Source organism: Callorhinus ursinus, unplaced genomic scaffold (genome assembly GCF_003265705.2).
Source record: "Callorhinus ursinus isolate GAN/ISIS: 27379988/994484 unplaced genomic scaffold, GSC_fseal_2.0 scaffold62, whole genome shotgun sequence".
In the NCBI taxonomy this organism is placed as follows: Eukaryota; Metazoa; Chordata; class Mammalia; order Carnivora; family Otariidae; genus Callorhinus; species Callorhinus ursinus.
Window position 1 is genome coordinate 5,235,204 of NW_027397124.1, and position 62,746 is coordinate 5,297,949.

Genomic DNA, 62,746 nt, shown 5'->3' on the forward strand with positions numbered 1-62,746 from the left:
ATGTTGAGAGGAAGGAGAATAATGAAAATCTCATTAATCCAAGAGGAGGAAGGCAAAGGGAAAAAGACACAAAAGACAAATCATGGTAAATAGAAATTATAAAGTAACATAATGAAAATAAATCCAAATATATCACTAATCACAACACATTTAAATGGGTTAAAAGTGAAAGCCCCCAGGCCTTTTTCATTTTTCATTTATTTAAGCTCATCACTTTTATTTTTTAAATCATATCTACTGACACATAAATTACATACAACAAATTAACCAATTTTAAAATATCCAATTTGAAGAATTTGAGATGTTGTGCAACCACCCAAATCACAAAATGGAACATGACCCTTCCCTCTAAAATTTCCTTTATGCCTTTTCAGTCAATACACTTCTTTTACCCTGTCTACCCCTGGTAACTACTGATCTGCTTAAATAACTGTAGCTTGACTTTTCTGGAACTGGATATAAATGGAATCACAGCATGCTCTTTTTTTTTTCTTTTTTGTCTGCCTTTTTTCACTTAGGATAATGCTCTTTGAGATTCATCCATGTCTTTGTATGTATTGGTAGTTCATTTCTTTTTTACTTTTTTTAAAGATTTTATTTGTTTGAGAGAGAGAATGAAAGAGAGAGAGAGAGCAGGAGAGGGGGGAAGTTCAGAGGGAGTAGCAGACTCCCCGATGAGCAGGGAGCCCCATGTGGGACTCGATCCCGGGACTCCAGGAGCATGACCTGAGCCGAAGGCAGTCGCTTAACCAACTGAGCCACCCAGGCGCCCCGGTAGTTCATTTCTTTTTTACTGGTGAAGGTATTCCATTTTCTCTATCCATTTACCAGTTGAGGGACATTTGGATTTTTCTGGTTTTTAGCTATTATGAATAAAGCTTCAATGAGCATCACAAAAGGTCTTTGTATAAGCATATGTTTTTATTTCTATTGGGCTAACATCTAAGGAATGATACTGCTGAGTTGCATGGTAAGTTTATGTTAATTTACAATAAGCTGCCAAAAGATTTTCCAAGGTGGTTGTACCCTTCTGAATTTTCACCAGTAACTGAGAGATCCAACTGTTGCTCATTCTCACCAACACCTGTGTACTCCCATGTTAATATTCTACAAGTTTAGTGGCTTAAACAATATAAATTTATTGGCTAAGAAGTCTTGCTAGACTAAAGATTAAGGTGTTGGCAGGACTGGGTTCTTTTCATGAGGTTGTAGGGAAGGAGCCATTTCTTTGTTCACTGCTTGTTTTCTTGCTGGCTGTAAACTGATGGACATTCCAGCTTGGCTTCTGGCCCCCTTCCTCCAATTCAAAGCTATCAGTGGTGGAGAGAGTCCTTGTCACATCACATCTCTTTAACCCATCTTCCATCGTTCATTGCTCTGACCACAACAGGGAAAGGTTCTCGCCTCCATGTGATTAGATTGGATCCACCCAGAAAGTCATCACAAACTCCCCATCTTAACATCTGCACCCTTAATTGCACCTGCAAAGGCCCATTTGCCATGTATGGTAACATATTCACAGATTCCACGGATTAGAGCATGGACATCTTTGGGGGCCATTAGTTTGCCTCCCATAGTAAGCTTGATACTTTCAATTTTAGCCATTCTAGTGGACATGTCATTAGTAGTATCTCATTGGGGTTTTAATTGCTTTTCCCTAGTGACTAATGATGTTGAACATATTTTCATTTGTTTATTTGTCATTTATATATTTTCTTTTGTAAAGCAGCTATTCAACTGTTCCCCCCCTACCCTTTTTTTTAACTGGCTTATCTTTTTGTTAGTGAGTTGTCAGTGTTCTTTACATATTCTGGATGTAAAATGTTTTATAAACATTTTTCCTAGTTTCTGGCTCACCTTTTAATTTTTTTTAACACTGTCTTTTGAAAAGTGAAAGTTGATGAAGTCCAATTTTTCAAGTACTTCCTTAGAGTTCTGCTTATCATATGCTCCCTAAGAAGTCTTAGCCTAACCCAGGGTCGTAAACATTTGACCTATTTTTTTCTTCTAGAAGCGTTATACCTTTGGGCCTACATTTAGGTCTGTGATTCTTTTCAAATTAATTTTTGTATAAGATGTAATTAATATAAGGGTCAAGTTTCATTTTCTTGCATATGGATGTCCAACGGTTCCAGCACAATTTGTTGAAAATTCTGTCTTTTCCCATTGGGTTAACTTTGGTACTTTTTCTTAAATTAATTGGCCATAGATAGATGTGTAGGTTGATTTTGGGAGTCCCTATTCATTTATTGATATATATTGTCTACCCTTTGTCAATACCACACTGTCTTTTTAAATATGCTCTATAGTAAGTCTTTAAGTCGGGTAGTATAACTCCTCCAACTGGTTCTTTTATTCCCCCCAGTATATTTGACACACAATGTTACATTAGTCTCAGGTGTACCACATAGTGATTTGACAAGTTTATACATCACAAGTGTAGCTGCCATCTGTCACCATACAACACTATTACAGTATCATTGACTATATCCCTTATGCTGTGTCTTTTTGTTCCTGTGACTTATTCATTCCATAATCGGAAGCCTAAATCTCCCTCTCCCCTTCACCCATTTTACCCATTCCTCCACCCACCTCCCCTCTAATAAAAAATATATTGCACAGCCACAAAAAAAGATGAGATCGTGCCATTTGCAAAACATGGAGAGACCTAGAATATATTATGCTAAGGGAAATAAGTCAGACTGAGAAAGATAAATACCATAATATTTCACTCATATGTAGAATCTTAAAAAAATGAATAAACAAACAAAAAACAGGATCAAACCTATAAACAGAGAACCAATTTGTTCTTTTCCAAAATTGTTATAGCTACTTTAGGTCCTTTGCATCTCCACGTAAATATTCAAATCAGCTTATACATTTCTATCAAAAAAAAAAAGCCTTCTGGGATTTTACTAGAATAGCTAAATTCAGAGAGAATTGATAACTTTTTTTTAAAGATTTTATTTATTTACTTGACAGAGAACGAGAGAGAGTACAAGCAGGGGGAGCAGCAGAGGGAAAGAGGGAGAGGGAGAAGCAGGCCCCTCACTGAGCAGGGAGCCGGATGCGAGGCTCGATCCCAGGACCCTGGGATCCTGACCTGAGCCGAAGGCAGACGCTTAACCTATTGAACCACCCAGGTGCCGCGAGAATTGATACCTTAGCAGTAAATCTTCTGGTCCATGAACATGATATATCTCACCATTTATTTGGGTCATCTTTAATACCTCTTGGCAATGTTTTGTAGTTTTTGGTGCATTTATTTTGAAAATATTTTGTTAAGTCTCTCCCTAACTACTTCATACATTTTGATGCCACTACAAATGTTATTGTTTTTCAATTTCAATTTTCAAATGTTAACTCCTATATTTTGTATGTTGACCTTTAATCTTGACACTTTGCTAGATTTTTTTTGGTAGATTCTATAGGTTTTTCTCTAAGATAATCATGCTGTCTATATGCATTTTATTTCTTTTTGTTGTTTAATTTCCTTTGCTAGGCACTCCAATTTAAAATTGAGTAGACGTAGTAAGAGTGAACGTTCTTGTCTTGTTGTCAATATTAGGGGTAAAGCGTTGTCTTTCATCATTAAATATGATAGTAATTATAGGTTCTTATACACCTTTTATCAGATGAATGAAGTTTGTGTAGCATCAGTACTATTTCATCCTTAAAAATGTGAAACCAGTGAAACCATCTGAGCCTGGAGTTTTCTTTGTGAGAAGGGTTATAATTACAAATTCATTTAAAAACAAACCAATGTTGGGCTGTTCTGGTTATACGTGTTTTTTAGTGAGCTTGGCAATTTGTGACCTCCAAGAAATTTGTCTATTTTGTCTAATATATTGGCATAAAATTGTTCATTATATTTTCTTACTATCCCAGTAATGCTACTGGATCTGTAGTGATGGTTCTTCTTTCATTCATAACATTTGGTAATTTGTCTTCTTTCTTTTTCCTGATCAGTTTGGCTAAATGCTTACTGGTTTATTGATCTTTTCAAATAACCAGCTTTTGGTTTCATTGATTTTCTTGATTCTTCTAAAATTACCTTTTCATTTCTATTTCATTGATATCTGCCCTTACTTTTATTATTTCTTTCCTTTTGCTTACTTTGGGTTTAATTTGCCCTTGTTTTTGCTTTCCTCAGGTGGACATTTAGTTAATTGATTTGAGATCTTTCTTTCTTAATGTAGACATTCAATGCTAGCAATTTCCTCTAAGCATTGGTTTGGCTGTATCTCATAAATGTTGTTACATTGTATTTTCATTTCATTCAATTCAAAATATTTTTTCCTTACCCTATGGGTAATTTAGAAGTGTGTTCTTAAAATTTTGAATATTTGATCATATTTCAGATATATATGTTATTGATTTGTAATTGTGTGAAATTACACTGTGTTCAGATAACGTACTTTGCATGATTCCATTTCTTCTAAATTTATTGAGGCTTGTGTTATAGTCCAGGATTTGGTTTATCTTGGTGAACCACCTGTGTGCCTTTAAAAGAATGTGTAATTCTGCCATCGTTGGTGGAGTATTCTCTAAATGATTGATTAGGTCAAATTGGTCAACAAAGTTATCAATATTCTAGATAATTACTGATTTTCTATTTGTTCTAACAGTTATGAGAAAGGAGTGTTGAAATCTTCAACTATAATTGCCTACTTGTCTATTTTTCCTTTCACATCTACTAGTTTTTGCTTCAGGTATTTTGAAGCTCTGCAAATGAGTGTGTTCACATTTAGTTTTATTATATCCTCATGGTGAATTGACTTCTTTATCATTATGAAATGTCCCTCTTTACCTCATATAATTTCTAATAATATATCTTTCTCCAAAATTTACTCTGACAATGACATAGTCATTCCAGCTTATCTTTTTTTTTTTTTTAGATTTATTTATTATTTGTGAGAGAGAGAGAGAACAAATGGGAAGGGCAAAGGGAGAGGAAGAGAATCTCCAGCAGACTCTGAACTGAGTGAACGTAGAGCTCAACATGGGGCTTGATCTCATGACCCTGACATCGCAACCTGAGCCAAACCAAGAGTAGGGTGCTTAACCGACTCTGCCACCCAGACACCCCCAGCTTACTTTTGATTACTGTTTGCATTGAGTATCTTTTCTTTTTTTTTTTTTAAGATTTTATTTATTTATTCATGAGAGACAGAGGGAGGGAGAGAGAGAGAGAAGCAGAGGGAGAAGCAGGCTCCCAAGGAGCAGGGAGCCTGAAGCGGGGCTCGATCCCAGGATCCCGGGATCATGACCTGAGTCAAAGGCAGACGTTTAACCATCTGAGCCACCCAGGCGCCCTCTTTTCCGTTCTTTTAAAATCTGACTTCATACATCAAGTGGATTACTTCTAAAGGACATATGGTTGAGTCTTGCTTTTTCTTTTTTCCTCCAAGATGATAATCTCTGCCTTCTAACTGCATTGTTTAGAACATGTACACTCGGGGCACCTGGGTGGCTCAGATGGTAAAGCGTCTGCCTTCGGCTCAGGTCATGATCCCAGGGTCCTGGGGTCGAGCCCCGCATCGGGCTCCCTGCTCAGCGAGAAGCCTGCTTCTCCCTCTCCCACTCTCCCGGCTTGCGTTCCCTCTCTTGCTTTTTCTCTGTCAAATAAATCAAAAAAAAAAAAAAAAAAAGAACATGTACACTCAACGTATTTCATCATGTCATTGGATTTAAATCTATCATCTCTTTTCCGTTTGTTCCATCTTGTCTATGTTTGTTTCTTTTTTCTCTTTATCTGCTTTCTTTTGGATTATTTTTAATGACTCCATCTTATCTTCCCTACTGGCTTATTAGGTACAGCTCTTTTTTGTGTGTGTATGTGGTTGATATAGGGTTTATGATGGACATTGTTACGTTAAAAACTGTCTATCTTAAATAACATTCAAGTACAGTGTAGGAACTTTACAACAGTACACTTAGGATTCCCTTTTCCATCCTTTATGCTCTTGTTCTATATTGTCCTACATATGTTATAAACTACACATATTGTTATTACTTTTATTCCAATCAGTCAATTATCAATTAAAGGAAGTTAAGTATGAGAAAAATGCCATTTATATTTACTCATTTATTTACAGTTTTGGCCCACTTCATTTCTTTGTACATCCAAATTGCCATCTGGTGTCATTTTCCTTTTGGGTGAAGAAGTTGCTTTAATACTTCTTGTAGTTCATGTGTGCTGGCAATGAATTCTCTCCACTTTTGTTTGTCTCAGTGAGGATGAATGTAATGAAAAATGACAGCGATAAAAGTAAATCTAAATATTTTACTAATTGTGCTACATTTTAATGTGTTTTACCACCAGATACGATATAATGGCTTAGACTGGATTTTTTAAAAATCCTGTTCTATGCTGTTTACAAGAAACACACCTAAAACATAATGACAGAATTGTTCACAGTAAAGGCAAATACTAATTAAACTGAGAAGCTATAGCAATAAACAGAAAAGATACACCTTAAGGCAAAAAAGCACTATTAAGAATAAAGAGGCTTGGGGCACTTGGGTGGCTCAGTTGGTTAAAGGTTTGCCTTCGGCTCAGGTTATGATCCTGGGATCGAGCCCCCTCAGTGGGCTCCCTGCTAAGCAGGGAGTCTGCTTCTCCCTCTCCCTCTGCCCCTCCTCCCTGCTCTTTCTCTCTCTAAAATAAATAAATAAAATCTTTAAAAAAAAGCTTGTCACATAATGATCAAAGAAAAATTCAACACAAGATGTGACAATTCTGAACTCTTTTTTTAAAGATTTTATTTATTTATTTGACAGAGAGAGACGCAGTGAGAGAGGGAACACAAGCGGGGGGAGTGGGAGAGGGAGAAGCAGGCTTCCCGCTGAGCAGGGAGCAGGGAGCAGGGAGCCTGATGCGGGGCTTGATCCCAGGACCCCGGGATCATGACCTGAGCCGAAGGCAGTCGCTTAACCAACTGAGCCACCCAGGTGCCCCAACAATTCTGAACTTTTAAGTACCTAATAATTTAGCACCAAATCATATAAATACAAAATGGACAGAATTATAAAGAACTTCAGAAATCTACAATCTTGGTAGGAGATTTTAACAACCTTTGCCTTGCCTTGATGGATGAAATAGGCAAAATATGAAAATGATACAGGGATTTGAATAGTATAATGACAAAGCTCTCACGATATACCTATGTCTAAATCTGTCTTTATACAGAGAACTTCTCACTCAACAATTAAGAAATTCACATTCATTCGTGAATGTAATTTGTAAAAACAGAGAAAACTTCAAAACTATTAAACACTTAATATACTATACCCCATATTCTCTATAACAAAGGGGAAAAAAAAGAAATTAAATACCCCAAGAAAACACATGAAACTCCACTTTGTTAAATTTTAAAACCCACTTCTAAATAATTAATGGTCAAAGAAAGAATTATAATAAAATCTAAAAAATTAATCATACTTATGGGAGGTAGCTAAAAAAGAGTTGTTAAAAGTAAATCTATATATTTAAATGTAATAAAATGAAGCAATATAGTTATTAGAAAAAATAGCAACAGATTAAATAGAAAGGATGTATAAGAGAAAACATAATCAAAAACAGAAATTAATGAAATAGAGAAGAAAAATAAAATTGAAAAGACTATTAAATCCAACAGCTGGTTCTTTGAAAAGACTGATAGAATGAGGAAATCTCTAGCAAGGTTTAGCTAGGAAAAAAGGAGTCAAATACATATAGTTCACATTTTAGAAATCTTAAGCAAAATCTATCAACAAAAATATGACAGTTGAGGTTAGATTTTCTTAGAAAAATCTAACTTCTAAAAACTTTGCTCAATAATAGATAGAAAACCTTACTAGGTCTATAACCCATAAAGAAAACGAATTAATGTTAAGTATCTAGTTGTTTCCCATTCTTTAATACAAACAAAATCCTTAAATTCTGTCAACACTCTAAGAAACAAATACTTTCTATCTTATGGCATCTGTCCACAGAATATAGGAAAGAAAGGGAAAGACCTCCCCCCAACTTCTTTTATGAGTTAGTATAACCCTGATGCCAAAACGCAAAGAAAAGTAAGATGAAGGAAAATTATTGAACAATATCACTTACGAATATTGATACAAAATTCTAAATTAAATATTGGCAAAATAAATCCAGCCATACACAAAATACATTATCACCAAATTCTGGGGCTTTCCTGGAATACAAGAGGAAAATCTTGTAGGGTATCTTACCAAACATTAACAAATCAAAGGACAAAATAATGCAATCATTTGAATAGATGCAGGAAATAAATTTTATATCATTCAAAACCCATTCCTAATGAAAATCCTTAGTAAACCATGACTAGAAGGGAAATTCCTTAACTTAATAACCTACAAAAACCCCATAATTAACATTATATTTACTGGTAAAATATCAAAAGCATTCCTTTTTAAATCAGTATCAACCTAAGGATATCCACCATCACAACTTCTATTTAATATTTGTCCTGAAGTTCTAGTAATAAGAGAAAGAACTATGATGTTTAGAAAAGAGAAAATCCTAACTAGTAATATTTCAAGATAATATGTTTATCTGCAGATAAACAATTGGACAAGCTAAGCCGCAGATAAACTTCTGGGAGAATTCAGCAAGGTTGCTAGATACAAGACCAATGTTCAAAACCTAATAGTTCCATTTATCAGCAATAAATTATTAGTAAATGGAATTACAGACGATATTCTCTGTCTAGTAACAAAAAATATCAATAGGATGCAATGTGACAAAATAAGAAATTACAAAATTTATTCTGACATCAAAAAACCTCTAAATAAGTGAAGAGATACCTTCATGATGGAAAAGCTCAATATTATAAAGTTAATAGTACTCCTAAATTAATTTATAAAAGCAATTCAATTCCATTCCTGATTGGAATTTTCCAAATTTATCCTAAAGTTATTATGGTATAGCGGAAAAGGCCAAGAATAGCAAAGGTAGTTTTGTGGAAGACTAACGGTGGGGAGGGGTGGGGGGTTGTTGTAGATACCGAGCCTTATAAAACCATATGAGAAAGCAGAACTGGTAAGGGATAGAGAAACAGACCGGTGGGGCAGATTATTCAGAAACACATTCCCTGACATTCGATGGAAAGGTGTCATTACCAATCGACGGAGAAGACTGTTAATAGACAGGGCTGGGCCAATTGGCTGTCTATGGAGAAAAAGAAAAATAAGTTTTTATCTTACTTCATTCACAGATTACAGACTTGTATGAAAAGCTGTAAAGCTTTTAGAAGAAACTGTAGCTGAATACTTTTATGATGTTGGGGGTAGGGAAGCTTTTCTCAAGAAACAAAAAGCACAAATAAAACAAATGACGGCATGAACATTTTGATTAGATGGTTTTAATCCTGCATCACGAAAGATACCATAGACAAAGAGACAAGCCACACACACAGAGAGAGACTATATCTGTGATCCCTATAAAGTGACAGAGAATTAATCCACGCTATATAAAGAAATCCTGCAAATGAATACAATTAAGACAAACAAGCTTATAGAAAAATGAGGAAAGGATGTGAACAGACAATTCTGGGGAAAGGAAACCTAAGTGGTCAGTATGGAGATCTCGGCCCCAGTAATAATGTGGGAAGTAAAAATTAAGAGTTATCACTTATACTCTCCAGAAAGGCAAAATTTAGAAGTCTGGTAAGAACTGGCATGGATGTGGGGGACTGGAGATCCTAATACCCGGCTGGTGGGAGTATACTTCGGCATGACCGACCCCTGAGGGGAATGGGGAGGATGTGTGTTTGAAGACGTGCGTACGCTCTGATTTCTGATTTGGCAGTTCGCAAAGGAGCCGTGAGCAGGATGTACACTGCAGCCAGGCCCCTGTGCGAGAGTCATTTCAGCAGGGATCATCCCAGGCAGTGGTTAACCTGAAACACTGTGACCTATCTGAATTCCCAACCTCGCTCCCCACCCCAAAATACATACTCCCTATCCCCTTTCCTTCCTTAAATGTTCTCCTTAGTACTTACCACCGCCATAGTATATTTTCCATATACAGTATATTTCATATATACCATAGCATATATTTGACAATTTAATTTTTTCTACTGTCTAGCTCATGAAGATAGGTTGTCTCTATCTTTTTTTTTTTCTCCCCTAAAACTACCACCTATACCAGCACCTAAAACAATGCCTGGTATGTTGTTGGAAACCTATAACTATTTGTGGCAAAAATGAATGGGCGAAATCTCAAAAACACAATACTGAGTGAAACAATGAAGATGCGAAAGGGTATGGATACCATTCATGTAAGTTTTAAAGCACATGATGGTACATAGTTTATGGCTACCTAAGGATGTGTAGTAAAAAAAAGAAATAAATGAAACATGCGTATTAACTAGTAGCTATCTCTGGGGAGAACCTGGGGTGGGGGAAGCTTTGGGGTTGGGTTTTAGTCACATCTATAACATTTTGTTTCTTAGTTTGGTCGACCTGACATATATTTGGCATGATGTTAACATCTGTTATCTGTGGTGTTTGAAATATTTTCTATTTTTTTAAAAGATTTTTTATTTATTTATTTTTGAGAGAGAGAGAAAGCACATGGCGGGGGGAGGGTCAGAGGGAGAAGCAGACTCCCCGCCGAGCAGGGAGCCCGATGGCGGGACTCCATCCAGGGACTCCAGGATCATGACCTGAGCCGAAGGCAGTTGCTTAACCAACTGAGCCACCCAGGTGCCCAATTTGAAATATTTTCTAATTTAAAAAATTTGCTGGTAAGTGAAGAAGAGAAAGGTTGTCAGGGTATCTCATTATATGAAGGCCGCTCCTCTATTTCTGATGCCAAGGCCACCTTGGACATACGGAATTTTTCACATTAACCCCCTCTCCTTAAAGTTGCTGACGCCACCCTAGGCAGTCATGCACAGGTGTTTCTGGTTCTGCTTATCTTGGAAGATCTAATTCTGCTGTGTTTTATTTAATCAGGACTCTCTATTTGCCTGCGGGGAGAGGGCATCAGCTACTGGACATGAACCATTCCCCAGTCAGCCATGACGTCACTGTCTGCTAACCAGGGTTGGGGAGTGGAGGCAGGCAGCTCGGTGATCAGTTGATGGGCGTATGCCGGGCGGAACAAACTGCAAGGCTGGAGCAGACGAAGACATTTATTAACACAGATAAGTTTTTATTGAATTAAGAAGGAGCACTTAGAAGGAAGCCTCTAGGGAGTAAGGGGATTAAGTCATTTTGAAACATTTTTCTCCTGTCAAGTGAGCAAATGAAACATCAGCGTGGCCATCTGACTCTGATTCTCTATCCGTGTGGAATGGCAGCCTCCAAAGTGCAGGGGAGAGCACTCTTAGTTGCCAGGAGAAGCGTCCACGAATAGGAGTCAGGAACGACCTAGCTACAGGACATTTCCATGATCAGAACATCCAGAGAGTACACTACCCTGATAAAGGAAGGCGGCATGTAAGGTACCCTGGTCTTTTTTATTATTAAAAAATATGATTTTTAATAAAAAATTGTTGACGTACTTCCCTTCCTTGATAGGTTGCTCTTAGGTAGAACACAAAAAAGGTCTGCCATCTTTGTCACAACCCTGGAGTCTGTCCTCACTGGGCCGATTAGGCTGTGAAGCTCCAAGTGAGGTTACATAGTGCTGGTCACGGAGCAGGGGTGCGGCTCCAGGTGCCACCACCTTCAACAGCTTCACCTCTTTCCACTGCCTCACCACCCTTGTCCCCTCAGCCCCACCCCTGCCAAGACACACACAGTTGAGACTTTGACGACCAAGTATCTTTGGTTCACATTCCGAACATGAAATTCTGTGTGAGGGATGATGGTTCAGTGTGTTCTGAGCTGAGAGTATCCTGTACAAACTGCTATCTCAATTGTTATATGTTTCTTTTCCAAGACTTCTCACTGGTTCTTTCCCCTTTTTCTTTTTCATTGCTTCTTAGTTTTGTTTCATAAAGTCTTGTTAATATCTTGGCTTGCCTTCCTTTATATATTCAAGAACTTAAACATGCTCTTTTTTAAAGATTTTTTTGTTTATTGAGAGAGAGAGAGTGTGTGCATGAGCAGGGGGAGGGGCAGAGGGAGAAGCAGACTCCCCGCGGAGCAGGGAGTCCAACTCCAGGCTCCATTCCGGGACCCCAGGATCATGACCTGAGCCTAAGGCAGACGCTTTAACCGGCTGAGCCACCCAGGTGCCCCAAACATGCTCCTTTTAAATTCATTTTGAGATTGCTTCTATTACATGCATTCATAAAGAGTAGGTTTATCTGTTGATTAATTGAGTTTGTGGGAACATTGTCTTAGAGCTACATCTCCCGTGTCCCTTGAAATTTTGTTTGCAAGACCACCGGGACTGGGAATTGTTTCTGATTTCTCTCCGTCCCTCTCATTTCACGCCTCCCTGGTTTTGTGGTTGCCCCCAGCTACCCACCCGAGATGTTTCTCTGACCGGGGGCTCCTCCATTCCTTGGTGATACCTTCAACCAGGTGAAGCCTTTCTCAGCTCCTGCCCAGCTGTGAGGATGAATTATGATACCAGCTGTGCTCGGCCTTTCATGCCCCACTCCCTCTGAAGCTGGCCTCCAGGAAAGGGAAGCTTTCAGTCCCAGCTCCCCCCATGATTGAGTTCCAGCTTCCTCTGCTTGGAGCCCCATAAGTTTGTGACATCAGCACTTAGCACTGTGTTCAGTTTCGAACCCTTGGACGTGTTTATTTTGGTTCTAATTGTGACCCTGTCTTTTTTTAGGTTAAAAAAAAATCATCTATAACTACTATGCTTGCAGAGCAGGGAGAGATTCCCAGGGTAAACTTACAATATTACTTTGACCTGAAGCCCAAAAGCTGCTATTAATTTTTTTTTATTCTTTGAACAGGCATGAATGTTTTGTTTCACTATTTTTTCTGCCTCTTTTTATTTTTTTCATCTAAACGTAGAATGCAGAACATTCTACACTCCCTGTGGAAAGTCTTGATTTCTGAGGGTATTGGGCAAGGTGGTTTGGATTTTTTTTTTTCAGATTTTTATGGTAGCACATTCATCTATAATGGGTGGAGTCTGACCCATTCCTGTATTAGGAGTACTAAAAATTGGGGGAAGGGAGGGAGCGGATAAGAGCGGCCTTCCGTGCCTTATCTTTAGCATTTACAAGAACCATATACATGTATTCAAAGTCCCTAAAGCAGGAAGAGAATAGTAAAACCCATGTGCTCATAGGAAATTCTTCAGCTATTTGCTCTGCAGTGTGTTCTGGAAAGAGAAGAGGGAAATACTCAGAGGGAGGTGTCCTGGGTCCCAGAGAGAAAATGGCAGGGCCCACTGTAGCTCCCCACTGGGGCCCCCATGCCCCGTCAGCCCTCCCATGCTTCTCCTGGGTCCTGTAGATTATGGACGCAGAGAGTGAGAAGTTTTGTGAGCCAGGTTGGGTGGTGGTTGTTGCCAGACCTGAGCATCTGCATCATTGTGTCTCAGGGCTGAGAAGTCACAGGGACTGTCTTCCTACTTGGCTGCTCTCCACCTTCCACAATAAAATGGACAAAGTATCAGAGTCTGCCCATTCAGTGTGGCAGGCAGCACGGTACTAAGGCCAAAAGCACAGACCTAGGAATCGGAAGTATGGGGTTAGTGAGACAGCCCCGCCACTTACTGGCCGTGTGATGGAGACAGGCTCCTCAGTCCCTCCAGATCTCAGGCTCTGGCTAGCAATGACATGGGACTGAGGAGATCTGGCTCAGGTGAAGGCTTTTGTGAGAGGAAGGGAAAGAACGCGTAGTAAGCACTTAGCACGGGTAAATACTCCATGCTGTGTTACTCTTTTTTGCATCAACTGGGCTCATAAAGCAATCACAGGCAAACTAGAAAGCCAACATATTTTACTCCTGGGCCAAGTTCCAAGAAAGAAGCTATCCTTCCCTGACCTCCACCCTGGCCCCAACTGGGACACTCTTCTAAATAAATCTCATATTCGAATTGTGTGTCTATGCCTCTTAAGGTTTTTTGGGTCTTGATTTCTACTCCCAGTCTATCTGAAATGTGGCTGTTTTCACCAAAGTCCAAGAATGCATCTTTCCTGGGACTCAAAGTCCTCATTTGGGAGGTCGCAGGGGGCGGGGGGCTCTGAGGCCTTGGCTGAACTGCAGTTTCACCCGACCCCCCACTGACACCCCACCTGACAAAGCTACCCACCTGAAGGAACCACTAGTAACCACTTGTATCTGTTGGACCTGTGCTACCAAGGCCTCCCGACCCACTCCCTCCCCCCGGAAGACTTATATGGAAAACAGGAAATTGTTTTTCTCTTCACAAATTGCAAAGAGCTGTGTGCCACTCTTTTTAATATGAACCATGTTTGTTGAGGAGAATCACAAACTTACCTCTGCTATGACCCCTGCTGTAGCATAAGCATGGGTGCGAATATTTGTGCATGTTTTTCAAGCGAGTCTCATCCATACTTTTTGTGCTTCAGGAATGTAAATATGATTAATCTTCAAAATAGGATTAATCTTATTTTAATCTGTTGCATTTTCCCCACTAATTAATCATTGTCTCTCAGCATTAATTGTCCACTTTTTTCCCCTCACTGAATTAACAAGCCACTTTCCCCAGTCAAACATAACATTTTAGAACTCATTTTTCTACAGCTTGCTTGAATTCTCTGACGGTATCATGAGGGACCCTAGGGTTCCAAGGATGAGGGCAAGTCAGGGGAGGAGGGCGGTGGGGAGTAGCTAGAGGGATGAGGCCACCCTACCTTGTTTTAATCCAGTCAGCCCATTTTATAGAGCATATTGTACTTCTGTGCAAGATTTCACCTGAAGAAAAAAATTCTACCGTTCCAAAACTGCTCTTCCAATGCATTTCATGTGTGCCCACACCTCATGAATTGTCAATGTATGAGTGTGATTAAAATGCTGTAACTATTTTAGCCAACCAGAACTCATACCTGAGGTAAGTACTTCCCCTTTGAAGTTACCACATTAAGATACTATAGACATATCCCTATGATGTTGCCATTTCTCAAAACAATTTTTGGCATGTTTTGAGAATTGATTCCAGGGCTAATTGTATATTACTTTGGTTATTTTCACTAGAGACAAAATCTCATACACAAAATGGTGATGAAAAGAATACTTCTATTATCACGGAGAACAAAGAAAATGTAAAATTTACTTCACAAAATGTGAGACACTAAACAAATGTTATGTTTTAAAAATAAAAGGGTGAAGGTGGGCTTAAATTTTTGAAATGGTCCAAAATCATTCTGAATTGAAACTATTAAAGAAGATAGATAATCAAACTAGGTTCTATATACTAAGTGGTCTAAAAGATAGGAGTGATTGTAATGCAATGGGGTTAACTTTCTTGGTGGTTTAACCTTGACTCTAAAGGCAATTCCAGAAGGGCAGCTTTCAAGATTAGAACATTTTAGGGCAACACCTTTGGGAGGTACAATTGGTGGATATACTCTGCTTGTTATCATTGTCCTATGTCTGGATATGCGGATTTGGAAAGTATGAGTCTCATAAGGGAGTGAATGTCCCTAATCCTTATCCCCAGAACCTGGCGCAGTGGCTGGCTGGAGGCAGGTAAGGAATGGATGTTGGTTGAAAATAAAGCTTTCTCAAGGCTAAGTATGTACATATTTCTAGGAATACTGATTCCTAAAAGATTGACTTTATGAATAGCAAACTAGATCTGAAACCTTGAATTTTCCTCATCTTTGTTCTTTATCTTGGGTTGTTAGATGACCCAGAGGAGCTAAGTGACTCACCCATAGTCACACAGCAAGCACATGGCATGGTGAGGACCAAGCCCAGGGCTACTGACTCTCAGCCCAGTGCTCTCTGCACCCTACCTTGTTGCCCAGGCTGGCTTCATGGGCATGCCACCTGTGTATTCACATAGAGTCCCCACTTAGTTTAATGATCTGCTGTTGCTGTCTTGAAATTTTTCATCATTTTTAAAGAAGGGGATCCGCATTTTAATTTTCCACTGGACTCCACAAATTATTTGGGTCTTGCCAGTACCTTTGTGGGTGTGATTCAAGGATTAGTCATGCTGGACAATTGTGTTCCAGCACTCTCTCTTCAGATCAAAGACAGGAGCTGACAGGAGAGGAGGATCACCCAGGACTCTACCCTTGGTTTTGACTTCTGGTTGGTGCTTCATTCATGGCAACTGCTTACCCATTGGCTTGTTCCACACCAAAGCCAGTTCTTCCGCTGGTGTCTCCCTGTGCTGGGAGGGAGCTCAGAGTAACGCTAGCCAATGTCAAGACAGCTGGTTGAGAACTGAAAAATCCTCTCCTTAAATATAATCTCTAGCTGTTTGGTATATTGCCAAGAGAATTGAGCTATTGTTTTTGTTTATTTATCAGTTTTCCCGCTGAGCTAATTGATTTTTCATTGAATTGCCTCAAGCCCACAGTTTTGATGTTGTGTGGGGACGACTACGGGCTCCTGTTGTATGGAAATTGGTTTCTTCTCTAATGGGACCACATCAAGTCATGTGCTCAGCTGATGTGATTAAGTGTGGAGCCTGCTCATAAAAGCTAATTTATCAGTTTGACCATCTTCTTCCATCCGAGACTGGTCCTTGGCAATGCTAGGAGATGAATAATGCCTGTTTGGCCCCTTCCCCTGTTCCTCTGGGTCTTCTCTGACTTTCTTCTTCACACATAAAACAGTCAAATGCTCAGGACCACCACTGTAGCCCCCCAGGGACTGGGACTTTGCTCTGCATTGTTAGCGTTGCCTCCCCATCCCAGCTCACCTGGGAGGGCCCTTGTTTCTGTGGAGATGATGCTCTGCTGCCCGACTGTGAGCAATCTTCCGTTGATGCCTCCACCCCAGTGCCTGTCTTGCATTGGCTCGCTAGTGTGTCCCTGTGCAGGCACTTATGCCTCAGCTCAGTTAGTATGTCTGCAGGCTTCAGCAGATGCTGCCACTGTCCTGAACCACCTCGCAGCATGGCACCGGTTCTCATCTGTGCAGACAGGTGACCGCGAACACCTGCCCCTCTCTGCCTGAGTGCTTTCTCTCGGTTGCCTGTGGGGCATACTAGGGTGACACCTCCAGGAGTGAATGGGAGTGGAGGACGATGCCCCAGCCTTGACAGCAGGTGAAGATCCTGAAGCTCGAGTCACACTGTCTCCCAGAGATCACAGCAAGATGGAGCCCAAGTTGACTGCATTGGTAAATTGCTATGAACACGCCTTTAGTGGCTTCCCTTTGTTTCCCATCTCACGTCCCACTCCCATCTTGGTGTTTCCTTGACTTCCTGCCAAACAAATCACTTGCATCCAAACCTCTGTCTCCAGATCTGTTTGTCGGGGAGTCAGCCTAAGACCATTGGTGCCAGGAGAAGCTTCAGAAGCAGAAGCTCCAGATTGGATTCCGAGTTACGTGATTGCTGGCTAATGGTGGTTGACTACCAAATGATGTGCCATCATGTTTACTAAGGCTTCTGCCTGCCATGGATCAAGACGGGCTTCAGGCGGAAGTGGCTTATGCAGTAGTTCTAGTGACTGAAGATATAGGGGCAATGACCTTTTTAAGGATTCTTTGTTAACTGCCATAGTAACCCAGAAGAAAGAAAACAACAGGCCCAGGCCGGGCAGTTATCATTCAGGGCACAGTGTCAAAGTCGGGGGCCTCCATGGAAGCACGTGAAGAGCTCTTCATCTTCCAAACGGGGGAGTGCTGAAAGCCAGCCCAAACTGGGTTGTAAAGATGCTGGAGCACAAGTCCGGGCAGGTGTCGTCTGCTGAAGTCAGGACACTGTTAAGGAAGAAGTGGAAACCAGAAACCTGTGATGGGGCCTTTTTGTGGATGAACTTGATCCCCTGAGCCCTCTGGACTGGCAGGGGTGGCACCATACTTGTTGCCAAGGGTGAGTACTGTCCCATTGCCTGCATACTGTGGAGAGGCCTCACATGGGGCAGATGCTTTGCAAGGTGATGTGTCTTTTCCCCAAGAACTTTCCTACCTTTCCTTGTGGCTTCGAGCCCAGTCACGAGGGTCCTGTCATAGGCTGGCCTGAGTAGGGAAGCACTATGCTTGCTACTGGAAGAAAAGGGGTTGGCCCCTGGTGCTGCAGGGCCTGCCTGACAGATGTTGGTGGGGATGGTGGAGGATGTGCTGGGAGTGGCTCATGGACGGAGGTCGTGAGGACCAGGGAGCAAGGAATATGAGGCTAGACATAGTGCTACAGTTCCGTGACTCAGCCATTAGCAACCTGGCAAGCACAGCTGAAGCTAGCCCTCTGCATCGCTGGAATGGCTTCTTGAAGCTCGGAACAGTGAGGACTCACGCTTGGGGAGGTGGAGATGCTGTTATGGACGGGGATCTAGTGTTAGCACATATGACACAACACCACACTTCTGAGTTCAGATAACTGCAAGTAATTCCCATAACGGAGAGCAAGAACAGAATGGCCACTGGAGACACTGACTCACAGGGATCTGTGGTGGTGGTGACTAGTCCATGGAGCTACTGGTGGTGAGATAGACAGGAAACCCATAGGCTATTGCTTGACTTGTTCTCAATGAGATGACTGGAAGGCTGATGCCCCCCACAGCTGTGGAAATGGCTATCCCTTGCCAAGTGTTCAGGACTGAGCTTGTTCTCAGACCCAGGGACCAATAAAGGAGAAGCCAAATTTCCCTGAGGGAGGACCATGCAGCAGCAGCATAGAGTAGGCATTCCTCTAATCCTTCCCCAAAGGCATCCGTAGATATTTCCAGAATATACCCACTGGGAGAATGGGAACATGGAAATGTTTTGAGGGCTTTTGGATTCCAGATATAGTGACTATTTATTGTTGTGTAACAAATCACCCCAACAATTAGTGGCTCAACATGACAACGATCCTTTACTACCTCTTACTATTTCTGTGGGTCAGGAATCGGGGAGGGACTTGCAGGCAGGCCCAGAGTGTTTAGGAGTTAATGCCCTGGAGCAGTCCACAGCCAAGGGTGATGGGGAGTCAGGCCCCAGGTGTCCGCTAGTGGGCTCCATGTTCCCAGCACACCTTGTGCTGGCTTCTCTCCCTTCCCAGTCTGACTCACCCACTTCCCCATTGGTGCTTCCTGAAATCATTTCTCTGATAAATCCGTCACACTTCAGCCCTTGTTCCAGGGTCTGCTTGTGGTGAACCCAGCCCACAACACAGGCCCTGGTAGAACAGACTCTCAGCTGCCGAGGACCGAGACACTGTGTCTCAGGGGCAAAGAAGATACTGAACAGGCTGTAGGAAGAGCCCATGGCCTCCAGCGGCCTCTTAAGAAAAGTCCAAATCGATGCTCTCCTGGATACATGGCTCTGGCTTGTGCTACTCGTAATAAGGGCCACCATTCCTACCACCCCGCCCCCCGCAGGTGACAGACTGGCGATTGCTGTCTGAGTCAAAGATGGTGATGGCACAAGTGAGACACCTCAGAAGTGGATGATGCCAAGTTGCCAAATCAGAACACTCCAGATTGTGTGATGACAGAAGACCACTGTCTCTGGAATGTAGTGCCGGGCTGACAAAGAGAAGGCGGGTCACTCCCTTTCTCCTCAACACCGTGGTGTTATGGCTCAGATTCTCCATCAGCTCTGCAGCGCACCACAGGTGGGATGCCCGGCAGGGGTGTGTGTGGCTGCTGGGAACCCCTCACGGCCCATATCCTGTCACAGGGGATGAGCTCGGCATCTGTTGGCCTTGCCCTTTGAAGAGCCCTGGAGATCCCACCACACGGCCTCCTGCAGCACACGAGAGTCATCATGTTCAAACCAAGGTCTGTAGAAGGTCCCAACCAGAGTCCTAAGATTACACGTGCCCCTTGGGTTCACCAGCATGAAGCACCATTACCTCATGTTACCTTACTGACCCTAGTGCGGTGCTTCTCAACTCTGGCTGCCTTTACTCTCACTGAAGAGTTAAAAAAAATACACACACACACACACACACACACACACACATTTACCTGGTTCCCACCCCTGGAGATTCTAATTCACATGTTCTGGTTTTTGTTTTTGTTTTAAGATTTTATTTATTTGAGAGAGAGAGAGTGTGCGTGAGAGAGAAAGAGAGAGAGCGCGCGCTCGCCTGCACACAAGCGGTGGGGGGCAGAGGGAGAGGGAGAAGCAGACTCCCCGCTGAGCAGGGAGCCACACTGCTGCTCTATTCCAGGACCCCAAGATCATGACCTGAGCCCAAGGCAGATACTTAACCAATTGAGCCTCCCAGGTGCCCCACACACGTTCTATTTTGAGGTGCAGGCACTAGTCTGTTTTAAAAACTCCTCAGGTGATTTTTTAAAAACACTTTTAATTTTGAAATAATTATAGACTGGCAAAAAAAAAAAAAAAAGGTTTTGCGTATCCTCAACCCATCCATCCCCAGTGGTAACATTTTGTACTGCGTCAGTAGATTATCAAAACCAGGAATCTAACACTAGTACAATACACAAAGCTTATTCAGTTTTCGTCAGTTATACCAGCGTTCTGTGTGTATGCACATCTGCTGAGTGTGTGCACATCTATGCGTGTGTACATCTGTGTGTATGTGTGCACGTGCATGCATGTGCGTGCGTGCGTGTGCGTGTGCGTGCACGTGCATGTGCACACATAACACCCACCCCATCTCTTACTTTGGGGCAGACAGCCTTCAACTTTCTGTACCTCATTTCCCTCATTTCTAAAGCCAGGGAGTTGAGTGTTATTATCTCCAAGGTCTCTTCCAGCTCCATCATTGAGAATCAGGCAACTTGGGTTGGGCCTGAGAGGTGAGCTTTGCGCCTCTCAGGAGTTGGGCAGGGTGGAGAGTGAACAAAGCAGGTCCTGGCTGTGGAGGGGCCGGGTGGCCTGTGGAGGGGCATCGTGAGTGTCTGGAGAAGTGGGAGTGGCAGATGGGGGCAGACATTGTGAGTGCTCACTTCCCTTCTCATTGCTGCCAGATTTCTCCTCACCCAGGCCTGTCCAAACTATGGAGAATGGCCCATGGTATAGCACTGGCTGATGAACCACGGCCAGAGTCCCCGAGTGGCCCAGCAGCCAGTTTGGCATGTATTTCTGAGGCTTAGCTTCTGAGAGAAGATGTTTCCTAAAGCTACCCACCTGCTCCTGGGCAGGGCCAGGGCTGTGGTTGGGGTGGGGGCTGGGGGGACCCTGCTCTGGGTGGGTCTCTGCAGATGCATGGGAGGGAGGGGGCAGGGGCATGAAAGAGAGAAATGGGTGACTGTGAGATCAGTAGTGCTCAGGGCTGAGGACACTCTAAGCCCAGCATGGGGTTGGGGACAGAATCCTAATAGGCTGGTCAGTGTTGCTCTGAGTTGCCTGAGTAGAGCAGTGTGTGCAGGGTGGGTGTGGGGTGTGACTATAGGGGATCTTGCTGGGGCCTGGAACTTGGTGATCATGGCCTTAGAAACATGTGGTCTTGACCATTTCATTCTCTGCTTGACCAAAGAGACTACAACCTCATTGCTCATTGGCTTTGTGGGCAGAGCCCTTGGGTAGAGGTTCAAACCCCTGGTAAGGAACTAGGACCAGGAATCTGAGTTATATGGGTCCCAGGGAGACTAGGTAGTATCCAGATGTTGGAGAACAGGAAAGGGCAGGGAGTACCCAAGCCTTCAAGGCCAAGGGCCAACAACTGATATGAGTTACATTCCCTCCTTTCGTAGAATTAATGTTAGAGCTTCTTTGGAAACCACTTAGAAAACTGTTTTGGAGTCAGACCAGATTTCACTATGTACTTGTTCTGTGACATTGGTAAAGTTGCTTCATGTCCCTCTGGGCCTGTTTCCTCATCTCTTCCTCTTAGCGTTTTTGGGGCTTAAGAGACGTAAAACCCAAGTACAGTGCCTGGCGTACAGCAAATGCCCTGCTGCATTAACCATGTCTCTCCCCACCCCTCCTCGTAATCTGATGCTTTGACATCTGGGAGTCTTGCTGATCTGCCTGGCCAATTCTGGCTAGCTGATTCTTAGAGATAGCGAACAACTTGCCAGCAAGCACACCCTACAAATACAAACCAACCAGTCCAGAGCCGACACACCCAATCACTTCCTTTATCAGACCCTAATCTCTCCAAGGCCTGGCCTTGGGCAATGAGGGACAGCCCCTATGGCTCAGAGCCTGCCGAAAACTAGCCAATCCTCAACTGCTTACCCCCACTTTCCTGTCCCTTCCAATGAAACCGCAATAAAGGCTCTTGCCCACGTTTCCTCTCTCTCCCTCTGCCCCCTGACTGGTGCTTCCCTGTGTGGCCCTCTGAGCCATGCCTCCTCCTCTTGAGAACTGTGACAAACTATATTTCAATGGCAACCATCTCCTGATCTATTGGCCTTACTGTACCTCAAATTTTCTACTAATATACTATATTTTATTTGACTCTGCTTTAAGGGCATTTTTAGTCTCATAGCAAAATTGAGCAGAAGGTACAGAGATTTCCCACATACCCCTTCCCTCCACATGTGTAGCCTCCTAGCAGAGTGGGTACATTTGTTTTATTTTTTTTAAAAGATTTTATTTATTTATTTGAAAGAGAGAGAGATGGAGTGAGAGAGGAGAGGGTCAGAGGGAGAAATAGACTCCCCGCTGAGCAGGGAGCCCAACGTGGGACTCGATCCTGGGACTCTGGGATTGTGACCTGAGCTGAAAGCAGTCACTTAACCAACTGAGCCACCCAGGTGCCCCTGGAGTGGGTACGTTTGTTATGTGATGACCTTACATTGATCCATCATTATGTGTACATTATATGTTAAAACACCTAAATAGCTGAGTACTAATATTATTTATGTAGTACTTTGGGCTTGCTGATTTGTCCATGGATTTCTATGACCTTCCTGGGCTGACAGATACCCAAAGCAGAGGTGGTCTCCTTCTGGGTCACCAATATCAAGAAGCCTTAGGGGGTGAGGACAAAGTGCTGTTACAGAGACAGGGCATGCTGGCAGCCAGCACAGGGCAGTTCTCCCTCAAAGGCGAGACCATCAGAAAGATCATCCCCCAGTGGAAAAGGCTACAGCTTACCAGAAAGATACCACAGTTTGGAATCTTTATACATCTATATTTACCTAAACCCATAACCTTCAGATATCTAAAGCAAAACCTGGCAGAGTCACAGGAGAAGTTGACAGATCCACATTTATAATGGGAGAATTTTAACTTTTTTTTCAAGCACACATGAAACATCACATACTGACCCAACAACACACCCTGAGAAATTACAACACTTCAGTACTATCTAGGCCATGTTCTCTCAATACAGGGCAATGAAATGAGAAAACAAGTTGGTAGGAAAAAAATTCCCCAATTTTCCATGTTCTTAGAAATGTTAAAATACTTCTGAATAACTCATGATAGAAGAAGAAATCATCTGGAAAAGGGGCAGTAGGAGGGTGAGTGGTGGCAGGGAGTGGAGGCAGGGAGACTGGCGAGGGAACGGTTGGAATGGTCCAGAAAGATGATGGCGGCATGGGTTACAATGGCCATGAATGAAAGAAAGAATTGTGATCTAGATTTGTGATATATTGAGGAAGTAAAATTGTTGGAAAGAAAAAAGTGCACTGTGGCTCTCTGTCCCATCCCCCTGACTGAAGCATTGATTCTTTACTCCTGCCGTCTACCTCCAGTTTTCACTGCTGGTTGTCAGTGGCATAGCAGTCATGCCCAGGGAGATTCTGGTCCTCTGGCATTGGGTCGGGCAGACCACCCTCTGTCCTCAGCCACTGCAAGCCTTGAGCAGGACCTGGATCTCTCTCTTCCCCCTGCCTTGCTGCATGCAGCTCTGGGGTGGGCAGAGGGACACTAGCTCTACTCATTTTCGCGGTGCATTCCTGGAAACCAACCCAGAGCTGGTTGCTTAAAGAAAATCTTTTTCCCTGCTGAAACAATGCTGTAATTAAGGGCTACATCCTGTCCAAGGACTTAGCAAATAACTCAGACGTTGATGCCCTAACCATGTAGATACTGTGCAATGAATTACAGAACTTAGCTGACCTGATCCAGCCTCCTTATTTTATAATTAGACTAAATGTTCCATAAAGATAACTATGATGGTTTTGCTCACTACATTTTCAGGACCTAGCACAAAGAATAAGAAAGATATAGAAGAGATTTTAGTTGTGTTTTCTTAGATTTTTTTTGTCTATTTGCCATCTATTCATCACTGGGCCAATTTTATTAACTATATTTTCTTTTTTCTCTCAACTTTATTGAGGTATGATTAACAAATAAAAAATGTACATATTTTCATATACATGACTGTATATGTCATGTATATGGACTCTAGGTCCATCCATGTTGTCACAAATGTCACAAATGGCTGGTGCTAATGGAAGGTACCCTCCAAGTGCCCATGGTGACCATGATCAAGCTAACTACTGTATCCATCACCTCATATAGTTACTGTTCACATGAGTGTGGTGAGAACATTTAAGATTTACTCTGTTAGCAAATTTCAAGTATGCAATATAATATTAATAACTATAGTCACCATGCTATGCATGAGATGTCTATTTCATTTATTTCTGCTCTGATCTTTATTATTTCCTTTCTTTTGCTAACTTTGGGCTTAGTTTGTCCTTTTTATAGTTCCTTGAGGTATAAAATTAGGTTGTTTATCTGCGATCTGTTTTCTTAATATAAGAATTTATTTCTATACACTTCTGTCTTAGAGCTGATTTTAGTATATCCCTTAAGTTTTTGTATTCTGTGCTCTATTTTCATTTGTTTCAAGATAATGTTTATTTTCCTTTTGATTTCTTCTTTGTCCCATTGATTGCTCAGGAGCGTGCTGTTAATTTCTACATATTTGTGAATTTTCCAATTTTGCTCCTATTATTGATTTCTAGTTTCAAACATTGTGATATGAAAAAGAAAAGATACTTGATATGATCTCAACCTTCTTAAATTTGTTAAGACTTGTTTTGTGGCCTAACATGTGGTCTATCCTGGAGAATGTTCTGTGTGCACTTGAAAAGAATATGCATTCTGCAGCTGGTGTTTGGGATGTTCTGTTTATGCTTGTCAGGTCCATGTGATCTAAAGAGCAGTTCAAGTCCAGCGTTTCTTATTGATTTTCTGTCTGGATGATGTATACGTTGTTGAAGTGGGGTACTGAAGTCATCATTTATTATTATATTGCTGTCTATTCTTCTTTTCAATTCTGTTAATATCTGCCTTGTATATTCAGGTACTCCAATGTTGAGTACAGATGTATTTACAATTGTTGTAGTTTCTGAGTGAATTGATCCTTTTATCATTATATAGTGATCTTCTTTGTCTCATATGACAGTTTTTTAACTTAGCCTATTTTTTCTTGATATAAGGATAGTCATTCCCACTCTGCTTTGGTTACCATTCGCATGGAATATCTTCGTTCTTTTCACTTTCAGCCTGTGAGTGTACTTAAAGCTAAAGTGAATCTCTCATAAGCATGTAGTTGAATTGTGTTTTTAATCCATTCAGCCACTCTGTGTCTTCTGATTGGAGAATTTAATCCATTTTCATTTAAGGTAGTTATTGATAGGTAAGGACGTATTATTGCCTTTTTGTTAATTGTGTTTTGATTGCTTTGTAGTTCCTTTCTTCCTCTTTTGCTGTCTTCCTTTGTGATTTGATGATTTATTCTTTTTTGGTAGTGGTATCCTTTGATTCCTTTCTCTTAATCTTCTGTGTAGGTTTAGGTTTTTTTCTTTGTGATTGCCATGAGGCTTACATAAAATATCTTATAGTTATAAAAGTCTGTTTTAAGCTGATAACAACTTAACTTCAACCACATACAAAAACTACATTTTTACTTCTCCTCCCATATTTTGTGGTTGATGTCACAGTTTACATCTAATATTGTGTATCCATTAGTGAGTTATTGTAGCTATAGCTTTAAAAAAACACTTTGTCTAAACTTTTACACTAGAGTTAAGACTAATTTATTCACCACTATTACAGTACTAAAGTATTTGAATTTTACTATATTCTTCCCTTTACAGTGAGTTTTATACTTTCATATGTTTTTATGTTTATTAGTTAGTATATTTTCATTTCAACTTGAAGAACTCCCTGTAGTATTTCTTGCAAGGTAGGTCTATTGGTGATGGACTTCCTCAGCTTTTTTTTTTTTTGCCTGATAAAGTCTTTATCTCCTCTTCATTTCTGGAGGACAGCTTTGCTGGGTATAGTAATCTTGGTCAGCAATTGTTTTCTTTCAACACTGACTATATCATCCCACTTTCTCCAGGCCTGTTTCTGCTGAGAAATCCACTGACAGTATTATGGGGGTTCCCTTGCATGACAAGTCACTTTTTTCCTGCTTCTTTTAAAATTCTGTCTTTGTCTTTTGACTTATGAGAATTCGATTATAATGTATTTTGGTGATGATCTCTTTATGTTTATTGTATCAAGAGTTCTTTGGGCTTCATGGATCTGTAACCCTTCAGATTTGGGAGGTTTCCTGTCATTATTTCTTTAAATACATTTTCTGTCCCTTTTTCTTTCCCTGCTCCTCCTGGAACTTTAACAATGTGCATACATCTTCCTTAACTTATGATGGCGTTATGTCCCTATAAGCCCATCCTATGTTGAAAATATTGTAATTAAAAATGCATTTAATACGCCTAACCTACCAAGCATTATAGCTTAGTTTAGCCTACCTTAAATGTGCTCAGGACACTTATGTTGGTCTGCAGTTGGACAAAATCACCTAACACAAAACTTATCTGATAATACAATGTTGTTCTTCCTTCTGCTTGATTGAGTCTACGGTTGAAACTCTCTTCAGTTTTTAAGTTCAGTCACTGTGTCCTTCAGCTCCAAAAATTATTTGGTTCCTTTTTATGGTTTCTGTCTCTTTGTTGAACTTCTCATTTTGGTCATGTATTATTTTCCTGGTTTTGTTTAGTTATTCATCTGTGTTCTCTTGTAGCTCACTGAGCTTCTTTATTTTGACAATTATTTTGAATTCTTTGCCAGGGAGTTTGTAGGTTTCCATTACTTTAGGATCAGTTTCTAGAGCTTTATTTTATTCTTTTGGTGTTGTCATAGTTCTCTGATTATTCATGATCCTCATTGCCTTGTGTCTGTGCATTTGAAGAAATAGTCACCTCTTCTCCTCTTTACAGACTGGCTTTGACAGGAAAAGCTCCTCACCAGTCAGCCTGTCCAGAAATCCTGGATAGGCCAATTGTGGCCTATAATTATGTCCGGGTCAGTGGGCTGGTGAGCCTGGTGCCTGGGTCCATTGGGGCTAGCCTAGTACCTAGGTCCACAGGGGTTCACCCAGAACCTGAGTACACTGGGTCGGCATGGCTGGCCTGGCACTAGGGTTCACAGGGGCAGAGCTGGAGGCCCTCTTGGTGCTGGCGCAGGCTTTGAGCCTGAGTCCTCAGGGACCAGGTTGGCCCTCAATTGGCTTGATGCCTAGATCCACAGGGATGGAGTTTGTGCTGAGTCTGTGGGGGCTGACCTGGCACCAGGGTTTACTGAAGGAGGCCTGGTGCCTGTGTTCATGGAGGTCAGACTGGCATTGAGGTCGACTTGGAGCCTGAGACTCTAGGAGCTGACCTGGAGCCCAAGTCCATAGGGGCAAGCCAGGGCCTGGGTTTAGGGGCTGGCTTGGCACTTGGGGTGAGCCTGGAGACTGAGGCTGCATAGGCCAGCTTGCTGCCAGGGTTCACTGAGGCAAGCTTAATGCTGGGGGCTGTGGTAACAATGGATGCTCACGTCACTCTCCTGCCTCCATGAAGTGGGTATCTTTCTCCATGCTGTACTGTAAGGGGTTGGGGAGGGGTGGTGTGGTGTCTTAGTCTGTTAAGGCTGCCAAAATAAAATACTACAGACCGAGTGGATTATAGACACAGAAATTTATTTCTTATGGTTCTGGAGACTGGAAGTCCAAGATCAGGGTGCCAGCATGGCCAGGTGCTGGTGGGGATCTCTTCTGCATTGCAGAATTCTGACTTTTCACTGTGTCCTCACATGGTAAGAAGGGCAAGGGAGCTTTTGTGGCCTTCTTTTATAAGGCACTAATCTGATTCATGAGGGCTCTGCCTCCCAAGGTCCCCCGAAGTCCCCACCTCCTAATGCCATCACAGGGGACATTAGGTTTCAACACGTGAATTTTAGGAGGACACAAGCATTCAGGCCATAGCACATGGATAATGTGAAACTGTCCTTCCTACCCTCTTCAATGCATTTTCTTATTTCTGTGCTCTACTCGGGTGCTGCAAACTCTCACCTGGATTCCTCAGCTCTTATGAAGTTATTTTCATGTGAATCGCTGTTCAAATTGATGTTTCTATGAGGGACAAGTCCTGGAAACTCTTATTCTGCCACCTTGCTGACATCACTCCTATTAACTGTATTTTCTTATTTTCTGCATTCTTGATACTCTGGCATTTGGGAGTCTTGCAGACCCTGGGAGGGATTGCCCTTCCCAGGTCTAGCCAATTCTTAGAGCTAGCACATGACTTGGCCAGGAGCATCTTTCTCACATGCAAACCAAACTGTCCCAGGTCTATGGCCTTCACCACCTCCTCATCTAACTCACACAGCTCACCAGCTCTTCCTCTGCCCTATATCATCCTAGAGCCAGATACCAGGTAACTAGAGACCATCCCTATTGCCCAAAGCCCCCTGTAATTATTCAATCAGTCAATCCTAAATTCATTACCCTGCTTTGTCTTTCCTGAGGGAGCCTCAATAGAGACTGACTCAGACTTTCCCCTTGCTTTTGTATTCTGCCTCTTGGCCAGCCTGATGCTTCCCAGGTGGCCCTGCTTGGAGTGGTGTGTCCCTTTCTCTTGGGAAATAGAATAAATTCTTTCACTAGCATTGACCTCTCTGTGTCACCTCCATAAGTTAAAACTACACGATATATATTTCAGAACAGAAGAGGCCTTATAAATATTTGACTGTTTTAATGAAAGAATGAATGTACAAATTAAAAATAATATTTAGTGATCTTAAGTGGCTAACCCAAAGTTACCCAATTAGGCAGCAGTCAAACACTGAAACCCTTAGTCTCTCAACTTTTATTTATTGCTACCTTCCTCTGGGGGTCTCAAAGTACTTGCCGTGTTAGTGTATAGGAGCTGGTATATAAGCTAAAGAATATAACAGCCAACAAAATACAACTCTGTTGTATCATACATTTGACCTCCCAAACCATTCTTTCAGGACACTGAAAATAAAATATGTATTTTCTTCGTAACTGGATTTGCTTTTTCAGAATTTAGGAAGATTCTAGGGATGATTCCTAATTTTTTTTTTTTTTACAGCTGTTTCAGGGAGAGCTGATGAGAGCCCTATTTTCTTGTAGTAAGTTGCCCTACAGGAAGCAGAGTCTTCCAGAACAATCCCATTGATCAGTCTTCTCAGGGCAGTTATTACATCTTTGGAATTCTTGAAGGCTTTGCTAAAGGACTTTAGCTGGGAGGCCAAGGAATGATGATAGGCCTTTGAGAACTGCTCTTCTATGAGATAATTTGTCAGTGTTGGAGGATGAGAGTACGATTGTCTATATACTGTGATGGCCAGACTTGGGTTTGAACTCTACCTGTATAACCTGAAATACGCCGATTAATCCTCAGTAAAATAGAACTAAAAACATCCAAGTTCCCAGCTTATTCTTAGAATTGGATGACACAGTCACATAGAATCAATTAAGTATTCACCAAAAGGAAGCTGTTGTTGCATTTCATAGGGCAGGTCTATGGAGAGGTGATGATTTCACAGAAAGGCTTGTGTCCATGGTGCTAATGTGAAGGCTGGTGCTAATGGAAGGTACCCTCCAAGTGCCCAATCACCTTAAATGCCCAGGCTTAGAGACTTCAAGGAGGAGGAAGGACTTGCAAATCTAGACAAACTTTCAGAGTCCCTCATTTTTCTAAGCTGGGAGATCTGTCAGTGGAGGCCCAACAGAGGCTGAACTCATGTGGGTGTTCCCTGTGTACATGTTGGTCACTAGCTAGCACCACAGTGAAAAGGATGTGCTCAGTTCCAGGAACCTGATAGTCAACAAACCAATCAGACAAACATTGAACAGACTTTACTGATCACCTACTGTGTGGAATGCACTAAGCTTAGAGAACCTAGTCTTGTTCTTCCTCATGAAGCAAACGAGAAGCTAAACTTCCCTGGAACTGAATAGGCTGGAAACCACCTGCTCCTGTCAGGGGTTGAGGTTTTCCAGAGCACTGTGGGAAAGAGTCATTGCTGACCTTAAAGTCAGGGACTGTTCTGGACTTTCCAAAACAATTCAACCAAAGCCCAATTGCAGAACTTAGGAAAAGTTAAAACAATGTGATTTTCTTTTTTAACTAAAAAATTTTTTTTAAAAGATTTTATTTTTTTATTTGAGAGAGAGAGAGAGAGAGATCATGAGCAGAGGGGAGGGGCAGAGGGAGAGGGAGAAGCAGGCTCCCTCTCGGGGAGGGGGACTTGGACTTGATCCCAGGATGCTGGGATCATGACCTGAGCTGAAGGCAGACGCTTAACCAACTGAGCCACTCAGGCGCCCCAACAATGTGATTTTCAAAGCTATGAGTTTCTATAGCTTTGAACTATAGTAACTATTCAAGGGTAATTTTTAAAAAGTAGCCAACATCCTGTTGAATGACCTACAACATTTGAAAATAATTTTATGTCTTATCTTCATTAGCGTTTATTTTATTGAAGTATGGTTGACATACAATGTTATATTATTGTCAGGTATACAACATTGTGATTCAACAACTCTGTATGTTATGCTGTGCTTGCCACAAGTGCAGCTACCATCTGTCATCATACAACACTCTTACGATAACACTGACTATATTCCCTGTGCTGTATTCCCGTGACTTGTTCATCCCATAACTGGAAGCCTGGGCCTCCCATTCCCCTTCACGCATTTTACTCATCTTGCCGTCTCCCACCCCACAGCAGCTATCAGTTTGTTCTCCGTATTTATGGGTCTGTTTCTGCTTTTTTTTTTGGTTTGTGTTTTTGTTCATTTGTTTTGTTTTTTAGATTCCACATATAAGTGAAATCATATGGCATCTGTTTTTCTCTGTCTGACTTATTGTGAAATTTAGCATAATCTTCTCTAGGTCCATCCATGTTGTCACAAATGGCAAGATCTCATTCTTTTTTATGGCTGAGTAACATATGTATATATAAACAAATGTTTATTTTTAAACTTTAAAAATAATACATGTGATTTTATTTTATATCATATATCAAAAAATATATGATCAAAGCTCTACACATAGAGCTAAAATTATAAAAACTCTTAGAAGAAAGAGTGACATTGGATTGGCAAAAACTTTTTGGATATGATGCCAAAGCTTAGGCTACAAAAGAAAAAATCGATAAACTGGACTTCTTCAAAATGAAAACTTGTGTATCAAAGGATACAATTAACATAGTGAAAAGACAACCCGTGGAATAGGAAAAATACTTGCAAATTGTATATCTCTTAAGAGATTACTACCTAGTTAAAAATTTTTCTGGAAGGTGGGGCTCAGTCGGTTAAGCATCGGACTCTTGATTTCAGCTCAGGTCATGATCTCAGGATGGTGAGATCAAGCCCCACATCAGGCCCCACAGTGAGCGTGGAGTCTGCTTAAGATTCTCCCCTCCCCTCCTCATGCTAGCTCTGTCTCTCTCTCTTAAAAAAAAGAAAGAGAGAGAGTAATATCTAGAATAAATAAAGAACTCCTATAATTCAGAAAAAAAAATACCAAAACTGGATCTAAAAATCAACTTGAAAAAAGGATTTCAATAGACATTTCTCCAAAGAAGATATAAAAATGGTCAATGAACACATGAAGATATTTAACATCACTAGTCCTTAGGGCAATGCAAATCAAAATCCATGATGAAACAACACTTCACTCCCGTTAGGATGGCTATTATCAAAAACAAATAAAAACCCAGAAAATAACAGTTGTTGGCAAGGATGTAGAGAAATGGGAAACCTTGTGCATTACCAGTGAAAATGTAAAATGGTGTGGAAAACAGTTTGGTAGTTCCTCAAAAAGTTAAACATAGAATTACCATATGATCCAGCAATTTCACTCCTAGAGATATATCCAAAAGAATTACAAGCAAATATCGATCGGATACTTGTACACCAATGTTAATAACAACATCATTCACAATAAAAAAATGGTGGACGCAGCCCAAATGTCCAACAGACAAATGGATAAAAAACATGTGTTCTATACACACAATGGAATATTATGCAGCTTTAAAAAGAAATGAAATTTTGACGCATGCTACACATGAATGAATCTTGAAGACACCATGCTAAGTTAAATAAGGCAGACACAAAAAGACACATATTGTATGAGTCTACTGATATGAGGTACCTAGAGTTGTCAGTTTCCTAGGGATAGAAAATGAGATTGTGCTTTGCAGGGGCTGGGAGCAGAGGGAATGGGGAGTTATTGCTTAATGGGTACAGAATTTCTGTTTGAGAAGATGAAAGAGTTCTGGAGATGGAAGGTGGTAAGGGTCGCACCACAATGTGAATGTACTTAATGCCACTGAGCTGTACACTGAAAAATTGTTAAAATGATAACTTTAATGTATATTTTTCCACAGTAAAAGAGAATGAAATTCTGATACATGGATGAACCTTGAAAACATGCTAAGTAAAATAGTCTGGATACAAAAGGACAAATATTGTATGATTCCACTTATGTGAGGCACTGAGAATAGGCAAATTCACAGAGACAGAAAGTAGAACAGTGTTTACCAGGGGCTGGGGAAAGGCGTAGTGAGGAATTGCTGTTTAATAGGTTTCTGTTTGAGATGACGGAAAAGCTCTGGAAATGGATAGCGGAGGTGGTTGTGCAACATTGGGAATGTACCTAATGTTACTGAACTGTATACACTTTAAAAACTATTAAAAAGGTAAATTTTATGTTATGTATTTTACCACAATAAAAAAAGTACTATGTGCACAAGTTCAAGGCATCACATAATGTAAAATAGTATAAAATGAGAAGGGAGTCTCTCCTCCTCCTAACAAATACTTGTGTTTCTAGCGGTTACCGCTATAATTCTAAATCACCTATGCGTATCTCTATGTCTTGATCTCCCCACTGTAGATAGTGTACGGGGCCTCCTTTCAAGGATGGATGAGGGATTGAGAATACATCCACTAACTCCCATCAACCCTCCCGCTCCTGATCCTCAATATTTCCATTAGACTTTTGGACTTTGTAGTGGTTAATTTTTAGCTTTAAATAACACACTTAACACTTGATCTTCTGAACAATTTTTTAATATGGAAATTTTCAAACATATGCAGAAGTAGAGAGAAGAATATAGTAAGCTGCCGTGTGTCTAGCACCTAGCTGCTCCTATGAACCCATAACCAATCTTGTTTCAGCCATGTCCCCACCTACTCCCCTCTACTGATTATTTTGACACAAATCTTAGACATTGTATCATTTTATCTGTAAATATTTCAGTATATATTTCTTAAAAATAAGAATAAAATACCCCACAATATAACTGCAATCAATACACTTACCACACCTAAAAAAAAAAGGAACAATAATTCCTTAGGAGCCAGGTACTGTTGATATTTTAATCTTGGTTTTTTTTTTTCAGTTTATTCAAATCAGGATCCAAATAAGGTCCTCAGATTGCAATTGGTTGACATGTCTCTTTAGCCTCTCGATTTATTGGTCCCTCACCCCACTTTTTCTTCCCATTGTAATGCAATTTGCTGAAGAACCTGGGTTGGTTGGTTTGTAGAGTTTCCACTGTCTGGATTTCCATGATTACATCTCGATGGTGTCACTCAACAGGTTTTCCCTTGCATTCCCTTGTGTTTCCTGTAACTTGGTAATTAGATCTGGAGACGTGCTCAGATTGAGATTTGATTTTATGGCAAGAATACTTCATACATAGTTTTATTAAATTCCGCCAGGCAGTACATCATGTCTGGTGGTATCTTTTTTAATGATTCCTACAGCCATTGATGACTATTGCCTGGATCCTTTAATTCATTAATGGTAGTGATGGACTCAGTTTTTATTCACTTAATAGTTGGGATGCTTCTAGAAAAGAGATTTCACCTTTGCCTATTTGATAATCCTCAGATATAGGAAAAGTAGAAAGAATTGCTTAACTCTTAATTAGTTTAAAACATGCTTAACTACCAGTTTTGAAAGTGATGAGTTGATTCCCTAACATCCTGTAATGGTTAGTGTTGAGTTTCTTTTTCTATTAGTATCATGGTGAACCCATACTTGATGTGTTTCAAATCACTGTATTTCAATTCTTAGTGATGTTGAAATTGTCTTATTTTTCAACATATATTTTTAAAAGATTTTATTTATTTATTTGAGAGGGAGAGAGAGAGACAGACAGAAAGAGAGAGCTCATACATGAGCAAGGGGAGGGAGAAGCAGAGTCTGTGCTGAGCAGGGAGCCCGACGTAGGGCTCGATCCCAGGACCCTGAGATCATGACCTGAGCTGAAGGCAGATGTTTCATTGACTGAGCCACCCAGGTGCCCCAAAATTGTCTTGTTTTTCACCAATGAAAGTCTCTTCAAATTTGCTCCTGAATCCTTTTGATCTGATTCCAAGAGTCTTTGGTACCTTTCTCACTTTCTAGTATGGGTAGGTGTTCCGGGCACATGCGACACATTTGCTGCCGCAGTCCTGGATTAATTATTTCTCTGAGGAGTTCTGGTTGCTTTCAGTAGAAAATGGTATTTGGGGATCATCGTTTGAGCATCTGAGTGTTCATTGCTACTAGTTTGGTCATTGTTTTGTTGTGTTTTGTTTTTAAATTGATAAATTAATTTTTTTTGGGAGAGAGAGAGAGCGTGCATGTGTGCATGTGAGAAAGAACATGCAAGAGGGGAAGAGGGAGAGGGAGAGAAAGAATCTTAAGCATGTTCCATGCTCAGCACAGAGCCTGGGGCGGGGTTCCATCTCAGGACCCTGAGACCATGACCTGAGCAGAAATCAAGAGTTGGATGCTTAACCCACTGAGCCACCCAGGCCCTCCTAGTTTGGTCGTTGTTAAATCTTTACTTCTAAATCCATAAAATTCAGACCATATTTCTTAACTCCTTTCCTCAGATAAATGAGAAATTGAGCGCACCTTCATTTTTTTCTTCAACTTTCTCAATTTCTGTCAGCTATAACATGACTTTCACACATCTTCAAGACTTATAACCTCGACATTTGGTTCTTTGACTATAATTAATCTTCCTGATTTTGCCTATAGACTGATTATAAAAACCGCAAAGCCAAAACCAGAATTTGTAAAGTTACAATTATATAAATATCATCTACTGATGAGCCTCAAAAAAGTATGACTAGATCCATGGCAAAGGAAATGTAATCCTATTCCACTACCATGGACCACTGGCAGGAAACTTTGTAAACCTCATGGTTAAATGGATTCTTTTTTATTTACAATTAACTATTTGCTCAATGTCATGCCACCTTTTATTCTGCTTTATATTTGTACCATGGTGTTGTATGGCTATTTATTTTCTCTGGAATTTGTAGCTGTTTTATTTGTTGTTGTTGCTGTTGACAGAAGCATATGCTTTCATCTGATTAAAAACTTCTAGGTTCCTAATCATAGAATTGTGTAATGGAACCATTTGGATTTTGAAGACATACGGGGGGGGGGGTCCTTTGATACGTCTCATTTTAATTTTGACCTATTGTTTTCTAGGCCTGTTGCAGCATTTCAAGCTAAGATTCATTTTCATTGCACTCCTGAGTTAATTTCACTTTGCCTGCATCACAGATACTCCTCTTTCTTGGATTCCTATTTGCTCTGATGGAAGATGGAATACATCTTCAAATGGTTTTTTTTTTAATTTTTAGAAAGGTTTATGGGAGATGAACTTTCTGATTCCTCCCTACCTGAAACTGGATTTATTTTATCTCCTATTTGATTGATAGTTTGGCTGACTATACATTTCAGGTTTGAAATATTTCTCACCTAGGACTGTAAATGAATTTCTCTCCTGTTTTCCAGCATTTAGTGTTGTCAATTATCAATCACAAATCCGTCTTAATGACAGCTTTTGGTAGACTACCAACTACCCAGTCTTTTCTTCTTCCTTTTTACCAAACATTGATTTTGTTCAAGTGTCAGACCATTGTTTAGAAGGAGGAGGCCCTCTTTCCTGGCCCCGGAGAGAAACTAATGATCATTTAAGACAATCATGCTAAAGTCATTTCTCATCAGTGATTAATTTAGAAATAGGCTTTTGGATATTTCTGCTTGAGCATTAGTGATGCTAAATTGTTGCAGCCAAGTGACCATAAGGAGAACTGTAAAAGGTCAGAACTAGCAGAATAGAAAATGGAAAGAATCCAAGTTATTGATGCTATAATTGCGCAGTTGAATTAACCAACCTTAAAGCTAACTGCTTTACAATGTAAAGTTTTCATTTGTAAATAGATTTTAGGGAGTCTTTGGTTGTGGATCACTTTGCTACTTGAAGAGATTACTTTTATTACTAGTTACTTATTTACTTAAAGATTATATTTATTTATTTATTTAGAGAGTGTGAGGGGGTGGGGGCAGAGAGAGAGAGGGAAAGAGAGAATTTCAAGCAGACACTGAGCTGAGTGTAGAGCCTGATGCTGGGCTCGATCCCATGACCCTGAGATCATGACCTGAGCCAAAATCAAGAATCGGACAATTAACCAACTGAGTCACTCAGGTGCCCCTTTTTATTACTATTTATAACTCTTAGTTTGAGTCGTTGGCACCTCAACACGGATGACTTTTGTGTTAAAATGATTTGGGCCTGATGTTTCCCTAATCTCTTCTTCATGGAGGGACAAGGAATTACAAAAAAAAGGGGAAAAAAGCATCTTTTTTTTTTAAATTTAATTTGATTTTATTATGTTATGTTAGTCACCATACAATACATCATTAGTTTTTGATATAGTGATCCACGATTCATTGTTTCTGTATAAGACCCAGTGCTCCATGCAGTACATGCCCTCCTTAATACCCATCACCAGGCTAACCCATCCCCCCTCCCCACTCCCCTCTAAAACCCTCAGTCTGTTTCTCAGAGTCCATAGTCTCTCATGGATCATCCCCCCTCCGATTTCCCCCCCTTCATTTTTCCCTTCCTTCTCCTAATGTCCTCCACGCTATTCCTTATGTGCCACAAATAAGTGAAACCGTATGATAATTGCCTTTCTCTGCTTCACTTATTTCACTTAGCATAATCTCCTCCAGTCCCAACCATGTTGATGTAAAAGTTGGGTATTCATCCTTTCTGATGGCTGAGTAACATTCCATTGTATATATGGACCGCATCTTCTTTATCCATTCGTCTGTTGAAGGGCATCTCAGCTCCTTCCACGGTTTGGCTATTGTGGACATTGCTGCTATGAACATTGGGGTGCATATGGCCCTTCTTTTCACTACATCTGTGTCCTTGGGGTAAATACCCAGTAGTGCAATTGCTGTGTCATAGGGTAGCTCTGTTTTTAATAAAAAAAAAAAGCATCTCTATAATAAATTTGATCGACTTGCAGAACTGAAAATGCTGTCAAGAGTTAATTTAGTCTATTGCCTTGACTCTAAGCAGGCCCGATGAGAAACTACCCCATAAAATTGTTCATATGCTTTTCATAGACACAGAATGTCATCACCTCCCTTGCTGTGGTGCATTCCAGCACATTGATGCCAAACAAGGAGGCACGACATCAGAGTTTTATCCTGAAATAAATGTGGTGGCATCTGTCCTGATAGAACCAGTTCTCATTAGCGTGTGGAGGCATTTGTTGCTGCAAGAAAACAGAGTAATGTGCAACTTTATAAAAGAGAAAGATTTCAGGGAAGTGAGAGTTTGAACTGCACAAATGGCTTTGTTTTACAAGAAGCTTCCTAGAGTGTTCTTTTAAATGTAGAGTTCACCAATGGATTAAAAAGACAGCAATTTCAAAAATAAAAATCCAAAATACTAAATATCTAATGGACCATTTATTTCGAGTGAAATGCTGTCACATTTACAAACCCCCTCCATTGTGTAGTAGCTGTTCAGGAGCTTCTACTTTGGGAGTGGCATCTGCCTGCTCCCCACTGGGGACTTTCCTAGGGTGGGGTCATGCTCGGCTACCCTAATTCCTTCCACATGGAGGCTATGGACATCTGTAGCTGTAAACCATGATTCTTTGACACGCAAATCCCAGATGGTGCTTTGAATTTAAGACCCATATTGCATGCAGATTTCTACCACATGTGGTTTAATTTTTTCTCTTATTGTTAACTCAGTGCATGCTCACTGTGGGGGGAAAAGTAGATAAACACATAACGGAAAGAAAAAAAGGCTCTCATAGCCCCATGATGTTAATATTTTAAAATTTATCCTTCTAGGTGTTTTCTAGCCCTATTCACTGATAGGTATAACTTTATTTTTTTTAAGATTCATTTATTTATTTTACAGGGAGACAGTGTGTGTGTGTGTGTGTGTGTGTGTGTGTGTGTGTGTGTGTGTGTGTGCAAGCACCAGGGGGAGTGACAGAGGGAGAGGGAGAGAGAATCCTCAAGCAGACTCCCCACTGAGCATGGAGTCCAATGGAGGACTTGATCTCACAACCCTGAGATCATGACGTGAGCCGAAATCAAGAGTTGGACTGAGCCACTCAGGGACCTCTAACTATTTTTCCTTACAGAAGTGGTATTGTGCCCTGCCCAGCTCTGGGCTACTCCCATCCTGTATATTCATGCTGTGGAAGCCATGGTCACCGGTGACCTGGACATACCCCCATGAGCTATTGCTCAAGAGCCCATGGATCTAATATTATAGTTCACTGCTGTTCACCAACATGAAAGGAAGAACAAGGGGGCCATTGGACCCCAGAGCTTCCATGTAATGAGTGCCCATTGTTTGCTAGTTGAGATTCTACATGCATTATTTCAACTTCTCATACCTACCCTCGGCGATGGTTTGTCACCACCGCCTTGCAGGTGAGGAAACTGACACTTGGCTGAGTCAGGATTCCAACTCCGATTGATTCGGCTGCAAAGCCAGTATCTCCTATGGCACCAGCATGCTCCCAGCAAGGGAGCTGCGATTTCCTTCAGACCAGAGGGATCTGAGGTGAAAACAGCAGGGAGGGAGAGATGCTGCTCATGGAGGAAGATGGAGAAAGCGCTGACCCGGAGTTACCTGTGATGGACTGAGAGCGGTGCCCAGGGGCTGCTTTCTGCACAGTCTGGAGGGGATGCCAGTGGCCGGGATCAAGTCTCCATGGGAGAGGCAGGGTCTAGGGTACATGAGTCAGGAGGCAGAATGAGTTGCTTTGGGCAAGGCTGGCCTGGCGGAAGCCATGAGGCGGAGAAAGTTGGATTTCACCCATCAACAAGGCCCTCAAGCTCACCAGGTACCTGCACCCCCTCAAGGCCCCAGACCAGATGCCCACCTCCCAGGCCTCCTTCCTATCACATCTAAACTCCCACATGCAGTTCCTGAGCTCTCAGAAGGCTTCCTCGGCTAGAGCTCACTAGAGAGCAGCGTTCATGTTGTTAGGTTAGTGGATGTCAGCTGATTGTGGTGGGGAGACACACTCTTGAATAGATGAACACTATGCAAGAGGGTGTGCTAGAGGTGTGTGTGGGGTCATGCTGTACTTCCCCCCCACCCCCAAGGGAGGGGGTGAGGTGTAGTCCTGGAGGACGTGTTTGATTGGGGCTTGGGGGGATGACTAGGGAACAGATAGCAGGTGGGGTGGGGCGTCGGGGGGGGGTCACTGAGCAGGGGGAGCAGCAGAATGACGCAGGTGGCCCCTAGTCAGGCTGCATAAAGCAGGCAGAAGCCAGTGGGCTGGGCTGACTGCAGAGGGCCCCCATGATATCATAAGACACTGGGGCTGTATCCTATGGACAGCTGGACTCATCAGATTTAAAACTGTTTTAATCAGGGGAAAGACTTCATCTGATTTGTGTTCTGGAAAGATAGTCTTGGTAACAATGAGAAGGCTGGATGACTCACTTGGAGAAAGGGAGACCGTATTCCAGAGAATTCAGTAATATGGACATTTCCAGCAGATGGTGAGGGTGAGTTGGGTCAAGGAGGCCTTATCCCAAGCCCCAGTGAGGGAAAGACTAGCTTTGTCCTAAAAAAATGTGGGGGCTGCTATCTGGTCTCCAGGGAGGCGAGAGGAACAATCTCCACCACCTTGCTCCTGGCCCTCACTCTGAGGGGCTTCAGGGACCTGATGCTCGGCCCGGGAAGGGGGTGGGGATGGCCCTTGCCGTGCCTTTAAGGAAATGAAGACTTCAGTTATTCATGAGTCCCCATAAATCCTGGGACTGGCCAGTGGGAGGCCCTGGATACCTTGTCTGTGTTTACTTTTTTCCCCCCCCTAGTTCGCTTTTTAATGGTGATCAAGCTTTGCACAACTCTTCTGCTTCTGGAGGTGGGGACAACGCACCGAACGGGTTCTGGATGATTTGTTGGACCTGTGGCTTTGAAGGGGTGTTCAGTGGGCGGGAGGGCTCACACCTGGAGAGAAAGCCGGTCACAGGCTTTGGGAACCTTCCAGGGCTGAGAGCCAGTGCAGCAGGGTGTGCTCTGCCTCTTGGCAGAATGGTTGGTTTTCAAATTCCCTTAAGGACAGAGTGGAGCGTCTTGGTTAAAAGCAGGGCCTCTGGAGCCAGACTGTGGGTTCAAGTCCTAGCCCCGCCACTTCCTTGCTGTCTTCCTTGGGAAAGCCACTTTATCTCTCGTGCCTTGGTTTTCTCATCTGTAATGTAGGGGCAATGATGATACCTGTTTTCCAGGTTTGTTGTGAGGACTAAATGAGTTAATGCACCTACAGGCTTTAGAGCCGTGAGCTCCTCGTGAGTTCCATATATGTATTTGCTTTGCTGGAGACTCAGGGTGGCCTGAGTTCCCAGCAAGTAAAGCAGCACAGACTCTCCCTGGCCGAAGACTCTTCCTTCCCCGCCGGGTTGCAGGCAGCAGCTGCACCTCGAGACCCCACCCACCTCTCCTCCCCACTTCCTGCAGATCCAAGGACCAACTGATGCCCAGACACGCCCAGTGAGAGGGCAGGGGAAGGGCGGTGTGGGTCTCCCACCTGTCCAGAGCCCAGCATGGCCAGGGCAGGAAGCCTCCCTGCCCGGACTGCCCAGCTGTACCTGGACCTCACCCTGCCAGATCGCCCCTTGCCTGAAACTTCAAAGTGGTTTATTTTTTCCTTTTGCATTTGGATTCCAGGAATATTTAATGGGGCGTGTTAGAGCAAAACAGCCGTAACTTGCAATCTTTCTCTCAAGATTAAACAGGTGCATAATCCTTCTTTAGCCAAGCTTGTCAGCTGCAGCAGCTGGGAGCTCCCCAGCTCTGTGGGCCTCTGTGGCTGTGCCTTCCTCCTGTCTTTGGGGCTCCCCAAATGCTCCTCTGTTCAGGGCCTTCCCAACACGCCCCAGCTGTCCTGGCCTGGGGCAAGGTATTGTGCTCCCTCACCATGCTGGGCAAAGCCATCTTAGCTGTGAGAGCCTGAAGTAAAAATGAGAAATATTTTTTTGTCAGCAGGTGCCTTTGGCTGAACTCACATGATTTTGGAGGTGGGGGGTGCGAAGCCCAGGGGAAACCACACCGTGACCGGCATGCGGAGCCGTTCAGGGGCGCGGCTTCCCCTGCTCCTTCCCCTCTGAGGTGGTTCTGGCTCCCACGTTAAGGAAAGTTCCCGGCACCTCCGCAGGGACAGGCTGGCAGAGACCGGGCTCAGCCCACGACCCACAGGGCCTTGGAGCCGTTCTGCCTCCCCGCGGGCGAGGTGGCTCAGCTAGGCCCGATGGCGTGCTTTCCACCACCCCTCTTCTTTCTGGAAGTTTCCCAGTCATGTTCTAATGTAAACAATATTGTCGGAGAGTCCAGTGGCCCCTCGGGAATTCCACTGAGCCGTGACTGATGGGCCTGAGGAGGGAGCCGTGGGCCCACATCAGTCACACCTCTCGCCTGGCTCCAGAACTGGCCTGTTAGCACAGCCTGACTTGGATCATTTGTCTCCAAGTACCAGGGGATTTTCAAACAGCTGTGGAGCCAACCATTTCAAAAAGGAACATAGTTCTGGTTTGTGGTAAGAATAACACACACCGCATGGGCTCCAGAATCCAGGCCTCCGAATTCCTGGAGCGCGGGCTGTGACGGCCTTTCCTCTTTGGGCCTGCTGTGTCACCGCTTCACCTCAGTGCGCAGATGGTTCTGCCATTTAGAGCCACCGTGGGACTCAAACTCAGGGCATGCTGAGGTGGAGGAGGACATTTTCTTCTCTTCTCCTTTCCCTGTAACCCCTTTCTGCCGAACTCCGGGCGGTGGGGGGGGCCATGGGGGGAGGGCGGCACTTGGTGCCAAAAGCTGGGCCAGGAAGGACATTTCTTTCCCCAGCTGCAAAATCGTGCTCCTTTCTTCCTCTGTCCTCTCCTTGCTCCTCATCCCTTAGCTGGTGGTGTTAGTATGAAAAAGCGAAGAAGCAAGTGCAGGGATTCGGCAGGGTATGAGAGGCCATTTCCCCTCCTCTTCCCCTGCAGCCTAACAAGGGAGCCACGCAGGGTGGAGTCCGTGTCCTTCTGCTTGGAAGCAGGCCTCTCTCCTGCTGCAAGAGGCCGGAGGGCAGCAGCGTGGGTCCTCGGTCCACGGAGCGTGGGTTAGACCTGTCTGCTTCGGGTGGGCGGTGCCAGGCTCCCAGGGGGATGATGGACTGGGGCTGGCAGGAGACACCCGGTCAAGACACAAAGGGAGACCAAGAGAGTGAAGCCAGGGTGTCAGAGGCTGATAATCAGCATGCCCCGAGGGGGGAGAACGGAGAGGGAAGTGAGAGCAAGAGCAGAGGCACGCAGCCGCCCTGGGCAGGAGGGAAAGGAAGGCCATGAGGGCTCCAGGGCCCCACCGCCTGTCCCACAGCCTGAGCCAACCTCCTGGCTGCTTGCTGGGGCCCGGCCCCCAGGCAGGACCTGGAGACTGGGACCCTTCCCCTTGTCTCTTCCAGAACTGCCAACCCAAGTGGAAGCGAAGGGAAGAGAGCCTTCCCAATCCATCCTGCCCACCCCAGGGCTGGCGGGCGGAAAGGGTGCCTCGGAGAGCTGATGCCGCCTCCTGGGCCTCCCCAGCTGTGTCCAGGTGAGCAGGAAAATTCTGGAGCCCCATAGACTGAGCAAAGGGATCAGCCAGCAAGCAGACCAATGTCTTCCAAAGATTCCCTCTTCTTCCTGCCTGGTCTGGGGCCAAAGATTGGGACACTGGTGGACACTCAAGGCCATGGGAAATCAGGACGCATAGGTCCCAGCTGTGTCTGTGACATTGGAGTGCTTTTTCTACTGGGGGTCATGGAGCCCAGCTGGGGAAGAGGTTCTTTGTCCGCCTCAGAGCTATCTTTAGAGGGGGAAAAAAATTCCAGTCTTGGGGATGTCAGCCCAGGCATGATCCTCAAGGATGACATAAACAGGCTACCTGGGGACACAGGTGACCCTTCCTTGACTCTCCTGCTCACCTTCCCCACTAAGTGACGAGCATTTGCTAAGCCCCAACGGTTTCTTCCCTTCTCCCACTCCTCCCCCTCCCTTCCTACAATGTGTGAAGCAAGGACACGGCGCAGAAATATCCTACTCACGCACACCCGGGCACGTACGCACGCGAACATACTCACTATGAAAGTAATCATAGCCCTGTTTCAGAACATTTTGAAAAAAGGGAAGGAAAGAAAAATCCCTCCATGATCTCGCTTAACAGAGCAACTGTGGCGGTTTGAAGATTATTTCTATTTACACTTTTTCATACGAAAGTGCTAATTTAAACACAGGAGTAGTTTCCTTCTCACACAATTTTGTGCCCTCCTTTTCTCACTTAATATTCTGTTGTAAGAATTTTATTGTATTTTATTTTTTTCATAAGAATCTTAGATGTTGTTGTGTAGTTTTAACAGTTATCAGTGAAAATGAGAGATTAATATTCCAGGAAATGGATGTACAAGGGACAAGAGTCCCATGTTTTGTTTTGGACATTTAGGTGATTTCTGTGTTTTCTCTTCTCGGCAATGTAGCGTTTTCACAGTTAGAGTTCGTCTCTGGGAGAGATAAACCACGAGCTGCACATTCCTTACAGCGGTCCGGCACCACACACAGACAAGGGCCACCGTCCTTCCACCCTGTGCGGTTCACCACGAGGGAAACTGTGTAAGAGTGTGGATGAGTCGGGGGGCCTGGTGGCTCACTCGGTAAGTGTCCGGTCTTGATTTCAGCTCAGGTCATGATCTCAGCCCTTGGTCGGGTTCCACGCTGAGCTTGGAGCCTGCTTGGGATTCTCTCTCCATCCCACTCCCCCCACCCCAACTCACACACTCTCTCCCTCTTAAAAAAAAAAAAAAAGAGTTTGGGTGAGTCAGGGCACATCTTCTGGGTTTGCTCAGCCCCTTCTGGGGGAGGGGTGTCACAGGTTACTATGTCATAATTTCTAAGTCAACAGATTAATTGTTGGAGGAAGGCAAGTTACAGGTCCACCATTCCCAGTTGGCTGGGCTTTGGAGAAGTGGCCTCAGCTGGGAGTGCTGAAACAGTTTTTAGGGGACATTTGTGGCGCTTTTGAAATACATCAAGTGCCTCGCAGGGTGGGCCACCTGTCCACCTTCCCGCATTCCTGAGCAGGAAGCCAAGTTCCCACGACAAAGGTACGACCAACTCTTCCATCCACGTGGGAAGTATTTATTGCTTCTCATCTGCCTGAAACTCCAGGATCCCAGGCAATGTCCCCCCCAGCAGTAGTAAGGGCACGGGGCTGGCTGAGCCGAGCATTTCTCAGGGCCACTTTTTGCTTTAATTGAATTAAATTCAACAAGGAGCTGCAGTTCCCAGCAATTTTCCTCGTGAATGTGGAAAATTTGAAATACACAACAGAGGACACTCTTTGAAACATTTTATTGATATAGGATGCTATTTGTAATGCATATTTGTAGGGGAAGTAGGATCCCAGTTTTTACTGTAAAAAAAAAAAATGACACACACACACAAGTCTGGGAAGCTAAAAATATACACTTGAATGTTCAAATGTTATTTCTGGATAGTGAAATGATGGGTGAGCTTTATTGCCCTCATTTTTGCTTAATTATATTTTCTACTTTAATAGAGTTAGCACACAATAGTGGGGTAATTGTTAAAAGGTGCTCTTTATGGTACAAAAATATCTTTCATCCACATTTCTTTTCACTTCACAAAGCCTTCCATAAATACTATGGTATTTGGTCATCTCAGTAACACAGGAATAAGTCAAGGAGAGTATTAAATAAAATTTATTTAATAAAAAGATTTCTAAAATAAAATAAAGCAAATCTCACACCCCATTTTACAGATGAAGAAATAGACGTTCTGGGGGTTCTCCTTCGGGAAGGAGTTCCCTCCATTCTAGATCTTCAGCTCCCTGGTTCCAACAGCCATCCCCGAGCTATATTCCGGTTAAAAAAAAAAAAAATAGTTTCCTAACTTCTTCAGTATGGACGAGGGAGCTAGGAACACATCTCTAATCATTTCACTGCCCTGCCTAGAGCCCTCAGTGGCTTCTCATGCCTCTAGGCTAGGGGTTTCTCAATTCTGGACATTCCGAGGCAGTTAATTCTTTGCTGTGGGAGCGCTGGGTGCATTGAAGGGTTATTAGCAGCATCTCTAGTCTCTTGGTAGATGCCGGCAGCACCCTCCCCACCCTCAGCACACACCCAGTTGCATCAACCAAAAATGTCTGCAGACATTTTGTCTCTAGACAAAATTGTGCCCAGTTGGGAACCAGCTCACACCCCTGAGCCGCCACCCAGGCCTCTGGTTACCTCTGCGGCACCCTCCTTGCCAGGGCCTGTCACACAGATTAACCTCAGCATCCGCATCAGCCTTCGCCTCCCTTCTTCACATGTAACTTCTCAGGCAGCTGACACTGGCTCTCCATACTCCCACAGCCCCCGGGGAGGCGGGGGCTTCCTCTCGGCCCCCCAGCACCCTGCCGCTAGCCCCTCCTGCCCAGGAGTGGAGGTGCCCACCTGCTCAGCGGAGTGTGAGCTCCTGAGCCCGGGGCCTGTGTTCTGTCCCCCTCGGAGCCCCTCGTGCCGAGGAAGGCAACACTGCAAATTCTTCATAAAATATTTGGGCAAGAAGGAAGGAGGGAAGGTGAAAAGGGGCGAAGTGCCTGCATTTTTGTGATCTAGCGATCTAGGGTTGTTTTGTTTTTGTTTTTAAAGGTCTGTTTAGGCCTTGTCTTGTTTTGTTTTTGTTTTTAAAGGTCTGTTTAGGCCTTGTCTTGTTTTGAATCGGAAGAGGACTGTCCAAAGGAGTTGCAGCCCAGGTTGTCTTTACCAGCCCCAGAAAAGGGGAGATCTGATGAGGGTCCTTAGAGCAGCAGGAGGAGACGAGCCGGGAGGTGACACCCGGTGCAGGCAGACGACAAACGGGCGGGCCTGGGAGTTGAGAGCGGGGACGCACTGAGCTGGAGAGTGCGGCTCACCCTGCGGACCCCGGTGCCTAAAAACGGCTCAGCCCGTGTTAATCGAATCCAAGTTATTATCTGACGTGTTGCGTCTGTAGGACCCCGTTCAGCAGCCGAGGAAAACAGGCCACGATCTGACTGTGGAGCCACCGCTGAGGGATCGCCTTTGGGCTCCAGGCCTCCCACAGGGAGCTGAGTGGACAGCCCTTCGCTGGCGGCTGTCCTGCCATGGCATTTTCTACCTGTCCCCTGGGGGTTATACCCTGGGGGTCAGGGCTTCCTCCCAGGTTACCGAATCCTTCCTGTCCCTGGGCTGGGGACCGGCCACTCGGGCAGTGGGCCAGGTGCAGCTACCTGCCTGGAGCAAGGCTTCCAAGACAGGTGCTCCCTGGGCGGGCTTCTGAAGCCCCCAGCTGCTCCTCTCCCGTGGGGCTTTGGCTCCAAGGAAGCGGCAGTCGCGGCCACAGCAAGGAAGGTGCTGTCCCTGCAGCAGGGGCTGTGATGCCTTGGCGTTCATGCCCTGAGGGGCTGCTGCTGCAGGTTTGCAGTGGTGAGCATGGCGTCCAGGCACACAAACACGAGACCTGCTGGTTGCATCATCGTCGCAGGGCACTGTTGTGCGCACTGCCAAGACAAAAAGATCTGGGGCTCCAGGGGCACCTGGGTGGCTCAGTCGGTTAAGCGTCCGACTCTTGGTTTCGGCTCAGGTTGTGATCTCAGGGTCATGATCTCAAGGGTCGTGAGATCGAGCCTCCCCTCGGGCTCTGTAAAGTTTCTGTCTCCCTCTGCCCCTCCCCTCCTCGTTCTCTGTCTCTCTCTGTCTCAAATAAATAAATAAAATTAAAAAAAAAAAATCTGAGCTTTCAGCAGCAGAAAAAGCCGTGCTTCCTCTAAACCATGGGTTTATTTTTGTCCCATGGATACCATGGCCCTTGCAGTCGATTATTTCCCTCATTGCTCAGGCTGCTAGGGGACTCAGAGTTCAAAGTGTGTCCTGCCTCTCTGCACCTGAGGCAGATGATGTCGTGTGCACATCTGTGAGGTCATCTGATTATTTTCTCATTCATGTTTCCCTTCAGTCCCTCAGTGGTTTTTATTGTTCTTATTCTGAATAAACCCTGCTTGTAGGAGGGTCACAGAATCGTGTCTCCCGACAACCAGCAAGCCGGACAGTGAGCACACCAGCACCCCTCTCTCCCATGGTCTCCGTGCAGTGGCCAAAGGCTGCAGGAGTCAGTAGCCCGAAGAGCCAGGGTTGTGAGAGTCGTATTCTCTATGTTCACTTAAAATCCTGCCCTGTTGGTTTATTTTCTTTCAGTCCCATGTGAGGTTGTGCTAGTTTTCACAGCTCTTCACAGGACTCAACACCTGGTACTAAAGAGGAATTAAAGTGGATCCACGTGCCAGGCGCTTTTTTGCTAAGTCAAATGATTTTCACAAGAAATTCTCTGAGACTTCTCACAGCCTTTCTTAAGATGTTCCTTTCACCCTCCCCCTTCCTCTCTTGCTTTCTTTCTCCCCCACCCCCCCCCCCCCTCCGCCCCCTCCCCCTTGCTCTTCTTTCCTCGCATCCAACACACAGTCACTTACTGGCTAAACAAGTTACTTCACTTATTTGACACTTGTTTGTTTGTTTGGTTTTTAAGACCCCTAAAAGAGGAATTGAAAAACACCACATAGGAAGATTGTGTGAATTACATTAAATTTATTTGTGTAAAGCACTTAGCATATTGCCTGACACAGGAGAAGTGTAACTAATGCTAGCTATTTGTGTTCACTCGTTCGGGAAACATTTATGATAGACCGTATGTTACATGCTGGACCTACACAACCAAACACTTCTCCAGGAAAAATAATTCTCATTATTTTGGCTCACCTACCCGGTAGTACTTTGGGGGCAGAGAGGTCCTGAGACGCCACTAATGGGGCGCACTGTTGGAGTCCTAGGAAAGCCTAGAACGGCACATTACCTCCTCTTCCTCTGGAAGCCTCCACAGTGTTGCTCTCATTAGTTCTTGCCTCCTTGTCTTGCTCCTCCCTACACCCCTACCTTTGTTTCTGAGACCCTCCTTCTCTGGTTTGGGGTTACCTTTGGGGCCCAGCCCTTGGCCCCACTGGAGGCAGGCAGTTCCCATAACAGAACCCCACTATCTGTCCCTAGTCCCTACCAGGGCTACCTCCATTGTCACTACCTTTATGCAAATTCGTCTAAAAAAGATGAGCCTCGCTGTTAGACTGGCTTCCTCCCCTTTTTTTTCTAATTGCGCCCTGATTGCTTTCCATTTCCCTCTCTGCTTTTGTGAACCTGTTGTCCCCGGGGCTCTCGCGGGCTCTAAACACCCTCCGTTCAGTGATGCCACGAGTGATTAATCTGTGGCTCGTTTCCTCCCATCTTCCCCAGAGCGTGTGCCGTGCCCATTCATCAAGATGCCCAGATAATTGAAGCAATCCACATTCGTTCAGGGCCATGCTCTGGGCAGTGATGCTGGCCCCGAGATCTGTTGTGTTCAATGTAATTACTCTTGCCGAGTGAATCCCTGGGGCCCCTCTCCGCCTCCTGCAGATCCCCATCACCTTGAGCGGTGTTTCTGCACACGCCTCTCCCCCCTCCCCACCAGGGCCTTCTGTGGGCTCTCCGCCTGGGCTGGCTCTCACCACAGTCCTACCCTGGCCCTGACAGGAGCTGTTGGCTTCGAAGGAGCAGGCAGATGGATGCACTGAGACCGCAGTTTGAGGGAGCTGCGGTGGCCATTGGGAAGAATGGCGCTGAAGCTTGGAGAGGCAGAGACCCCCGGCTGCAGAGGTGGTGCGACGTTTCTCAGAGAGCTCCAGGGAAAAGACAGAAAGAGGCTCTCTCTTGGGAGACAACTGGAGGACTGAATATCCCCTCTGACCTGTGCCGGGGAAGGAGAGCTCCGAGGCTCCGAGGAGGCCTTTGCCACTGTCTGCTCCAGCTGCCTTCCCAATGCCAATCTTGGGATGCCTCTTCTTAGCACGGGTCCTCTTTAATTTTTCACTCATTCACTCATTTCACAGATACCTGTGACTCAAGGCATTACGATGCCATGTCTTCACTGTCCCAAGCACCACGTGGGTGAAGGTGACAACAACAACGTGGTGTCCCGGTAACCTGGTGGAATGAAAAAGTTGTATGAATATCATCAATATTGTCTCCAGACTGCCAATAAGAGCGATAAACATCACCAGTTGTTTTAGGGGATATTCTGCAAGGGTGGCTTTGCATTCAAGAGGATATGATTTCCTCCAACCAATGCCAATCAATGATGGCAATAAAACGAAGAAGCATAAATCACCGAAATAAAGAAAACTCTTCCGTGTGTGGCCTTGTACACTGCGCAGTGAAGGATCTGAAACCCAGTGTTAGACTAGGGGTGGAACCTCCCGGACCCAGAAAGTGTGAGGTTGTCAGTGCCCTTGAAGCCCTTTGCACATCAAGGCGGGCGGGGTCTGACTGCCTCACTTGGAATTCAAGTCCGCTAGAATATGGCCCCAACTTGATTTTCTCCTAACAGGCTGCATTAGACCTTTTGAGGAACAAGCACTGATACGATTGTGGTGTCTCACCTCTGTCTCCACAGAAGTGAATATACACTATTAAAAACCATAATGTAAGTGTGAGGAAGCCCAACTCTGTTCTAATTTTCCCCATAATGACTTCTGGATACTTTTTCAAAATACCAAGGAACAAAATCTCAAGCAAAACTTGTTGGTGTCCTTGCTGTGTTGATGTCCTGAGTATGTACTCAGTTTGATAGAGGGGAACCCACATTGTCCACTTTGTCCCCAAGAGAACCCTCCATTCAGTCCACTGTGATCTCCATCCCAAGCTCAGGACTTTGTTGTTTCGTGAACTTCCTTCATGCCTAGAATCTCTCTCTTTCTTCTCTGGCTACTTAACTCTTACTTTTCATCTATATATAGCCCTGCTCAGTTCCCTGACTGGCATCCGGCCAGACCCTCCCCAGACCAAGAAGGCTCCATGATCATTCCCACGGAGGGAAAGCTCTCTTGCATCTGACCTCTGTAGAAAGTGTCGTCCACATCACTTAATAACATACCACTTTGTGACATGTCTCACATTGTGACCGCCTGCTTGTATTTCATTTTTTAAGGGTTCCAGTGTCATCTTCCTAATGAGCCTATGAATTTTTGAGGGCAAGACTCAGGGGTTACATTTCTGTCTCTCCCTGCGGTGCTGCTAGGAACATAGACAGCACTCACATTTCAAGGAAGCTTATTCCTTGAGTCAGTACTTCCCAGTCTGAGGAGCAAAGAGATGCACTTTAGAAGTAGAAATTCTCTGAGACTACATTCCACTTTGAAAACGCCGCACTATAAGTTGGCAATCCCTTGATGCCAACGGAACGGTAAATTAAAATGCACAGTCGAGCGTTGATTAACATGAAGTGAAAATACAAAACTTAAATGTGATAAAAACTCTCAGACCCTCAATAATATACCCCTAACACCCTCCTCCACCCTTACCCCTGCTCTCCACCCTCTCCTTCCACTCTAGTCCACGTGTGAGAGACCCTGCGCTAAGTCTGTGAGCGCTATTATCAAAACAGTGAAATAACTCACCCGTTAACACCTTAGCTTCTATGATTTCATTAGATAAGTTAGTCCTCACTTTGTGGGGTCCCCAGGAGGGCCGGCACAGGCCAGTTGCATTTCTATGAGGTGAGACGAAGTTTGGAAAAGCCTAGAACTGTAGATCCTTCGTATATTTAGATTCTGGTACAGCTTCTAAGCAAGAACCAGAAGGAAAACCATCAAGAGGAGGGCAAGATTCAAGATAGAGACAGTGGTTGTGGACACCAGATGCTGCAGACAACTGGCATGAATGCTAGGAAGTGGGCATAGTTTACACTGCAGCGCACGTGAGGAGAGGGGTGGAGAAAGACTTCCATCTCAAAGGGAACCAGAAGATATGGAATAAAGAATCTCCCACATATGCCCTCAGAAGAATGGAATTTAAGAACCAAGAAACTGATTTCCTATAAATGCCTGACTTACAGAAGAGTGAGACTTATCTCCTGACCAATGAACATCTGTCAGGAATCATTCCCCCTCTTCAAGCCCGTGAACTTCCTACTTGGACACTGGCTGGACATCCCCCTCTTTGCACAACTTGCCCATAAATCTAGCCTGCCCCAAACCCTCAACGGACTCGCCTGTTGCTGCTACAGCATACGTTTCCTGAATTGCAGTTGCTCTGTTATTCCCAAATAAACCCCATTTCTGGTGATTTGAGCTTGCCTCAGTTTACCTCTTTATTTAGGTTGACAGAGGGAAGAGGAGAGGGAACCAGATGGTAGCAGTAGATGGGTATTATAGGAGGTAAGAAAATGGAGCTGGAGGAGGGAAGGGGCTGGAAACTGGAGGAGGGACAGAGATGAAAGAAAGTCTTTGTTTTATTATTTAGTTTTTGGATACAGAGATGAACATATTTATATCCCCTGTAGGTCCTCAGCTTCTTCAGTCTGATGAGGATACAAGACAGACAGCTGCAGCCACAGGAGACAGACTGGACTGACCCAAAATTCTATAGAAAGGTTCTCATTGGTCCATCTCGAGTCTTTAGAAGCCCAACTGTGGGCCAACAAATTGTGGCAAGGTGGTGAGGAGGAGGCATATATGTAAGTATATGCCAGCAACCACAGGGGCCATGCAGATGGAGCAGAAAGGAGGGTAGTTTTTATTGAAGAGGGGTGTTCATGAATATACGTAGTTTGGAGGTGGAAGAGAGTTTAGAAAGTTTGAGAAGCTCATATCTCAAGTTTATTTTGTTTTTGGTTTTTGTTCTTGGAGAAGTTAGGGCCACTGCCAAGAGTTAGAGGGTAGATGGAGATTTGGGTTACCGAAGGCCTGGGAAGGAGAAAGCCAGAAGAGCAACTGAGCAAGGGTGGGAAGCATAATTGTGTCACAGTGTCAATCCTGATTTATTCACTTAAAGAATATTATTGATGACAATCTCTATTATCTCCCAGCATCTTAGACACAGATAGCATCAATAAAAGCAGATCATTGGGCTGATCCAGGGTCAGAGAGTGGAAATACAGAGGCTTCAGGAAATGGGGCAAACCAGGGGAGGGGAGGGGAAGCGCTGAAATAGGTGTCCACAGAAGAGGACCAGGACTGGCGTTGTTTGTTTGTTTTCATTTTAAAAGTGAGTGTTTCATTCAACACTGCAATAAGAACTGAACAGTATTAAAAACAGGAGTGGCTTAAAAATGCATATTAATCTTTAGTTTCCTTTGGAGGAGTCTGCCAGTTCTCTACAGCAAAGTGATCCTAGGGAAATGTCTTTAGAAGACAGAAATTCTCTCAGAATGCCCATTAAAATTCTTAAAAGGGATTAAAGATTCAAGAAGGAGCTAACTCACTGCCGTGTTTCAGTGGCGTCTCCTAGCATGGCCCTTGCAAACGTCAAGGACCCCTCAGGTAAGGCGAACACACCCTGGTTTGCTCAGGAAAGTTCCATGTAATTATCGACGGCGCCTCTGTCACCCAGGGACAGGGAGACTCCCAGAAGTCGCCAGTGCCCGCTGAGTTGGGGTCTAAAAAGAAAGGATCTGGATGGAAACAAAGCTACCTGTCCTGCTGGTTTCCCATAGGGGAGAAGCCACAGAGGCGAAGGCTACAGAAACCCCTTCCTTGTTGGCTTAGAAAAATCCTGCCGGGCCCAAAATGGATGCCCCCTAGGCCACTGGATACACCCAGGGCGCCTCAGGGCAGAAAGTCCCAGAAACCACCGGCGGGTTCGGACCGCCCACTTCAGCTTTCCTCCGCAGGAAAAAGCCACGGCCGTTTAGGAATCATCTTTGCTTCCGCCACAGTGAAGACCAGCGAGGTTTTGCCGAAAGTAGAGTCCCAATACACAGTCACGTGATTGGAGGGATGTCCTCTGCAGAACAGACTGGAGCTCCTCTGTCTCAGAGGGGCCTCCACTGGTGGCCTTCAGCTTGGTCTGCAGACCTAAAAGCGCAACAACGCAGCACAGAAGGCAGGGCAGGTGAGGATGGGGAGGAGCCTGGCAGGAGCCGGGATAGAATTTTTTTCCCTGAGCCCAGCTGGTGATCAGCTTATACCCTAAAGCAGAAGGATTAATAACCAGAGTAATTTTATCCCCATCAGAATGTAACTACAGATGTGGGCTTATTGGGTGAAACAGCTAATCCTTTCTACATTTGGCTCACTCATGAAATACGATGCCTCGGCTTGTCAAAAGCACTGTTTCCACGTGGGCCTGCTGCTCTTGGGCTGCGTGGGCACCTGTCCACCGCCTGTGCTCTCGCCATTGGGGGAGCGGACTTCTCACGGGCCTGATGGAAGGGAAGGGAAGAGGCCTGCGCGGGCGCGGGCGCGCGTGTGCGTGGACACTGAGGGGAGGAACGGCGTAGCTGAAGGAAAAAGGCACGTGTTGGGGTAGGTGGGTGCACGAAGGGGCTGGAAGGAAAAAGACTCCTGGAAGAACCTAAGGTTCATTGCCACCACAAGTCCTAAGGCTTCAAGGATAGGGAGGCAGCAGGAAGAGGGAAGAAGGCTGAAGAAAGGCGGAGCACCTGGGTGTACACGTGCCCCAGATCTGAGCCGGCGGGCACCCAGGGATTTACAGCGTGGCGATGGTTGGAGGCTCCAGTGGCAGTTAATCAAAGAGCTGCTGCGGATGGAGCAGAGATGAAAGGGTTTCCAGCAGGCCAGTCAGTGATATGCTTGGAGCTTTTCCCTGGGCAGCCACCCTGGGGTGAGTAATAGGAGACAGGGTTCTGAGAGCTAAGGTCTGGGCGTTCCGCGCTGCCAACGGGGGAGGCACCTAGGCAGCCCAGGGGCTCCAAGGGGTGGGCGTGGCCTGGGCGACGGGGCGTAGCCCCAGCCCCCGGGCGGCGCGCGTGACCGCCCGCCCCCCCCCCCCCCCGCCACCGCGCCCGCTCTGCGCGCCGCCTCCCGCTGGGCTTTGGCGGCGGGGGGCGGGGGACGCGCGGTGGTCCCGGCGGGCCGCGTGTCTCCTACCTGACCCCGACCGCTGTCCGCGCCGTGGCCCCGGGCCCGGGCAGGGCGGTGCAGCGCCGGGCGCAGAAAGCGTCGCCTCCCTTCCACCCCCGGTCGCAGGGCTCGGCTGGTCGCTCCGACCCGCTCGCTCCCGCTCCCCCTACTTTTCAGTCCCCGGCTGGAGGGGCAGGAGAGGTTAAAGCTTCATTCCAGTGTGCTACGTTCCAGAAACTTAAAAAAAAAAAAAAATGCCCGGGGGTTCCTGGAAGACGTTGAGAGGAAAGTAAGAGTGTCCGACATCCCCAGCCAAATGCTCCACCACCAGGGAGACAGCATTTGAGGAGTCCCGGTGGGTGGGAGGAAAGGGCCGAGTGGCCAGGGGGCTTGTAAAGAAAACCTTCTCATCCATGTTTCTTCCTTCACTTCCCCTTCTCTCTTACCTTGCGTTCCTAATTAACGGCCCCTCCTTCCCTCAAGCCCAAAGAATCTGGAGCCTGAAAACCTTCTCCAACAGGGCAGGGCGGGCCCACCGTGGCCGCCCCGAGCCAGGGAGGCCGGGCGGGGCTGCGCGGGGAAGGATCGGGCCTCCGGGGCAGGTCTCAGGGTTGGGAGGCTCACATCGCCATGGCAACGAGTTCTTCCTCCTTCCCGTGGGAATAACGAACTCCCGAAAGTGCAGCAAATTGGAAAGGGACCTGCTGAGTGCCAGCTGGGGCTCTTGGCCGGAGGGGGGAGGGGAGGAGGTCTGCAGAGGTAGGGGGCTGCGCCCAGCCCGACAAGCGACCCGAAGCATGGATGCGGGGCTGCGCGTGTTTCCTCGGAGTCAGATGGGGCCACACATGCTGGACACGTGACGGCCGCCGGTTAGCAGATGTAGTTGCTGACTCGCTTACAACAGCCACTGCCGAGCTCTGGCTCCCGCTAAGTGGGATGCCTTCCTTCTGTTCTCTTCTCACAAGTTTTAGCTACGGAATTCACTTCTATGTGGCTGAGGCCATTACTTTCTTTTCTTTTCTTTACAATTTTTTTGGGGGATAGTTTTAAAAGTGGTTTTCGGGGTAAAAAGAAAAAAAGTATGTTTTTTTTTTCCAGTTCATAAAGGTGTAAAGAAGGAAATGAAAATGATCCACAATTCCCAATTCTTATGCCCAAAGATAACTACTGTTAACATTTTGTTGTCATCCTTCCAGATTCTTCCCTGCACACGTTTGCACATAAATGTAGTATTTACAAAAGTAGATTATGCTGCACATGATGCTTTGTCACCTGCATTTTCACTTAACTTACCATAGACATGGGAAGATGTAGAAAAATCGATTTCTTTCTTTTTTTTTTTTTTGACTTTTTATCCATCTATTTGGGGGGGAGGGGCAAAGGGAGAGAGGGAGAAGGGACTCTGCTGAGCAGGGGGCCCTCACGCTGGGCTCCATCCCAGGACCCAGAGCTCATGACCTGAGCCAAAGGCAGATGCTAAACTGACTGAGCCACTCAGGCGCCCCAATTCATTATTTCTCATGGCAGCATAAGATTAACCAAGTTGCTACTGCTGGAAATTTAAGTTGCTTCCCAATTTTTACTCTTCTACATGGTAATAAACATCCTCACACATACGTTTTTTGCACACAGTCTGTTAGTTTTCTTAAGTGAAACTTCTAGAAGTAGAATTACTGGGTCAAAGGATATGGGCATTTAAAATTTTGATGTATATGTCTAAATTCTTGGTCTGTGGGTTGTTTGTGAAGCAAACAACTTTTGCTTTTATGGTCTGTGGTTGGTCTGTGGGTTGTTTGTGAAGCAAACAACTCCCTACTTTTCCCCTCCTCAGTATGAAGAACAACAGGGAAAGTCCATTGTATATGGACTTTCAAAACAAAATCTGAAACAAGAGTTTGGGTGTGAGTATTTTTTTTTCAAGCACTCTGAAAGGTGAGCAATAAAAGGTGCACTGATGAAGGGGTTATTACTGCAGGCAACTGGGGGCCAGTTAGGCTGGTGACCCTCAGAACAAATGGACTCCCATTTGTTTCTGCAGGACTTTAACTCTCCAGATATCTGACTTTCCCCACTGTTTGGAAAATTTCTTCAGGTGAGTTCTAAGGTAGGCCAAGGGGATATGGCTGGAGCATCTACAGCCTCGGCTACAAATGAATCCTTACAACTTCCACTGAACCCAAGCCAAGGGATGAGGTTAATGCAGGACATAATTGCGTAACGGGCTACAATTCTCGTCAGCCCCTCCACCTTCCCTTTCTGTTCCCTAAACCATCTCTTGGTGTCAACTCCAGCTGTCCGGGGCTCCCAAAGTATATAATCTAAGACACACCAAAGAAGTCTTCTCAGTGATTTGCTCTAGAGTGTTTGAGACAAACTCTGTTACTTGTCCAGGTACATTTATATTTTCGGACAGGAACCAGAGGAGAGACGAATTCTTCACCTGAGGAATTGATGAGAAGGCTGGTGTTTCCGGGGAGGCGGGGGCGGGGGGGTGGTGGCGGGGGTGGCAGCTGGAAGCTTCTCAGGCAGAGGCGCCGGGGCGCCAGGCCGTCCCGCAGAGGAATTCTGCTTGTCCTCTCTTGACCTGCAGCCAGTGAGGTGCGGAAGTGGAACGGGAGAGAAGAGTCCAGAGCCTTGTTTCTCTCCTAAGGACGACACTCACTGGCCTGTGAATTCAGAAAACGAGGTAGGAAGGAGGAAATAAGGCTGAATCTGCTGGAGGGGCTGGGAAAGCTGTGGGCCAGCACGGCAAGTCTAGAGAGAGGAGGAGGCACCTCAGGGCTCTGGGTCAAAGGAGGCACTTGAATGAGGGACTCAGCCTCAGCTCACCTCTCCCCTACCTGGAGTCTTGTATGTCCTCCTTCCCCTCTGGCTACTCTTTCCCAGCATCATTTCCCACTGGTTTCTGCCTATCCCCGACATGCTGATGCTACGTAGGTTTCCGTCCTGTACCCTGTTTTCTCCCCCAGAGGCACATGCTGTTGGGGAGGTCATGGGTCACACACAGATGCCTCCCAGAGGGCCGGCCTAGTCTCTCTCTGGAGCTCGGGTCCCCCCCCCCCCCCAGAAGTTGACAGAAGTCACAGCAGTGGGAGGAGTCTTGGGGCAGACATGTGCTCCGGTCGGGCAGTGTGTTCTCTGGTTGTCACATTTGGAAGCTAGTGTCCCTAATGAAGTCGCGAGCCGCGTGAGGCTGAGTGCTTTGGCTTTTACTTCCCTGATTAGCTACGTGAAGCGGCCAGCAGGCCTCCTGAAGGAGCTTCTCCACCAGCCCCAGAGCAGGATATGGGAGGAGGCGGGACTACTCCTCTGTGGGCACCTTGGTTTTTACTGACAGAGGCCCCCCACCGCCCTGCCCCGGCCCACCGCCTTCACTGTCTGCGGTTCGGAGAACCCTCTGCCCACCAAATCACTGAGTAGTGATTCTCAGCCCTCATCCTTACTGTCTGCAGTCTGGGGCACTGCTTGCCAGTTCCACAGTCTGGAAACTCTATCCTTTCTCAGCCTCCATACGTCACACCCTCTCATCAGTCCTCTGTCCAGGGGGCTGTTTCCCCTCGTCCCCTAAGACACCATGCTTGGGAGCAGCATGAGGTAGTGGAAAGAATGTAGGTTTGGGAGCCAGAGTGACTGTGTCTGACTCTGAGCTGCGTCATTTATTAGTTGGGGGACCTTTCTGGCCTCCATTTGCTCAACTGTGAAGTGCAGATAATCATGGGGCTTGCAGATATCACAGGTAAAGGGCCCGACACCAAGTACTTGCTGAATGCACAGCAGTTAGGGGTATTCTTCTGTGGCGTTGCCAAGCTTTACACAACCTGGTGTTGACTCCTGCTCACCTCTGGGTTGAGGAACGACAGCAGTCTCTCGCCATCCCCGATTGCTCTCCTGCATCTGGGCCCTGTCTCCCCATAGCTGCTAAGTATTTCCACTTTTGTTGTCCTGCCATGACTTCAGTATCAGCCGGCATGAACCAATCTTGTCCCTTCTCCAAAATTTTCCTGTCAGGATTCCCCTGATTCAATCGTCCACACAACTATTTCGCAGACTCTTGGGCTTGAAAAGCTTGGAGGTGTCTTCCTTTGCCTTTCTTATTTGGAAATAATGGTTATTATTGGTAGAGTGCCTTCACGTGCATTTCTGACTTACCCTCAGCAGTATTTTGAAGTAGGCTACCATGGAAATGACGCCTGGAGAGGCAAAATAATCTGCCTGAGGGGGTGGCAGAGCAGGACTCAGACTGGAATCCTGGCCTTATCCCATGTCTCGGAGATGTCCCTCCCCTGACTGGTAGCCAGGCTGGTCCCAAGTCTCACTGACCCACAATGCTGAAGTCTCTCCATCCTAAACACAAGTTGACAAACCTTTCCTAACATCTCCCTTCAGCTCCCAATTTTCTCTTACCTCCTCTTCAGAGACAAACGCCTTTAAAAAGCTTGATTTGGGTCCTCAATAACTGTAGTCTGGCTTCCACCACCCCTGGACCCTCACCAGGGTCATTAGGTCACTTTGCCCTATTTAATCCTTTCACACACACCTTACCCTACTCATCTCCCCCCGACCACACACTTTCCTTTTAGTTTCTCCTCTGAATTCCCTTGCTTTTCTCTGGCCACTCTGCCCTAGTGTCTTTGGCTCAGTCCATCTCTCTCTCTTTCTCTTTTTTTTTTATAGATTATATTTATTTATTTGAGAGAGAGAGCGGGGGGTGGGAAGGGGCAGAGGGAAAGGGAGAAGCAGGCTCACCACTGAGCAGGGAGCCCAATGCGGGGCTCGATCCCAGGACCGCAAGATCATGACCTGAGCCAAAGCCAGACACTTAACCAACTGAGCCACCCAGGCAGCCCAAGATGATTATTAATTCTATTTGAAACTCTCATAGACACCTCTACTCAGCGTGTTGTAAGCTGAGCTCATCTTCTATTTCTGTCTTAGACTGGGTTCCTTAGAAGTTCAGGGGAATCTGGCTCATCTAGCACATCTCCCCAGAAACATCCATCCACATCTCAGTCCCACTCAGTCCCTTCCAACCTGTATCAGGCCCTGACTTTGATGTAACAAGTTTGCTTTACTGAAAGTCTTGAGTTTGGTTTTAGTTTACAGCTTGGTTACTTTCTGGCTATAGGAGATTTTTTTTTTTTTATTAGTGTATTTGTTTGTTTGTTTAACATTGACAAGGAAGCCTCTGTCTTTCACCTTTTGCTTTGAATTGATAATTGATTGCCTAAGCCTGTCATGTTCTCTCTTTAGTGCATTAATGATGATCAGTAGTAACCACCAATCCCACAGTCCTTTAATTACTATTTGTCCCATACCTCTCAAGTGCCAGAGATACTACACAAACCGGTGCATCTCCTTCAATTTGTATCCCTTTCAGTGGGCCCACAGGTGAGCAATTGCTCTCCTACATCAGGGCATGGTCTTTCAAATCTCCCACTCTACCACCACCAACAACGTCCTCATTGCCAGCTAGTTGGCAAGCGATCAACTCCAGAATCTCATCTTTAGAATTTGCTCTGAAGAGTATTCTTTGTACCAACTACCTTAGGGTGGGTTTCCTAAAAGTAGAGTCTGAGACAGGGATTTGGGCTCCTGTGCTTTACTGAAGGAGTGGTTTTAGGAGAAAGGAAGTAAGAGAAGTAGGGTAGACCAGAGGAAGGACCTATGCATAGAGCTGGAGTCCAGATATAGCTTCATTTCTCAGGTAGCCCTGGAGCAGGAAGGGTCCCCCAGAACCAGTCCCACCTTGAAGCATAAAAGCCAGCCTTTTGTACCTCTATGCCAATTGTTCATTAGCTGCAGGATTCTGGGGGTGTGACCTCCTGCCTGAGGCAGCTCCTGGATTCTATTTGGCTGAAGGTAGTTTTCTGTTCTTTGGCAGATGGGTGTAGTGGCCTGTAAAGTGATCCGGGCAGGACACCAACAACTTCTAAGACTATTTCAGTAAATAGCTCCTCAGTCCACCAGTTGCTCAAGCTAGAAACCTGGGAGTCATGCTTGTCCCCTTTCCTTCTTTCAGTTCTCAATCCAATCAAATCAGTCTCCAGAATATGTATTCAATCTCCTAATCATTCCACTTAGTTTTTCCGTTTTCACACTCACTACGTGCTTGACATCTCCATCATCTACTGTCCTTATTACTGCACTGGCTCCTAGCAAACCACCCTCGTTTATGACCTGTAAGACAACCAGAGGAATCTTCCTAAATCTCATCTTCTCACATGACTTCCTTTATTAACCGTTCAACGGTTTTCCATTGCTCTTATGATAATTTCAAACTGCTTTATATGACTTAAAATATCCTGCATGACCTTGGTCCTACTCATATTTCCTGGCGCCTCTCTCAGTACTTACAACCTCAAATAGCTGGCCCCAATGGGCTTCTTTTAGTTACTTGAATATACCATAGTCTCTCTTGATTCTATGTCTTTGCACATATTTTTTCCTCTGCCAGGACACCTGTGCCACCTCTCACCTGGTTACCTCTTGTTCATCTTTAAGGATCTGCCTAGTTATACTTACCCTTGCAAAGACCTCCTTGCTCCTGGCCTCTAGACTCCCATAACACCTTGTGCTTCCCCACCATGTTACTTATCACATGGCACAGCGATTGCCTCTTTGGTTGCTTATGTCTCCTTACGACAGTGCTATTTCCCTACCAATTTCCTCATTCTGTTCTCACCCTTCTTCCTTGCCTATATTTTTTAAGACAAATTTCCTTCCATTTTCTCTCCTCTAGTAATCTGGCAGTAATACATCTAATTTTTACACTTTAATGGTTTAGCATGAACTAATCTCTACTTAAATTCTAAACTCTGTGGGAGCAGGGATGGTGCTTGCATTATTTATCACTCTATTATCAGTGCATGGTGTGTGGATGGAACTCAATAAATGTTTATTATATGAACTAATAAATGTGTAAAAATATTTCATTTCTGTTTTCATTGCTGGTCTAGGTGCCAGCACCTGTAACCATGCCTTGCATATAGTAAGTACTTAATAAATATTTGTTAAGTTCAATAATGAGCTGAGCCTTTCCTTCCAATTTGCATGACGGCCATCCTGCCTTATTTAGTTCCTCAGCACCTGTGTTCAAAGTCATGCAGCAGAGACTGACACCAGCAAAGTGGCAGACTACAAAGCTCCTAGTTCTCATTTTCCTAAACACATATAAAAACAAAAACCCAAGGTGTCTTAAATAACTTTGTAGGAGCTCTGGAAAATGGTTAAAGGTTTATAGCAACCAAGTAATGCCCAATCATGAAAAACTCATTTTCAAAATGGTAGGAAATTTTGCAGTGTTTTCACTCACCCTTGATTCAGCCCACTTCACCTCTCGCAGTAGAGTGGTGATTTTGGTTTTGAGCAGGTAGCGGCCCAGCTTCCAGTTCTCCCCCACCAGAGCGAGCAGAGCAGACCTTATTTTCAAATTACTATGTTATGTCTGTTCTAAATTGTTTGGGGGTACCTGAAGGACTGATGCAAGGCAGTAGCTCTGTCCCACATAACAATGCAAGTAGGAAATGCAGTGGGTGCTGCTTGTAAAAGCTACAAGGTGGCTGCAGACCTAAAGACAGCTGCAGCAAGAGATTCTGAGTGGAGACATATAGTAGACCATCTAAGGCCAGGAGGGTAAACTGAGGTGAGATGCTTTGGGGAATGAGGACATTCAAAAGTAGCCGTGTATACAGGTGAATTTGTAAACACATGTACATGCCCAGGGAAGATGCATGCTACCTAGAAAAATCCTGTGAACTTAATCTGCCACATCGGGCTAATCCTTAGGCTCAGAGTAAGACTACCTAAATGGCGAAGGAATGATCCCAGGACCAAACCATTCCACAAAGACTAGAAGTGGTGGATGTTCTCTTGTTTTGTTTTGGTTTGGGTATTTTTTGTTGTTGTTGTTTGTTTTAGTTCCTAGCATTTCAGGAAACCTCTCTCCAAATACTAGCTGAACACAAGCTAAAGGAGTAGAAACCTCAGTGATTACATATGACAAGGTGTATTGTCTTTGCAAAAATATTTGGAAAAATTTTGAAATAAATGTATTGGTGCAGCCTTCAATGGCCACCACCACCAGGAGAAGAAAGAAAGAAAAGTAAAGAAGAAAGAAAGAAGAAAGAAAAAGAAAAAGAATAGAAAGAAAAGAAAAGAAAGAAAAAAGAAAGAAAGAAAGAAGGGAGGGAGGGAGGAGGGAGGGAGAAAGAAAAGAAAGAAGAAAGAAAGAAAAAGAAGAAAGAAAGAAAGAAAGAAAGAAAGAAAGAAAGAAAGAAAGAAAGAAAGAAAGAAA

At 44.5% G+C, this 62,746-nt stretch overlaps 2 long non-coding RNA genes across 5 annotated transcripts; one reads left to right on the top strand and one right to left on the bottom strand.

Moving 5' to 3' along the window:
* Positions 1 to 44,057: 44,057 nt before the first annotated feature.
* On the top strand, positions 44,058 to 51,720 carry LOC141371243 (uncharacterized). Its single transcript, XR_012376041.1, has 2 exons — positions 44,058 to 44,200; positions 49,127 to 51,720. It is a non-coding gene; the product is annotated as an uncharacterized lncRNA (long non-coding RNA).
* LOC112834397 (uncharacterized) lies at positions 49,439 to 55,266 on the bottom strand. 4 transcript variants are annotated; one of them, XR_003210885.2, is made up of 4 exons: positions 54,481 to 55,266; positions 52,854 to 54,209; positions 51,049 to 51,213; positions 49,439 to 49,576 (listed from the first exon to the last, which is right to left on the bottom strand). It is a non-coding gene; the product is annotated as an uncharacterized lncRNA (long non-coding RNA). The 4 variants fall into 4 exon arrangements; XR_003210886.1 differs by lacking the exons at positions 49,439 to 49,576; positions 51,049 to 51,213 and having other exon boundaries at positions 51,716 to 54,209; positions 54,481 to 54,690; positions 54,900 to 55,266; XR_012376040.1 differs by lacking the exons at positions 49,439 to 49,576; positions 51,049 to 51,213 and having other exon boundaries at positions 51,716 to 54,209; positions 54,481 to 54,721; positions 54,900 to 55,266.
* Between the last annotated feature and the right edge of the window lie 7,480 nt (positions 55,267 to 62,746).